This window comes from Jaculus jaculus, chromosome 5 (assembly GCF_020740685.1).
Source record: "Jaculus jaculus isolate mJacJac1 chromosome 5, mJacJac1.mat.Y.cur, whole genome shotgun sequence".
Taxonomy (NCBI): domain Eukaryota; kingdom Metazoa; phylum Chordata; class Mammalia; order Rodentia; family Dipodidae; genus Jaculus; species Jaculus jaculus.
This window is the reverse complement of record NC_059106.1, coordinates 49,293,906-49,364,477: the sequence shown is the minus strand read 5'-3', so window position 1 is coordinate 49,364,477 and position 70,572 is coordinate 49,293,906. Positions and strand designations below refer to the sequence as shown.

The window sequence follows — 70,572 nt, the reverse complement described above, 5'->3', positions numbered from 1 at the left end:
TGCTTTCCCCAGCCTTGAGCTTCAGGTGACTGTTAATGTTGTCAAGCAGACGGCAAGGGGGGCTGTGAAGGGTGATCTAGTTCTAAGTCTCAACAGGTCATCCAGGCTGGCCTCAACCTCCATCCTTAAGTCTTCTCAGCCAGTGAAATACGAGAAGTGACATGGTACACCTTGAGAACCCTCATTTTCTCCCTCCCCCCGAATGCCAGCGGGGTGCTCATGCCCAAGGCAACCTGGCAATCTTGGAAACAACAGGTTGATGAGGATACACCCTGGAAGCCTGGACCAGCAATGACTGCGTGGGGCGGGGCCTTTCCCTGCACCACTCAAGAGCAATGTTACCAACTGCTGGAAAGTCCATTCGGCCTTCTCAAACCCTGAGTGACATTCTGAACTCAATCTAATGAGCTGGGAACTAGGGTAAGCACTCTACCTTTGACCCCTACAGCCTCCCTCAGTATTTCTCATTTACAGATGAAGAAACTGAGGACGCTAAGGGTTAACACTGGAATCCATACTCAAGCGGGCATAACCACCGTACTCTCTTATCATTTCTGTTGCTGTGCACCAAATGTTTAAAGAATGCACATCTGCCATCTGTACAAAGTGGCCCTTTGGCAACCTGGATGTCAGTTTCACGGCTGTTACTCCCTTCTGGGTTCATGTAAGTAAGGGTCAGGAAGACAGATAAAGACAGAAGTGAATCAAAAATCTTCATTTAAAAGAAACTGATCAAACCAAAGTCTTATGATAAAAACTTTATTGTCTTAAATATCAAATGTTTACACACCACTTTTTCTTCAGAAAGTTCCTATTAAAGAAGAAAAATAAAGTGTTCTGATTATTTAGGGCTGACTTACATTTCAGAATGTGACCAAAAGAGGGGAAAAAAAAAAAATCAAAACTCAAAGGCATCTAGTGCACACGCTCAGCTGCAGACAGGCCCCAAACCAATGGCACAATGCAACCTACTTTGGGATTCCTGAGGTTGGTTCCCGTTAAGTTCTGAGTTTTCCCAACTCTCAAAGCATTTGGGAGTGGCTGGGCCACTGGCAAGCCTATCTAGCAAGCTGCCTAGTTCTTCTAACGCAGTAATCTTCCAGCGTGAAGAGGCAGGAAGTCTTGCAATACTCCATGAGCAACTGCAAGAACAAAGAAGGTAAGAGGGACTCCTGTTTCCTATGGGTTGCCCAGTATGGCTATAAAACTGGTAAACAATCTTTTTCGAGTGCAAAGGCCCTTAGCCCAACTTGTCATGAAGATGAATTTGGAACAAGAGACACACGAATGTCTATCATGCCTACAGATGGAGTGCCCATCCTCTTAATACGACTGATCTGAGCATCACCAGAGCCACTTCGGGAGGACGGTCAGAGGACAGAATAAAGTCTAAGCCCTCAGGTGGACAGGGTAAGCTCAGAAGTGTGAGGGGCCTTGAGGAAGGAAATGCGGTTAAGGAATCTGGTGACACACAGATCTGACTGGCTCTGGCAGGAATACAGGCCTAACCTGTACATGCAAGGTCACGGGCAAATCAAATTGTAAGAACTGTTTCCCATCAGATCAATTTCCCCAGGAGAAAAATGCAGTGCGATTCTTCCCCAAATTAATAAAAACCTCCTTCTGGAGCTGGGTGTGATGGCACATGCCTTTAATCCTAGCACTTGGGAAGGCAGGAGTAGGAGGATCGCCATGAGGTCGAGGTCACCCTGACACTACAGAGTGAATTCCAGGTCAGCCTCGACTAAAGTGAGACCCTACCTTGAAAAAAAACAAAAATAAAACAAACCCTCCTTACTGAAGTTCTGTAACTTTGGGGGGTAAAAAATTATCTACCTGCTATGTCCTTGAGTCATAAACTTATTGGTAGATTTTCTAAGGTGGTGCCCTAAAACTTGGTTTTCCTCTCTCACATTTTATAAGCTCCCTTTCCCGGCAGGGTCTAGATTACCAATCACCTGGTCATCACCCTCACTGGAGAGCTCAGAACTCACTAATGACCAATCCCACCTAGGCTTCAGGATCAAACACATCAATTAGATAACGGGTGGAAGTGTCCCTTTGGTGAAGGTTCCCTGTAGACGGGCCTTGCGTACGTCACTCCTGCCAGCTGCTCGAGACTAGTACAGCCAGCAGAAGCCTCGGCCAAGCCCCCCAGAACAGATGGTACTGGCAAGGGGAGGATACTGGTGCACTCCCACCATTCTGGGGCCCTGGCATGGAAGGAGTCCTCAAGGAGAGGCTGACTAACACTCCTGCATGCTTGTGCCCATCTTCCACTTTCTTGGTACTTCTACCCTTTCCCCATCCTGTCAATAGCATTATAAACTGATTTGTTAGTTATTTACCTTTCCAGTTATTTCTACTAAGTACTATTTTTCAATAAAAATTTTTTTTTGTGGTACAAGGGGTCAAATCCAGGACACTGTGTATCTAAGAAAACACTCCACCATTGACCTACATCCCCAGACCTAATTCTTTTTATTTTTTTCAAGGTAGGGTCTCGCTCTAGCCCAGGATGACCTGGATGGAATTCACTCTGTAAATTCACTCTGTAGTCTGTCTGGCCTGGAACTCAAGTGATCCTACCTCTGCTTCCCTAAATGCTGGAATTAAAGGCATACCACCATGCCTGGCGTAATTCTGCTTTTAAAAACTCGTTTCACATCTCCCTCCGAGACTGAAAGCTTCCTAGGGGTAGGGCTCCAACCTGTTTAGTCCCCACTGAACTTCCAGAGTTGATGGGCACTCAATAATTGATAAAAGGAATCAATGGGTCTGTCCACTCATATTGCATAGCCTCAACTTCCTATCAGAAATATAAGGTTTCACTGTGGTTTATCTCTCCCTGTCTACCACAACATCAACAGTACAACAAATGTAAGAAATAGCTAGAAACCACTTTTGGTATGCAAGATGTAAAAACTCCTATCCTGGGAATGCTAATGTCTGATACAGGGTTAGCTTTTCCCTAATGCTCCCACTCTTCATTCCCTCCAAAATTTGATGCCTCTGCTATTCAAAAGAAACTTAAGGCACAAAAGAAAAGCAAGCACATCAAAGGTCCACTCCATCTTTCCAGCTATCAGACATGCTCGATTCTGAGGTGGGGGGGTGTGGCGACCAAAACTATGAGACTCCTGATATGAACATTCACCTTTTAGGAGGGTAATGGGACACTGATTTCTAGTCAGGCAAAGCCTACACTTTCAACAAATATGGTATTTGTGCCACAGAATGCAAAGTTTAGTTGTGCACATGTTTCTTGGTGTAGGGAATCAAACCCAGTGTTCCACATGCTAAGTACAGCCTACCACTGAGCTACACTCCCACCCCATGTTCGTTTCTCATGCTACATGGCCAGCAGTAAGTCTAAGACATATGGCAGGCCAACAGGTAAGGAAAGGTGTCAGAATGTACTGAAGGAGTCAGACGTGGTGGTGCATGCCTCTAACCCCAGCACTCTGAAGGCTGAGGCATGAGGACTGCTGTGAGTTTGAGGCCAGTGTAAGATACCACCTCAAACAAACAAACAAAAACAACAAAAAAATGAAAAACATTGTGATTTTTCTGGTCAGTTTTCTATTGCAAGGCAGTTTATTACATAGATGCCAGGTATTAAAGCCACCATATATGGAAGATGTAGATATAAAAGTAGTTTTTTTTTTTTCCTCCAAGGTAATGTCTCACTCTAGCTTAGGCTGACCTGGAATTCAATATGTAGTCTCAGAGTGGCCTTGAAATCATGGAGATCCTCCTACCTCTGCCTTCCAAGTGCTGGGATTAAAGGCGTGCACCACCACACCCAGCTTGTAGCTTTTTTTTTTTTTTTTTTTTTTTTTTTTGAGGTAGGGTTTCACTCTAGCTCAGGCTGACCTGAAATTCACTATGTATTCTCAGGGTGGCCTCAAACTCACGGTGATTCTCCTACCTCTGCCTCCCGAGTGCTGGGATTAAAGGCGTGCACCACCACTCCTGGCTGTAGCTTGTTTTTTAACTTATGCAAAATTAACTGTATTTGTCAATCATCATATATATATATAGTGATATATATGATACATACACACTTATTTACAGAGATGAACTGGAAAGTCAGAACAAGTTATTATGGCTTTTGCTAAAGATAGAAAGCTGCGGAGAGGAAGAAGATAGATTTCAGGAGCTGGTTATAGAATGGGTGACACAAGGTTTCCTTTCTCATTCCTGGACATTTCTCTTGCTTAAGAAATGCTCTGGGAAACCACACTGAGCTATGTTTCCCTTCAGTGCACCCAGAGACAACATGCTCTGGACTGTAGGCTGCAAGGCAGACGTTTACACACATACTCACTTATGTGCATACACACATTCATCATCTACTGGTTATCTTTATCTGTTCACAGATAGTGCTCCACCTGCAGGATGAAGGCTGTCTGGAAGCCGGAACACATACAACTGGAAACAGTTCCAAACACAGCTTAAGAGCAAACTCCACAGCCTAGGTTAACTAGCTACCAAGCACATCCTTCTACACAGGGAGCAAGTTAAGGAAGCGTTTCCTTGCTGCACAGGAAAATCCTCTTTGGTGAATAAGCAGAGACCACCACTGGAAGTAAGTGCTGACCACTACTGTTTGGTAAAGCTGCTGGATATGGCTGGAATCAGTGCTACTGTCCAGAGCGCTGCACAAGGATTTGCTTGTCTCCATTAGTAAGCTCGGACTTCTGCACTTCTGGAGTTCTTACAGTGTGAACCACTGAGAGGGCCTGGACACAGGATCCCAAGTGTGGTGCTCCTTCATACTCTAGGTTCTACAACGGCTGTATTTAAGCCAGTCAGTTCCTAACAAACTTCCAGTATCTTTATTTTTACACAAATGTTACACAGTAGTTTTTTTTTTCTTCTTCTTCTTCTTCTTTTTCTAAGGCAGGGTCTCATTCTAGCCCAGGTTATCAGGAACTCACACCAATACTCCTACCTCAGTCTCCAGAGTGCTGGAACTAAATGAGTGTGCCACCTCACCTGGTTAGATTTTTGTTAATGATTATTTTTAAATTTTTATATGCAAGCACAGAGGGAGGGAGGGAGGGAGGAAGGAAGGGAGGAAGGAAGAAGAAGATAGGGGGAGAATGGTTGCACCAGGGCCTCTAGCCATTGCAAATGAACCCCAGATGCATGTGCCTCTTGTGCATCTGGCTTACATGGACCCTGGGGTATTGAACCTGGGTCTTTTGGCTTTGCAGGCAAACACTTTAACTGCTAAGCCATTTCTCCAGCTTAGCTTTTTTTAAATAAAAAGTAATTATACGCTGAGAAGAAAATAATGACCACAAGGGACAAGATATTTGGCGAGTTACACTCACTCAAGATGTTCCTAACAAGAATACCCGTACAACTGCCAGGTGTGATGGCGCATACCTTTGATCCCAGCACTCAGGAGGCATAGGTAGGAGGATCACTATGAGTTTGAGGCCAGCCTGAAACTATATAGTGCATTCCAGGTCAGCCTGGGCTAGAGCAAGATCCTACCTCGAAAAACAAAACAAAGAATACCTGCACAGCTGTAGGCCTGTTCAATTTTTCCAAAAAAACGTACATACAGATATATCCACAAAGAGCTGTTACAATGCAATCTTTTACAAACTGGTATTCGGTATACTGTTGTCTGGCCCCCAAGCTTCTATATTGTACAAATGCAGTAGCCATGCTGTTGAGCACTGTGCTAGTGTAGCCTGTTCAGAGAGCGCTGTGAGGAACACATCCACACAGAAGGCCTTTTGAGAAGAGTTTATTGTCAACCAGCAAATCTCCCCACCGTGTGGCTTCAAAGACTGGTAAGCTTGAACACTCCCAAAGCACCACCTTAAAAAGCAAATACTGGCTCTGTTCCTGATGCATCTTTGGTGTGAGGCAGGCAGACAGAAGGGTCTACAGGCAGTGGCTATCTAAAGGAATACCTTTGAGACACCCTGCTCTGATTGGCCTCTGGACCACAGCCAGCTACAACTCTTTCCATCAACAGTTCCTCAATTTCAGAAACTTCACCACCAATCCATGTGACCTGCCACTGTGTCACTAAGGCTTCCTAGTGCACACGCGCACACACACACAGAGTATGGGTAAAAAGGAAGAGATTGGCACAGAGAGAAGACATGCTTTGGGGTACCCTAAATTAAAACTTTCCAGAACTGAGTCAGGAATCTCCATCTGCTTCTGCTCTAGGACTTGGATTTTGATGGAAGAACAAGCTTCCAGAAAGTAAGACATTAAAACAAAATCATTTCATGCTACAGCAGGAGTCACTCTCAAAGCTCCCAGTTCAAACGCTGCAAATTGGAGCCAGTAATCAGGAAGTACTGCCAAATCTTTTTTGCTTGTTTTTTAAGAGAAGCAAGATTCCAGACTCCTACCAGGTACCTATGAGAAGTTTATTTTCCGGTGAAGAATTATCTAGAACCTATTCAATAGTATTATTGCACAGTGGGGCTAAAAGACAATAAATTCCAAGAGTGAGTCCTTGTACTAAAAAAGGCCACAATAAATACATCTATACACTACGCCCCTCTGACTTGACGTGGTACACACAAATATGATCCTGCTTAAAAGAAGAAGCTCCTGAGGAAAGTAAGGGATGGAAACCTACCAAGGCCACTTGAGTCAGAAAATGCATTGAACGCCATGAAGGACAACCAAACCGACCCTTCTAAGCACCAAAACGAACCCATGACAAAGGCTATCCTGCTTCACTACCTCGTTCCTATCACAGTCAGCCTGAGGTCAGACAGAAAACAAGCTGCTGGCAACAACCCACTCCCAGAACCTGTGTTTGCCCCGAGTCACTCAGGCTTGCGGAGCCATCAGTTAGATGCTAGTAAGCCCAATCTCTAATAAATTCCAGTGTTTTATCTAGACTTATTTTTTTGCTCACAGTCCTTGACATCTGCAAATGGAATTATGACTAGGGCTTTTGTTTTCTCTTCCCTTTTTAAACCTGGGTAGCACCATGATTCACTTGCATGTGACCCGCCACAATACCCCATCCAATGTCATCAATCCATGCAGCAGCCTAGGATGCGCCAGGCTGCCATTTTCAACCCTCCCACTCACCCAATTACAATGTCAAGCCCTGAGCACACAAATGCAAACACACATCTAGGAGTTATCACCGAATCCTCCCTCACTTTCCTGTCAAAGCCATGTTCTACCAGACACCATCGGTGTGAAGCTGATCTGTTTCTAGCTGCACAGGGGATGGAACTGCTGATGGCTTCTGCTTTTCAAAGCATTCACTCTCATTCTAAAATGGTAACTCTACAAAACCATCCATTTTATTCCAGAATACATCATCTTAATGAGAATAAAAAGCTTTTGTAAGCACATACTGCCAATACATTTAAAAAGGCCCAAATTTTAACAAGTAGAGTAGACAAGTTCATCAGACAAGAGATCATAAATTACTTTGGCCGAAAAAAAAATTTGTTTAAATCTGGCTCAACATTCTGCTCACAAGTTTCTACATATACTGTGTATATGGTGAGTGTCTGTGTGTGTATATAGAGAGCTTTGTTTAAAGGGAATGGAGTATGATCTAGCCCACTTTCCCACAGTTATGTAGGAACTACAATGTTCTTTGCTAGCAAAACAAGAAGTGCGAGGTCTGCATTTCCACCAACACGATGCAAAGCCCCTACAGCCTCCTGTAAAGTGAAGCCAGCACGGAGGATCCGGTCAATATCTGTGGCAGGAAACGTCAACGGTGGAAGAATGGAGGGACTCGGCGATGGCTGGCTGGCAGGTGGTTCTAATTCAAGAAATGGCCTTGCAGCTTCCGGACAGGCATTTTCTCTGGTTTCAGGATTATCTGAGACTGGATTCTGAATACCCTCACCCAAGTCTTTAGCCAGTATGGAAGAGTTTGACTTCACTTGCTCAGAAGTCTGATCGTGTGCACCCTCTGCACCTGCTACAAGTTTGGGTGAAATTTCTACACCTATGTTGCAGTGTAACTGCCGAGATGATTCAGCTGAGGACGTGCTGACAGAACAGCTTGCGCTTACTGACTCCCCCAATTCAGGGACACCTTCATCAGCTGACGGCAGGCCATCACCTGGACCCCCGAAGCTAGTACAGTCTACATCTTCCCCACTAGTGCAACGTGCAGTGTTTGCACTTCCCGTCTTCACTGCTGCAGATGTGGCCTGGTGACAGACTTGCAGACACTGGTCACTGTGGGTCCATCTTTCTGCAAGGTCCTTAAAACCAGTTTGGCTTTCAGCACCTGTTTCTGAGTGACACATAACTTCCTCAGGTGGATTTTCTGGAGCTGGTTTACAACTAATAACCAAAAGTTCATGAAGCTCTTTCAAGGCTGCTGTTACAGATGAACACGGCTCTTCAGCTGACTCCACAGAGGGCTGACCACTGCCACAGAGACTGAAAGATGGGGAGGAACTTTCATATTCTCTATTTGTTCCAGACATTTCAACATTATTTTCTGAGGGTTGTAAATCCTGAGTAGAGATGGAATTATTCAAACTTTCGAACAAGGGGTTAGACTTCAACATTTCCACTTCCATTGAGGGACTGTCTAAAGCACCAAACTTGCCATTCTGACTGTCAGCAACCAGGGACTGTTCAACTCTGTCTACTTCCATGAGTGTTTCTGAGTGTGAAAAGTTGAAGCACCCGGAGGGCAAAACCCTTTCCTCTGTACTGGAAAGGTAGGCATTCTTCGGAAGCTCATCCCCTGTCATTGCAGCTTTCAAACTGCTGACACTGTCTTGGTCCTGTTGACTTTCTTCATGAAGTTCAAGGTCCTCCATATCACACATATGTCCTCGGGCATGTGGAGCATTCTGCTGTACAACCTCACGTAGCTCATTCCCTGGCAATTTGTGCTGCTCAAGGCCATTCACTTGACTTGGGTTCTGATTTTCATCCACAAATACCTGTGGGCCACACATCCTACTAGTTGTGACAGACAGACTAGCTTCTTGTCTCGTATGGAGATACAAGTTGAGGCCCTGGGTGTGTCTCGCAGTAGACTGCTCCAGTTGATCTGCAGCAGATGCTTCTTCGAATGAACTGTGCAAAGGCATAGCTGGACTCTGGCCTGCTGAGGGGGTGACATCAGAAAGATCCTGCAGAGGCAGATGGTCTTTCTTTTTAGGGATTATCTGGAATTCGGTGGAAGCCTTCACAGCTTTATGTTCAATGCTGTCTGGGTCACTGGGCTTGATGGGGCAGACTGAAGCAGAGACAGAGTGAGCAAGACTCGTAGGACTACCAATCTCAGGACTCTGTCCCAAAGAATGGGCCGGATGGTTAACTCCATCTGAAGTCGGCAATGACGTTCCCAGTGAGGTAGATTCTTTACCGCTTTTCTCTGTATAAAGGGGAAAGAGAAAGGTTAGTTAGCAGACCACTAAATTATCAGCAGACATGAACAGGAGAGAAGAGTACATCCTTAAACCTTAAAACTCAGGTTTCTCTTATGATACAAGGGAAAAATTCTATGTTTCATATTATATTGTGGTAGGCAATTTAACATCACATAATCTCACTTAGAGAACATATGATAAGCATTGTTAATATGCTCTTACATAATGACTAGGTCAGTGCTCAGGACTTGAAGAGTACTCCCCCACCCAGACAGGGTTTCACTATGTAGCCTAGGCTGGCCTTAAACTTGAGGTCTTCCTGCCTTGGCCTCCAGAATGCTGGGATTATAGGAGTGTACCACTGCTGGCTTTCCCAGTACATTTGAGAAGCATACCACCATGCTCAACAGGTATGCTTCTTTATTCCCAATTCGTCTGGTACTCAAGAATAGTTTCTTCAATTGCCCTAATGTCACCTGGGACGTTGGTTTGGCACGCAAACTCTGATACACCATCCTTGGAGCAAACCCAGGAGGTTTGCACTTTCAACAAGCTCCTTGAGGGATCCTTGAACACATTGCAAATCTCGAGATTGGCAGCAGGAGATTACTTTCTTTTTTTCTTTTTTGGTTCTTAGAGATAGGGTGTCACTTTGTAACTCAGGCTGCCTGAAGCTCACTATGAACTCTCAGGGATCCTCCTTGCCTCAGCCTTTCAAATGCTGGGACTGTTAAGTGTGAGTCACCACTCCTGACTCCAATGTATTTTTCATATTTCAAATGTGAGCACAAGTTATAACCAAGAAGTCCAACACTAAGTATACTTGGAACAGAGTGGGAATAAGAGAAGCAGAAATTTACATAATACTTGTAGTCCACAAGACACAGAGGTGAATATTGCATTTTATTTGTAGGCAAGCTTCCCTCAACAAGGAGGCCACTAAACAATTCCAACTGTCCTTTGGCACCCATATAGTTCATGTTGGCCTCTGGGCACTTCTAATACATTTATTAAAAGGCAAGATTGCTCTCAAGTTACTACACTGCAAACTACAGGTTAAATGCTTTGAGCTGAATATTAATATCCAACATGGTTGCTCAACTGTCACTTAAGAAGCCACTAAGCGATGTAGTTATGACTCCATCAGTTCTGTCATCCTCATCAAGCACTGGCAGCAGCATTGCAGACAAAGCAGTGTCAGGAAATTCATAGCTTCATTTCTGTTTTGTAGAGACAGGATTTCTTGTAGCCCAGGTTGTCCTTGAGCTCCTGATCCTCCTGCCTTCATCTCCCAAATGCTGGCATCACAGGTATGTGCCACCACACTCAGTTCCGTTATGGATTTAATAATCTTACCTCACAGTTTAGTGGCAACAGGAAAAAAAAGCTTTGCCTCACTTTAAATATCCCCCCCAGAATCTAGTTATTAAACTTTACCAATCTAATCGATAAAGCTGGCTCTAAAAGAGTTTCAGTTTTGGACAACTGCTAATAGAAAAGCACACTGCAATAAAATATCCATGTTAGCACCAGGGGAGGTGTGAAAGCAAGGCCACTGGTTGTGGTATGTGAGCTAGGAACAAGCAGGCAAGCAGGGCCTCAGTACAAGAGCACTTGCCTGCTGTGTATAATGCCTGCTTCAATGCCCATACTCCTCAATCCCCCACTAAAAGCAGGTGTGGTGAAGGTGACCACACAACCTCAGTGAGTTTTGTGCTCACCAGGACAGCAAGAGTGGCACATGGGCCTCCTAAAGCTGAACAGTCAGCACTACAGGGAGATGAGACTATCCAGACATAAGAGAACATGAGAGCAACTAAACTATACCTACCAGAAAGTAGGGGTGGAGAGGGAGAAAGGGAAAGAGAGGGGGAAAGAGAGAGAATGAAATGCATGACTCTAATCACAACCAGCCTTGAAACAAAGTTCTCATTGGCTGAAAGATCTCTCTCTTTTTATCTTTATCCTGAGGCAGGGTCTCACTCTAGCTCCGGCTGATCTACTGACCTAGAACTCACTCAGTAGCCCCAAGCTGGTCTGGAACTCTTGGTGCTACTACTACCTCAGCGTGCCAAATGCAGGGATTAAAGGTGTGCAACACACACCAGGTTTCCTTTCTTTCCCTTGATATTACCAGCCAATATACTCAGACTGACATGAGTATATTCACATCTTGGGAAGGGGAAGCAGAGTGTCTCCCATAGATATTCTGTCAAGCCAGGGACATAGGAAAATCCAAGTTTCAGCTCTTACCACTGGGAAAAAAAAATAACACATTCTTGGGCTGGAGAGATGGCACAGTGGTTAAGGCACTTCTTTACAAAGCCTAATAATCCACGTTCAATTCCCCAGTGCCCACAGGCACAGTATTAAGGCACTTGTTTACAAAGCCTAACAATCCAAGTTCAATTCCCCAGTGCCCACATAAAGCCTGATGCACAAAGTGGTGCATGCTTTTGGAGTTTGTCTGCAGTGGCTAGAGGCCCTGGCATGCCCTTTCTCTCTGTCTCTCTTCTCTCTATCTTTCCCTCTTTGCTTGCCAATAAATAAATAAATATTAAAAAAAATAGAAGTTCTGTCTACATTTTCCATGCAACCCTTTTGTTTTGAGACAGGGTCAAACTACTTCTGATTTTTGTCTCAGCCTCCCAATAACAGAGTAAAGGCATGCACCACCAAACTAGTCTTGCTATTGACCATGACCTGCAAAGGTCATTTGGTATTTTATTTCATCCTGAACAGGATAAAAAACCTTTGCCCTTCTATAAATTCTAAGTAGTCATGCACTATTTTGAACAAGAGAGAGAGAGAGAGAGAGAGAGAAAATAAAAATGTGTTTTTCCCCCTTCTTCAAAAAAAGGACTTAGTAAGTTGGGAAAGCTCAGCTAACTTCAACAACAAAGTGCCATATTCTAATATTCTGACTTGATATTCTCAAACAAAACCTCAGAGGCAGGAAGTTATAATGAACAATTCTTACTAAGGACCTTGCCACCTGTACTAGTCCAATAACTAATAAAATTTTTATTTATTTATTTTGAGGCAGGGTCTTGTCTAGTTCAGGCTGACCTGGAAATTATTACGTAATCCTAGGCTGGCCTCCAAATTACAGCAATTCTCCTACCTCAGCCTCCCAGGTGCTGGGATTAAAGGCAAACTACCTTGCCCAGCTTGATAACATTTTAAATAGGAGTTCATACTTGTATATGTATGCATGCCAACATACATTCAAATGTACATATAAGGCTAGTTGTAACCAGACAGAGAAATGGAGGATGGAAGACAGTAATTCCCAAAATGGCTCCAGATAGACTGGATGGAAGGCATGATGTGGCATCTGTAAATACCTGGTCTGGGCCCATTCCAGCTGCAGCACACACACACTACATGCATCATGGCTTCTGACGCTCTGTTTGGATTAGGAAAACAGACAAGCAAACTTGAGTTAACAATGCAAACCACACAGCATGCAAAGCTAGTCTTCACTCCTGTGCCATCCTCAACAGCAGGAGCAAGTAGTCAAAGCTGGGGATGCTGCTACAGTTCAGGGGTCCCGAAGATGCAGTGGTTGTCCAAATTCTCTTGAAACACATAAAACAAGGTTCAGCTTCAAAAGAATTTTAACTGTTCTTGGAAAACAATTTCACTATTCTGTACAGAATAATGGGCAAATGTGAGACAGGGGAAAAACTCAATCCATCAAATGGTCTGCATGAGAAGACTTTCTTATAAAGGTTAGCAAACACGAGCAGCAATCATCTTAAATGGAGTTTTTGTTTTGTCTTTTGAGACAGGGTTTTGCTACAGCCCAGGTTGGCCTGGACTCCACTGCTATATTATAAACATGTGCCACAGGACTTGCACAGATCCATTTTTAGAAGAAAACAAAGCAGAAACTGATTAGTTTCCATCCTATTTTATTTATTTTTGGTTTTGTGAGGTAGGGTCTCACTCTATCTCAGACTGACCTGGAATTCTCAGGGTAGCCTGAAACTCAAGAGATCCTCCTACCTCTGCCTCCCAAGTGCTGGGATTAAAGGCGTGCACCACCATGCCCAGCTTATTTTTTTACTGACAACTTCCATAAACATAAACAATTCACCATGATCATAATCCCCTTCCTTTCTGACTTTTCTTTAGGGTCAGTTTCTGGTTTCTTTAATAAGTCAGTTTTCAGAAATGTACTGGATATAAGCTCCTACTATTTTTCCATGAAAAACTTTGTTTTTTTCAAGGTAGTGTATTGTATTGCTCTAGTCCAGGCTGACCTGGAATTCACCATGTGGTGTCAGGGTGGCCTCGAACTCATGGTGATCCTCTTACCTCTGCCTCCTGAGTGCTGGGATTAAAGGTGTGCACCACCACGCCCAGTAGAATGACCATTTTCAAAATATTTTTACCTATTATGCTTAGAAATTGATTTTAGTAATACTGAACAGTTAGTTTTCCAATCAAGACCTTGATGCTGTAGAAGCCTGTCAGCCTGGGTTCAATTCCCCAGTTCCCATGTAAAGCCAGATGCACAATGTGGAACATGCATCTAGGAATTATCTGAATAGCGGGAGGTCCTGATGTGCCCATACTCTCAGGACATGTACCATTAACAAAAAGCTATTTCCATTTGACCCTTTGAAACCAGCATACCCTGTGCTGAGTCTGGAGGGGTTTGTGCAGCAGACTCAACTCTCCAAACTTTATCCCAGTAAGGTGATTACTCAGAGAGGTTAACTGTTAAGAGGTGAGAATGCTGCTACCATCAGTAGTGTTTTTCCAGTAACAGCACCATGATTGTGGACGGAAAGCAATGTGAAAAACATTACTGTACCTTCATACTCACACAGCTGACAAATTCCTGTCAGAGCCAAGGAGCGAAACTCATTGAAGCTTGCCTTGGTTGGGAAGATCACAATGACTGTTTTGGTAGGTAAAAACTCATCCCTTTCTCCAAATACCGGTGTTGCAACCAAAACTCCACTTTACATATGGCAAAACTAGGCCGCCAAGGAAGGGGGAGTAGATTCTGAACAAGCCCTGCCTGGACACACTGCCACATGGCCCATGCCCATTCCAGAGGCTTTCCAGGAAGCTGTGGCAAACCTTTTGACTCATGTTGCTGGAAACTGTAACTCTAATATGTTTTACTGTAGGTCAGTCATACTGCTGAAAAACCCTTACTCCAAACTTTAAGATAACACAAAACTTCATTTTAGCAACAGAAAGTTCATTCTTTTCAGCTTCTAGAATATACATCCTGGAACCACTGCTTTGTAACAGATGGGATTTCAGCAAATCCGTCCTATACTTTCACTCAGAAATAGTTCAGTCTAGATTTAGATCAAAGTGTGAGATAGGTTGATCTCAAAAAGCTCCTTTGTGTTCCGAAGACACTGGATCTCAGCTACAACATAGTGCGTTCTGATTCAGGTTCGATATATGCATAGTTAGCTCTTCTCTGGTGGCAGCACTTGCAGTAACTATTTTCAGGCTGCACAGTCACAGTGACATGACAATGCTTGCCTTTAAAATCAATAAATGGGGCTACAATGTCTGCTTTCTGTTGGAACTTCCTTCAAAGTATTTAAGCAAATAACACCAGAACATGATCACAGAAATGGATTCTTATCTCTCCTTTTATATTTTTGAGACAAGGTGCTGCTACACAGCCTCTGCAGGCCAATGTGGAATTCACAATAAAACCCAGGCTGGATCTGGAACTTGTGATCCTCCTGCCTCAGCCTCCAAATGGTGGGATTACATGCTAGCACACCTGATTAAATGTTGGCTCTTGATCTGTTGATATGTTTGGGTTTTTTTCTTCTTCTTTTTTCCTGTGAGAAAGAGCTCATGTATCCAGGATGGCCTTCAACTTGCTCTGTTGCTGAGGATGACCTTGAACTTCTGATCCTTCTGCCTCTACCACCAGAGTGCTGAGATTGTAAGCACGTACCATTACACCTGGTTTTATGTGGTGCTAGGGAGAGAACCCAGGGCATACTAGGTAAGCCCTCTACCAAATGAGCTATACATCCAGCCCTGGGCATGCTTCTTTGCTGTACTGAGAAAACAGCAGGAGAAAAGAAGACAAACAACAAGCAGATTTACTAGGAGCTGAACACAAGTCAGACGGCCTTTCCCCCACTGACATCCACAAATGCCTTAGGAGCCTAGGCTTGGTAAATACCTGCGTCCTCTGCTGACTTTTGAATGGCTTCTGCTAATTCTTGGTCTGCAATCTCTTCTGGCCGCATTTCCTCACGTCCAGCCCCATATGCCAATCGGGCACACTCTGGCAGCTCTCCCTCAGGAAGGAAGGTGGTCTGTGAGCCTGTGGTGCCAATCACTAGTACATTTTTCTTCAAGTCGATAGAACACTTAGAAGGAAGAAACCAAAGAATGATGATAGCAGTTAAAACATCACACAGAAAAATAATACACCACTCATAAAGAACACCAAAAGGCGCTAGAGCTCAGCAGCTAAAGGCACTTACTTGTAAAGCCTAGAGGCTCAGGTTCAATCCCCCAGGACACATGTAAAGCCAAACACACCAAGTGGCACATACATCTAGAGTTCATTTGGAGCAAGTGTCCCATACTCTCCTTCCATACTCTCTTTTTTCTCTGTCTGCCAGCAAATAAATTTTTTTAAAGTTTTTGTTTTTTTGGGTTTTTTTTTTTTTGTTTTTTTGAGGTTGGGTCTCACTCTAGCCCAGGCTGACCTGGAATTCACTATGTTGTCTCAGAGTGGCCTCGAACTCACAGCAATCCTCTACCTCTGCCTCCCAAGTGCTGGGATTAAAGGAGTGTACCACCACGCCTGGCTTAAAAGGTTTTTTGTTTTTTTTTTTAAGGTTGGAGAGATAATTTAGAGATTAAGGTTAGGTGCTTGCCTATGAATCATAAGGACCCACATTCAATTCCCCAGGACCCAAATAAGCCAGATGTACAAAGTAGCTAATACATCTGGAGTTAGTTCGCAGTGGCTAGAGGCCCTGGCATGCCCATTTTCTCTATCTGCCTCTTTCTCTCACTTGTGCTCGCTCACATGCGCATGCTCTCTCTCTCTCTCTCATAAATAAAAAACCTACTGTGTGCCTTTAATCCCAGCACTCGGGAGGCAGAGGTACGAGGATCGCCGTGAGTTCAAGGCCATCCTGAGACTGCATAGTGAATTCCAGGTCAGCCTGAGCTAGAGTAAGACCCAACCATGGAAAAAATAAAATAAATACCAATTCTTCAGTGAGTGTGATATATTTTTTAAAACTTCTTATTGGCAATTTCTGCACATATAATGCATTTTGATCATAATCCCTTTCTGCTACTTTATTTTGTTCTCCTACCCCTTTCCCTCAACCTCTTCTTTCCAATTAGTTCCTCTTCAAATTTTACCTCTGAGGGTTGTGTATCTTTAGTAGGCTTCAGGATAAAATGAATGTATCTTCAAATTATTCTCCCTGTATTATGAAAGTATTCTCATTTTCCCTCTTTCTTTTATTTATTTTTTTAAAGTTTCTTGAGGTAGGGTCTCACTCTATCCTAGGCTGATCTGGAATTCACTATTAGTCTCAGGGTGGTCTTGAACTCACAGTGATCCTATCTCTGCCTCCCGAGTGCTAGGATTAAAGACTTGCGCCCCACACCCAGCCCCCTATCTCTTAATCTTAAAGTTCTTCCCAAATATTGTCGAATCAGCACCTAAGAATAAAGATGAAATGTTCATAGTAAATAACAGAAAACTTCTTGAGGGCTAGAGAGATGGCTTAGTGGTTAAGGTGCTTGCCCACAAAACCTAAGAACTCGTGTTCGACCCTCCATGTGCCACATAAACCAGACACACAGTGATGCAACCTGCCTGGGGCTCGACTGCAGTGGCTGGAGGTCCTGGCATGTCAAGTCTTCCTCATTTAAAGAAAGAAAAAAACAGGGCTGGAGAGATGGCTTAGCAGTTAAGGCATTTGCCTGCAAAGCCAAAGGATCTGGGTTTGATTCTCCAGGACCCACATAAACCAGATGCACAAGGTAGTGCATGCATCTGGAGTTCATTTGCAGTGGCTGGAGGCCCTAATGTGCCCATTCTCTCTCGCTCTCACCCCCTCCCTCCCACTTTCTCTCTCTCCAATAAAAAAATAAATAAACTATATTAAAAACAAACAACAACAACAACAAAAACCTATTTTAAGCCAGATGTGGTGATGCACGTCTTTAATCCCAGCACTCAGGAAGCAGAGGTGTGGAAAGTGCTGTTAACCACGGAGCCATTTTCTCAGCCCAGATTCTATTTAATGGAAAATCTTTTATTTTCTTTTTTTTTTCAAGGTAGGGTCTCACCCTCTAGCCCAGGCTGGCCTTGAACTCACAGTGATCCTCCTACCTCAGCCTCCTGAGTGCTGGGATTAGAGGTGTGAACCACCATTGAAACATTTCTTTCTTTCTATAACAATACAACCAACTAAGATCATTTCCAGTTTTGAGAAGCCATACCTCTTGGTTTCCTAGTATGTAAAAATAGAAATGTGATAATAGTCATATAACAAACATAGACAGGAGCCAGGCAAGGTAGTACATGCCTGTAACCCAAACACTAAGGAAACAGAGGCAGTCACTATATAGTGACTTCCAAGCAAGCCAGGGTAAACAAACAAACAAAAAAATATGGGGGGCATGGAATGAAGGTTTTAGTTACCTGATGGCGTTTCAGCATGTCCAGTCCCAGGAGCATGTCCATGGGCTGCTCCTCAAGTATAGAGAAGGAGCATGCCAAAAAGTCTCCTTCAATCTGCACCTGAGCTAAAGCACACAAAGAGTGGAGTTACTGTCATTTGCTTCACAAGGCCCGGGGCAGTTCTGGAGAGGAACCTGTGTTCTTTGGTGCCTGCATTCCTGCACTCAAGCCAAGACACAATATCTACATAGATTGCGAGGCCAGGGAAGGGCTGAGCTCAGAAAGTGGACAGGGTAGAACTATTATCCCCAATCCCCAAGCTTTGCATGGCTGCCATTAGAATCTATGCTCAGCTGGTAAGGAAAGTAAGCCTCAAGAAAAAAGTGGTGCCTGGGTGTGATGGTGCACACCTTTAATCCCAGCTCGTGGGAGGCAGAGGTAGGAGGAGTGCCTTCAGTTTGAGGACACCCTGAGACTACAGAGTGATTCCAGGTCAGCCTGAGCTAGAGTGAGATCCTATCTCAGTCCCCACCCCTTAAAAAAGGTGATAATAAAGCCAATTTCTCCATTAATTTTTTTAAATTTATTTATTTATTTACAAGATTGACAGAAAGAGAGAGGCAGGCAGAGAACAGGCACACCAGGGCCTCTAGCAACTGCAAACAAACTCCAGATGCATACACCACCTTGTGTATCTGGCCTTATGCAGGTCCTCTGGCTTTGCAGGCAAGCACTTTAACCACTAAGCCACCTCTTCAGCTCCAATTTCTTCATTATTAACAAACTGCTTCCTACATATTCACAAAAGATCTTCTAGGGCTGGAGTTCTTTGCAGCAGCTGAAGGCCCTGGTGTGTCAATTCACTCTCATTCTGATTCTCTCTCTGTAGATATATCTCAAATAAAATACAAACTGGGTCTGAAGAGAGGGCTCAGTGGTTAAAGGCACTTGCCTAAAAGCTTGCTGGCCTGAATTCAATTCTCCAGTATCCATGTAAAGTCAGATGCATGAAATGGTACATATATTTGGAATTTGTCTGCAGCGGCAAGAGGCCTTGGGACACCTATATTCATATTCTCTCTCTCAAACAAATAAGAGAAAGCCAAGTTAGAGGTTCACTCATCCAAGCTTTTATTTTTTATTTATTTTTGAGGGTCTTGCTCTAGCCCAGGCTGACCTGGAATTCACTATGTAGTCTCAGGGTGACCTCGAACTCACAGGGAACCTCCTACCTCTGCCTCCTGAGTGCCGGGATTAAAGGCATGTGCCACCACACCTGGCTGTCATCCCAGTTTATTATTTGCTTCCTCCAAACTTCCCAAGTATCCTGGGTTTGTGTTAATCATCTCTACCTAATTCCTAAGTCAGATAGAAATAATGAGACAAACAAAACAAAACAAAAAAACCCCAACAACCTTGGACTGAAGAACAGAAGACAATGAAGAAAAGCAACACGCATCTCAACTTAACATCACAGAACCCACTCACCAGTTAGCAATAGGTCACACAAACTGTGTGAACAGCAACGGGCAGTTAGGTCACAGGGACCCCTGACCCCTGCTGGGCTACATGCCTTTTCACCATGGGCCAAGACAAGTTTATCAGACTGAACAGACTGGGTAGGGAGGATGAGGACGGCAGTATACAACAAGCAACTGACTGAAGCCCAAGCTGAGGAAGGGGAAGTTTCAACATTCCTGCCTTTTGCTGGAAGTGAGCAGTTTAACTTCTGCAAAACATAATAGGAGCAGGTGTAAAACCCATCTAAAATGGAACAAACAGATACAAAACATGATAGGAAGGCAGGAGGAAAAGCTGAGGAAACCTCTCTCACACACATACACACACACAAAACCACAATGAAGTAAAGTCAAAATAAAGCTGGGCGTGGTGACGCACACCTTTAATCCCAGCACTTGGGAGGCAGAGGTAGGAGGATCGCTGTGACTTTGAGGCCACCCTGAGATGACAGAGTGAATTCCAGGTCACCTTGAGCTACAGTAAGATCCTACCCCAAAAAACCAAAATAAATAAATAAATAAAAAAAAAATAAAATTTAGGCACTTGCTTGCAAAGCCTCAAAGCCCAGGTTCAATTCTCCAACCCACATAAAGCCAGATGCACAAAGTAGTGCATGCATCTGGAGTTTGTCTGCAATGGGAGGGGGCCCTGGTGCATTCTTTCTCCTTCTATCTCCCTCTCACACACATACTCTTATTGTTTGCAGATAGATAGATAGATAGATAGATAGATAGATAGATAGATAGATAGGTATGGTGGCACACGCCTTTAAGGTGCTAGCTGGCAAAGCCAAAGGACCCAGGTTCAACTCCCCAGTACCCAAGTAAAGGCAGATGCACATGGTGGCACACTCATCTGGAGTTTGTTTGCAGCGGCTGGAGATCCTGGTACACCCATTCTCTCTCTCAAATAAATAAAATAGAAAAAAATGTACATGAACATATATAACTTGTTAACAAAGAACTTAAAACTTTTAGGAATTAAAAAACAATCCCCCCAACTTTTAAACTTACCATTCTACAAAAAGATAGCAGCCCCCATGCTTTCCTCACCTAGATGCACTCTGCCAATGATCTTCTGTGTGCCCACTCCCTTGGCAATCCCTGCCCACCGGCGATCCACCAGTCTCATTATATTACACCTTTCTGCACAAGCTTGGCTCATAATAGTCATCTGGGCACCTGGAGGGAGAGAGAAACATCAGATGATGAAAAAAAAAAAAATCCACATTTGTGGCAAGAACTCAAAATTCAGCACTAATAAGGCAGAAAGAAACATCATTATCTAACAGGTACCCTGCCCCGCTGTGTGTGTGAGAGATAGGGTCATATGTAGCTCAGGCTGGCCTTGCTATATAGTCAAGTCAGTCCTTTAAGTCTGTATCCTCCTGTCCCCAACCCCCAACTCAAGTACTGGGATCAAGAACTATGATGCCACACCTAGCTTGCCCTGTTTAAATTCACCTTTCATGTCCACACTGGAATCTGAAAGACAACATGGAAACCTGACTTAGAGGGACAAAATATTTTATTAATGTAATAACTAAATGGTACTTAAAAACTTCACCAACATGGGGTTGGGGAGATGGCTCAGTGGTTAAAGGTGCTTGTTTGCAAATTCCCCAGTGCCCATGTAAAGCCAGATGCACAAAATGGTGAATGCAACTGAAGTTCATTTACAGTGGCTAGAGACCTTAGCACATCCATACTCATTGTCTGCTTCGTCTCTTTCTCTCACTCAAATAAATAAATAATTTAAAAAAATAACTTTACCAACAGAAAATAAAATTACTTGGAAGGGTTGGACCTCCTAAAACGTCAAATGATAACTATGCTATATTGACATAGTCAAGTTAAACACACTTCACACTAAGAGCATTTTACCCCCCCCCATAGCATGCGTAGTATTTGTGCTGTATGCAGATGTGCCTGCTCCATGTATATAGGTATGCAGAGGCCAAAGGAGGGCATCAAGTCTTTCTATATGGCCCATCCCACTCCCAGGTTTACTGGAGATAGTCTCAGTGAACTGGGAGCTCCCCCCTGCCCCTGTCAGACTTCAGCAGCAAGCCCCAATGAGTTCCAGGATGTCTTGCCCTACAGGAGTCGGGTTACAGGCATGCATCACCACACCCAATTGCTTACATGGGGTCTAGAGTCAAACTCAGGGTGAATCAGGTGCGCTCATGCTTGCATGGCAAGTACTCTTCTTACCCAATGAGCCAGCTCCTCAGCTGTGTTTTATTTATTTATTTTTATTATTTTGTTGTTGTTTTTCGAGGTAGGGTCTCACTCTGGCCCAGGCTGACCTGGAATTCACTATGTAGTCTCAGGGTGGCCTCGAACTCATGACGATCCTTCTACCTCTGCCACCCAAGTGCTGGGATTAAAAGTTTGCGCCACGACGCCCAGATGTTTTTTTTGAAACATGGTGTCACTATGGCTCAAGGTGGTCTTGAATTTATAATCCTTCTGCCTCAGCCTTCTCGAATTACAGGAATGTACTTCAATTCCCAATTTCAAGGTACCCCCCCCCCCCAGGTAGAGTCTTACTCTAGTGCAGGTTGACCTGGAGTTGACTACGTAATGTCAGGGTGGCCTTAAACTCACAGGGATCTTCCTACCTCTGTCTCCCACATGCTGGGATTAAAGTGTGTGCCACCAAGCCCGGCCAAGGCTTTTTTTATATTTTAATTTAAGTTAATTTGAGAGAGAGAAAGAAAAAGAGCGAATGGGCATGCCAGGGCCTCCAGACACTGCAAATAAGCTCTAGACGTGTGTACCACCTTGTGCATCTAGTTTATGTGGGTCCTGGGGAATTGAACTTGGGTTCTTTGGCTTTGCAAGCAAATGCTTCAATCACTAAGCCATTTTTCAGGCCACTTTTATTTTTTAAAATTTTATGTCAAACTCTGAGACACTATAGCATACAAGTTAAAAGCCACAGCTGGTGGTAGGGGTACTAAGAAAAGGGCTCAGGAATTAAAGGTACTTGTTTGCAAAGCCTGCCCACCCAGGATTTATTTCCCCAGTACCCACATCAAGCCAGATGTTCTGGCCTTGTTCCTTGTAATCATAGCTGCCTCACATCTCCACTTCTCTGGCGTCCACGGATTGCTCCACGGATATGGATATGGAATTTAAAAACCAAGGCAATTGTTCTGACCTTTGGGATGAGGAATTCTACAGATCTGTCTCTGCCTCCAGCTCTTCTGAACAGTAACCTACTCCAAATCATTCAAGTCTTCCGTCTGTTCACCTGGCCTTGATGCTTTCCGTTCTTTCTGTTTCAAGCCACACCATTACAGCATCAGATTTTAGCTTATCATACCCTCACCGTGTGTCCCAACCTTACATTCTCACCACACCAGACTATATACTTTGGTTGGAGTAATGTGTCCTGCGATTGTCTCACTTCTTGCCCTCCTGCTCTCATTTTGTTTCACTTATATATAAATCCAGCTCAAAACTCTCCTTATACCCCAGAATATCTGCTCCCATTCAGCATACTTACCTAGCATATTCAAGGACTTGGGTTCAACCCCTAACACAAACACACAGACACACACACACACACACACACACACACACACACACACACACACAGAGAAAAGAGTCAGAAATGGTAAAGGAAGAGGAAATTCGGAGAGGCACTTCTATCTTTCCTTCCTCCCTCCTTCCACAAAAAGCTAGTTACTGACAGGAAGGACAACTTTTCAGCTCAGTTCTTGCTTTTGGGAACATGCTCCTGCATACTCCAGGCACAGTGAGAATGTGGTCTCTATACATATCGCATTCATCATCTCATGTTTTGTTTTGGTCTCAAGCACATCTAGGCTGAATGCAAAGTCCACCCCTTACAAACTCTATCCCCAAGAGAGGTTTGACTTCTCTAAGCGTCCTTATCTATAAAATGAACAGAAGACCACAGCTCAGAGGATGGCCTGAGGATGACACTCAATGCACTAAGATGACATATATTAAGAGCCTGGCACAGTGCTTAAGGATTACCTAGTGTGCTAGGGTCTCCCTCTCACTCAAGAGGCCTGAGGTGCCAGGCAATCTTACCACCAAGCTCTCAGCCCAAGGCACACTGCATGTAGCACTTCACAGGCATCCTTTTTGTTTTTTTGAGATAGAGTCCCACTCTAGCCCAGACCGACCTGGAACTTACTCTGTAGACCCAGGCTACCCTTGATTTCAGTGATCTCCCTTTCTCTACCTTGAGCCATCCTAAACTGCTGGGATTAAAGATGTGCACTACCACACATAGCTTGAAAGATATAGATATTCCCCCCACCCCCACAGGAAGGATCTTGCTCTAGGCCAGGCTGACCTGGAATTCAGGATATAGTCAGGCTAGCCTTGAACTCACAGCAACACTTCTACCTCGGCCACTGGAATGCTAGGATTAAAAGTATGCCACTGTGCCTGGTTCAATGGGAATTTTTTTTTTTTTTTTTGAGGCAGGGTCTCACTCTAACCAGGGCTGACCTGGAATTCACTATGTAGTCTTAGGCTGGCCTTGAACTCACAGCTATCCTACCTCTGCCTCCAGAGTGCTGGGATTAAAGGTGTGTGCCACCATGCCCGTTTTAGTTTTTTGAGGTAGGGTTTCACTCTAGTCCAGGCTGACCTGGAATTCACTATGTAGCCTCAGCTTTAATTTTTTAAAAAATATTTTATTTTTACTTATTTATTTGAGAGAAAGAGGGAAAGACACACACACACACACACACACACACACAGGATTTGGGCCTGCCAGGGCATCTGGCCACTGTAAACAAACTCCAGATGCATGTGCCACCTTGTGCATCTGGCTTATGTGGGTCCTGACAAATCGAACCTGGATCCTCTGGCTTTGTAGGCTAGTACCTTAACTAGTGAGCCATCTCTCCAACCCTCAATGGACATTTTTAAACAATATTTGAGAGAGAAAGAGAGAGAGAGAGAGAAAAAAAATAGGTGTGCTAGGGCCTCCAGACACTACAAACGAACTCTGGACACATGTGCCACCTTGTGTATCTGGCTTACATGGGTCCTGGGGAATAAAACTGGTGTCCTTTGGCTTTGCAGGCAAATACCTTAACCACCTTAACCACTAAGCCAACCCTTCAGCCCTCAATGAACATCTTTTAAGCTCTTCGCAGACATATTCCCAGGACTGTTGGCATCTCAAGACACTCCAGAAACTCACCCACCTCATAGGCTCAAAGAAGATGCCCAGAATTAGGATGAGCATGACAAGTCAGCCACTTGCCCACAAGGCACTTAACGTACTCTCTCACTACAAAGCAGAATTATTACTTAGAGAAAAGGTGCCTGTGGATACATGGATTATTAAACTTCAGGTGCCTGTCTCCTGTCTGACTCAAGAACCATGACTTGTATGGCCGCACACATCACACACTTCAGGTAGTGCTGCACAAAGACAGCTGGAAATACTTAGACTTTGTAATGGTTAACCTTGGAACTGCCACTCCACTGGATATAGAAGATCCCGGAGCTAGATTATGCACACTTAGATGTTTATCTATGAGTAGACAGGATTAACTGGGGCTATCTACCCTGAATGTGATGACACCACCCTCAGGCTGAGTATAAAGGGAAAAAGGAGAAAGCCAGCCAAGCATCTATATTCTCCTTCTCTGCTCCCGTGGTAGGTCATAAAGTGAACACCTCTCTTTCCCCAAGCACTCCGCCACGAAGCAGCCATACTCTGACTCTTCTCAGATGTGAGCCACAATAAACCCTCATTCCCTACGTTGTCTGTCAGGTACTTTGTCACAGTGATGAGAAACTAACACGGGCCTATATTCTTCACAGCTTCTTATAAGCCCTATCACTTCCAATCTCTTACTAAAGTACCAGAGAAGTTCAGAATGAAAAACAGGAGGTGGTAGGAAGAGAAAAGAGGCACTGTAAAGAACAAAAATAGTAACGAAATGATCTCAGAAACTCATTACCAACAAAAGGCCTGGGAGGTGAAGCCACCACTTCCAGGTTTCTATGGACACTGCAGTCTCCCCTTCTCTTATGTCAGATCCGGATGTTAGAGGGGGCACTGAGACACATGGGAGGGAGTCATCACCTGAGTCAACAAAGGCTTTCACAGGATGTCCATTCACTTTGCAGTTAATATAAAGCATCACTACTTGGCCAAAGCTTTCTGGAGCCTCTTCCATAGCTATGGTCATATTTTCCTCAATGTTCTGTTGCCTGAAACAAAGCAAAACCAAGTACACTAAAAACTCTATTTCCTGGAAGAGAAATGTTTCAAAGTCACAACATCACAAACATGTTTGTAAGTATCTTTTGCCCTAACTAGAGCAGCTGTCATGAAATGGAAACTGGTTCTTTGTGCTGCTGTGGGAGGTGGTACAGAGCTGGTAGAAAAGCTTTGATGGGCATAAAAATGATCCTTATGTAAAACAATTATACTCCTTTGTAAACTCAAAAGTAGAAAATCTTGTGGAGAATACATCTTACAGACTATTAGAATCTCATGAATATTCTTCTTTTAGACAGGGGCTCACCATGAAGCCTAGAGTGGCATTGAACACATGATCCTCCAACCTCAGCCTCCCAAGCACTGGGATTACACGCATTTGCCATCACACTACAAGAATGTTCACCTTATTATTTATTACTTGTGGGCATGTTGTAGTGTTTTATGTGTGTGCAAATGTTACGCACCATGCAAGAAGAGGATGTTGGGTGTCCTCTGTCACTCCTCTGCCTTATTTCTCTGATACAATCTCTTTCTGAACCTGGAGCTCACTGTTGTTCAGTGAGACTGGCTGACTAGCAAGCCCCATGATCCTCTGGTCTCTGCCCACCTCAATGCTGGGGCTTCTGGCATGCATGGTCATGCACAGCTTTTCATGTGGGTGCTGGGGATCAAAGTTGGATTTTCATGATTGCACAGAAAGTGTTTTACCTGCTAAGCTATCGAGATCCTCAGCCCAAGAATACTACTGTTACTTAGGACTTTTTGCTTATTTGAATACCATTCCTGGATCAGGTATATCAAAAGTCTGCCAACAACTAGGGGTGGTGGCTCATGCCTGCAGTTCCAGTACTCAGGAGACTGAGGTAGGAGGATTTCTGTGAGTTGAAATACAGCCTGGGCTACAGAGTGAGCTCTAGGTTAACTGCAAACAGAATATACAGGTATTTCACTGTGCTGGCTGTAGCTCCAGGATTGGTTTTCTAATGTGTAAAATGAAGGAATTCCCCAACACAAGGTGGATGAGAGGTCTAGGTATCACGAGCAGAGCATCGAAAAAAGAAAGTGCTGGGTGTGGTGGCACACACCTTTAATCCCAGCACAGAGGTAAGCAGCAGAGGTAAGAGGACTACTGTGAATTCAAGGCTACCCTGAGACTACATAATGAATTCCAGGTCAGCCTAGGCTAGGGAGTAAGACCCTACCTTGAACCCCCTCACCCCCAAATAATAATTAAAAAAAAATAAAAGGCAAGCACCAGGCATGTTGGTGCACATCTTTAATCCCAGCACTTAGGAGGCAGAGGTAGGAGGATCATTAGTTTGAGACCAGCCTGGGACTACAAAGTAAATGCCAGGTTAGCCTGGGCTAGAGTAAGACCCTACCTTAGCGGGGGGGTGGGGGGGGTGAAGGGGGGAGAGGGGGAGAATGAAATCATCAATCACTTGAAGCTGCACACAGGCGTCATAGCTTACTAGGTCCATCAAATTATTTCTTTAGAAGTCTGACATACATAATAAGCACAGACATTTGCTATAAATACACAAATGTCATCCTATTGCATATTATTAAATTTAGAAATAACCTAAGATTAATTATGAACTTCTGATCTTGTACTGCCCAGCCCAAACAAGCTTCAGGAGAACAAAATCTTGCCAAATATGGTGTCATGTCTGTAATCCTAGCACTTGGGAGGTTAAGGCAACAAAACTTCCTTAATTATGAAGCCACCCTGGTCTATAATACTGAGTTCCAGACCAGCCCATGCTACTGAAGATGATGCTATGTGGGTCAATACAGATATGCTTCAGGATGCACTGTCAGGTACACTGGCACAGGCTCATGGGATCAGTACTTGGGAAGCAGAAGCAGAAGCAGGAGGATCACTGTGAGTTCAATTCTATAAAGCAAGTTCTAGGTCAGCCTGGGCTACATATTAAGATCAAAGCCAGCAGACAGCCATAAAGCCCTGTCTCAAAAAAGAAAGAAAGGAAAAAAAAAAAAAAGATTAGTGACTGCAATATGAGTAAGTTCTTAAGGTTTACCCAGGATGGCTTGCCCACCCTCAGGCTTCCTGTGATGACTGCAACTATTCCTGAAGCACCTACAGTATTCCTCACAGCTCCACTGTGAGCTACCAGGAAGAACAAAAGAGCTCCCTATGTCTCTGGGTAGATTCGAGTAGTTATGATGTTTTTTAAAGATATTCAAATTATCTGATACAATCTAGGCCTGTTGACACTGGCTTATAGTTCCAGTTACTAGGGAGGTTGAGGTAGGAGGAGCTCAAGTTCAAGTCCATCCTGAACAATTTAGCAAGATCCTGTCATAAAGACTGAGCTGGGCATGGTGGCACATGCCTTTAATCCCAGCACTTGGGAGGCTGAGGCAGGAGGATCACTGTGAGTTCAAGGCCAGCCTGGCCTACAGTGAGACCCTACCCCCCTCCAAAAAAAAAAAAAACCACAAAAAAAGGTTTCAGAAGCAGGTATGGTGGTGCACACCATTCAACCCAGTTCCAAGGCTGAGGTAGAAGGATCACAGTGAGTCTGAGGCTAGCTTGGGGCTATATAGTTACAGGTTAGCCTGGGCTAAAGTGAGACCCTCCCTCCTGGGTAAGTGGGTGGGGAAATAACAACAAAAAACAACTATCAGTGCCATAAAACAATGAAATTATCTAAATAAGGTTTAAGAGTATCAGTAGTCATGTTCATTTCAGTTGTATGTTCAGTTCATAATTAGCAACACAGAGACTTGGGTAGGGATGGAAACTAGCTGTCCTTTAATTCACACAGCATCTTGTTAGGACCAGCAGTAGCACTGTGCCCGCTTAGGCTCTACTCCTAAAGTTCTGACTCATTAGATTCCGGATGTGCCAAGCATCTGCGTGTGGAAAGCTTATCACACGCTTTTATGCAGCCCCAGATGAGAAAAACTGCAATACAGAAACTGGAGTAGGACTGTGTCAGGCAGTCAGCAAGGACAGCAAGGAAGAAAAAGAGGAAAAACTCAGGGCTCGCAACTCCAGTTGTTGCGGAACTGTCTCTAATCTAATCACAGGACTCACACATGTCTGAAAAAAGAGGGAAATCAACTGATGAAAGCCAGCCTAGTGATCTCACCAGATGGGGCTTCTGCTCTGTCCTGGGGTCACCTACCTGGTTATATGTTCTGTTGGCAAGTTTTCATAAAAGTTTACAATAGTAAGTCATTAAGTGAGGTACCTGTACTTGTGCAATGTCAAAATGTGAGGAAAATGAAGGTGAAAATTATTGCCTAATAGACCGAGGTCATATCAACTTTGAAGCAGGGAAGGGACCTCTATGTGGCTGTGTAAGTACTGTGGATGAGGGGAGGCTTGCTGGTTAGGTGAACAGATCATTTACCTTATATCTTCTTCTATCTTTGCCTGAGCTTCAAGATCAAAGGGGTCAGCAGAATAGAGACGAATTCTCTCTTGTTCTCTCCGGGCCCGGTCCTGCTGCTGCTCCACCAGGACCCTAGAAAATTTCTCTACAAAAATAAGGGAGGGACAGCTTCAGCTCCACTCTATATTCTTTTTTCTTAAAAATGCTATAATTTTTAAAATGCTATACATTGTATCAAATGTCGCCCAGCATACTGTTCATCTGTAGAAATCCTGCAAGCCAATGGGCGTGGTGGCGCACACCTTTAATCCCAACACTCGGGAGGCAGAAGTAGGAGGATTGCTGTGAGTTCAAGGCCACCCTGAGACTATATAGTGAATTCCAAGTCAGCCTGGGCTAGAGAGAGACCCTACCTCAAAAAACAAAGCAACCACAACAAAAGTGATCCTGCAAGCCTTAGCTTAAGTCAGAAGTAAGCTGAAAACATACACCCTGCTGCCACTTTGCCTTAGCCTTCTCAAGTGCTGAGATTATAAGAACGCACTAGGTATGCACCACCACACCTGGTTTTGTACTTTCATTTTTCCCCTAAAGTAGGGCCTCACTCTAGCCCAGGCTGACCTGGAACTCACAGCAATCCTACCTCGGCTTCCTGAGTACTGGAATGTGTGCCACTATGCCCAGCTGTGTTTTCATTGTTTTTTTGAAAATTATTTTATTTATTTATTTGAGATAGAGGAAAGAGGGAGGGAGGGAAGGAGAGAGAGACACAGACAGACAGAATGGGCATGCCAGGGTCTCTAGCTGCTGCAAACAAACTCCAGATGCATGTGCCACCTTGTCCATCTGGGTTACATGGATCCCGAAGCACTGAATGTGGGTCCTTTGGCTTTGTAGTCAAGCGCCTTAACTGCTAAGCCATCTCTCCAGCCCTATTTTCATTCTTTTTTGAAAAATTTAAACATTCTTGTTTGTTTGTTTATTTATTTATTTATTAGAGGGGGGGGGGAATGAATAGGTGTGCCAGGCCTTCAGCCACTACATAAAAACTCCAGATGCATGCACCACCTTGTGCATCTGGCTTACATTTGTCCTGGGAGATAAAACCTGGGTTCTAGCCGGGCATGGTGGCGCACACCTTTAATCCCAGCACTCAGGAGGCAGAGGTAGGAAGATTGCTGTGAGTTTGAGGCCACCCTGAGACTCCATAGTGAATTCCAGATCATCCCGGACTACAGTGAAACCCTACCTCCAAAAAACAAAAACAAAAAAACAAACAAAAAAAAAACCCCTGGGTCCTTTGGCTTTGTAGGCAACTGTTGTAACTGCTAAGTCATCTCTCCAATTCACCTATTTTCATTCTTTATCAGTCATTTTCCACATCAAACAAATTCTCAAAATTTAACTGTGCAAGATGTAGAAAGGATGCCTAAAAATTATCTACTTTTATATATTCTGAGGGATGCCGGGTATGGTGGCGCACACCTTTAATCCTAGCACTCGGGAGGCAGAGGTAGGAGGATTGCCATGAGTTCGAGGCCACCCTGAGACTCCATAGTGAATTCCAGGTCAGCCTGGGCTAGAGTGAGACCCTACTTCAAAAAATCAAAAAAATAAAAAAAACCCTAATCATATATTCTGAGGTATAACTATTTCTTCAGTAGGAAATAATAAGTATATGGCAAAATATTTTATTCTTTATTTTTGGTCCTGAGTGCTGACCATTATAGGTTTATTTTGTCTGGACTTTATTTAGAATCATAGATTACATGCTCTCTTGTACTCAGTTTAAGTGTTAGATCATGTTGGGTATGTCAGTAGTTCACAAACCATTGCCTTGGTCTGCTTAATTTCTTATGCCAGCATATCTAATTATCACTGACTATAGTTGACATATTTGAATGTACCCCCGAGATAACAATAGTAAAGTAGATTTTTCTTGTAACATACATTCTGTTCTAGCAAGCTAATTTTCCTACCAAATCATGCTACAACATAGACTTTAGTGTTTGCCCTTATTTTATCTGGTTTAAGGCCATAAGTGTTATAAGGAAATGAGACTAGATGAGAAAGAGAGATACTTATCCCTGGCTAATGAGATAATGGGGATGTGGGGAAAGGAGGAGTGGCACATTTATCTGCCACACAGGCATACTGAAAAGCTGTTATTGGGCTGGGGAAACGGGTTAGTGGTTAAGACATCTGCCTGCTAAGCCTAAGGGTCCTGGTATGATTCTCCAGGACCCATGTAAGTGATCATTTGTAGTGGCTAGAGGACCTGGCGTGCCCATTCTTTCTAACTACCTCTTCTTCTTTCTCTCAAATAAATAAATATTTTTTTTTTAAAAAAAAAGAAAAGAAAAGCTGTTACCTGGGTAGAAACAACATAATGGGAAACTTCTTATAAGAATAAAAGATTGGGGGCTGGAGAGATGGCTTAGCGGTTAAGTGCTTGCCTGTGAAGCCTAAGGACCCCGGTTCGAGGCTCGGTTCCCTAGGTCCCACGTTAGCCAGATGCACAAGGGGACGCACGCGTCTGGAGTTCGTTTGCAGAGGCTGGAAGCCCTGGCGCGCCCGTTCTCTCTCTCTCCCTCTATCTGTCTTTCTCAAATCAATAAATAAAAAAAAAAAATTTTTTAAAAATAAAAAAAAAAAAGAATAAAAGATTGGGAGGGGGTAGAAGGATCACTTGTGAGTTCAAGGTCAACCTGAGACTATATAATAAATTCCAAGTCAGTCTGGGCTAGATTGACATCCTACCCTCAAAAAGACAAAACACACACACACAAACCCCAAAACCCATGATTGCCTATGAAAGAGAAAATTGACAAGTAGAATACAACAGAACTTTCTGGGGGGACAGAAACACTGTATCTTGATTGGAGTTAGAGTTTGCCAAAATTCAATGAATTGCTCACTTTACATCTGTGTATATCTTTTTTTTCCTTGTATGCATGTGTGTAGAGTATGTCCGGTGTGTGATGTGTGTGGCAGGCAGATACAGGAGCCCTCTGCTAGAGCTCATCTGTGTATTTTCTTGAAATAGGAGTCTCTCCCTTAACCCAGGGATGCCACTCTAGTCAGCATGCCCCAGAGATTCTCTGGTCTTTGCCCACAGCAGAACTGTGGCTAAAGACCCAGTCTCCCCCCTCCCCCCAAGGTAGGGTCTCACTCTAGCCCAGGCTGACCTGGAATTCAGTATGTAGTTAGTCTCAGCGGCCTTGAACTCACAGTGATCCTCCTACCTCTGCCTCCCGAGTGCTGGGATTAAAGGTGTGTGCTACCACACCCTCCAGACCTAACATTTTATGGTGGTGCTACTGAACTCAAGTTCGGGCAAAAAAAAGTGTCCTTACCCAATATTTGCATGAATGCCAAGGAATCAAACTTGGGGAAAGTTTTAGTCCCTCATGTTTAAGCAGCAAGCATTTCTTAACTGCTGAGCCATTTTTTCCAGTTCCATACCTGTCTATTCCACTGTAGGTAAATATTACACACCTGCAATCCCATTACTTGGACCTGGTTAAGGTAGGAGGATCACAAATTCAAGGCCACCTGGGGCCACAGAGTGAGACCCATTCTTAAAAAAAAAACACACAAACAAAATCTTAACCAGACATGGTGGTAGGGTGCAGCTACCACCCAAGCACCCAGGAAGCTGAGGCAGGAGGATGCAAGTGTGAGGTCAGCCTGGGATGCTTACTAAGACCAAGACCCTGTCCAATAAAAAAAAAAAAAAGCTGAGAAGAGTCGGGCATGGTGGCACATGGCTTTAATCCCAGCACTTGGGAGGCAGAGGTAGGAGGATAGCTGTGAGTTCAAGGCCAGCCTGAGACTACATAGTGAATTCCAGGTCAGCCTGGGCTAGACACAGACCCTACCTGGAAAAACCGACTAGGGAGAAGACAGCTGAGAAGCTGGGCGTGGTGGCACTTGGGAGCAGCATTTGGGAGGCAGAGGTAGGAGGATCACTGTTAGTTCAAGACCAGCCTGGTACTACAGAGTGATGGCCAGGGCAGCCTGGACTACAGTGAGACCCGAACCAAACAAAAAATGGCAGTTAAGGATTTCTGTCTGTTATGGTTTAAAATTTAATCAGTATAGCTTTATAAACCCAAGAATAAAAGAGGAGGGTGTGTGTATGTGTGAGAGAGAGAGGATTTCTTATTTCCTGGGCTGGCCTTGGCCTCTTGATCCTCCTGCCTCCAACCTTCCAACTTCTGGGATTACAGGCCTATGCCACCATGCCCAGCTAGGGGAAAATTAGATAAGACTGAAGTGCTGGGTGTGATGTCATACACCCGTAATTCCAGCACTCAGAGTTAGGACTGTGAGTCCAGAGTAGCTGGAGCTACGGTCAGATGCTGCCTAAAACAAGAAAGAAAATAAGATATGCTCTACTTAATCAAAGGTGGACATAAACATAGCTCTAAACTGCCAACACCCTTGCTACCACCTACTCGGGGTGGCACAGAAGATAGGGTTTCCACCTTGCCTTCCACACTGCCAGCACAGGAGGACTGTCTTGGAGCTAAGCTTTTCTGCTGGGCTCAGGTGGCTTGCTGGTGATCTTCAACAGAAAGCAAGTGAATAGACAAAAATAGCTGTTATCTGACTTAATGTGCTAAAAAAAAAAGGGGGGGGGGAGCTGGAGAAATGGCTTAGTGGTTAAAGCGCTTGCCTGCAAAGCCAAAGGACCACCTTGGTTCAATTCCCCAGGACCCATGTAAGCCAGATGTACAAGGTGACACATGCATCTGGAGTCATTTGCGGTGGCTGGAGGCCCTGGCACACCTATTCTCTCATTTTCTTTCTATGTCTACCTGCCTCTCTCTAATAAATAAATAAATAAATAAATAAATAAATAAATAAAATTTTAAAAAATGGGGAGGGGGAAAGAATCTAGATGGACTTCAGTTCTAGAAATTCATCACTATTAGTAACAAACATAGCCTTTGACAGTATCACTAATTTTCCTCTCATAAGTAGTTCATGGGTTCAACAAATCACTTCAGAGCTGGTACCAGTTGCTTCAGTGTTTTCACCAAGGTCAGCTTGACACATAAGTGTGTGCACTTACCGAGATCTCCACTGAGCAGAGCTTCAGCCAGGGGTGGGTTACGCTCCTTCAGCAAGGACAGCTCGTGTGGGTTGGCCAGCAGCATGTCTCGAAGCAGGGCCGGGTTGTCCAAGCCCTGAGGAGATGATGCCATTTCTCCAGGAGATGAGCGAGGCTGCTGTGCTCCTGGAGGCTGGCGCTGCCGGGGGTTTGACGTGCCAGGCACAGCTATGCTACTGAAGTCTATCCGGGGCAAGTCTGTTGGGGAAATTGATCACGTTTACTCAAATGACTCCACAGAAACAAGTCCTGAGGGAACAGAACACTTGCTCACACGTGGTATATGAGAGCTGCAAAGTGGCAACTGCAGACACTCTGACGCCCTTTCTCTTGTTCTTCCTCAGATACTGAATAGAAAGACTGTTTGAGAGTGAACTGATGGGAAAGAACAGAATGAGGTGATAGCCAATGGTAAAGACCCCAAATTTGGGGACAATAAAATGTTACAGAATAAATATCAAATTATTATTTATCTATGTTCTTGCTGGGCGCAGTGGTGCACGCTTTTAATCTCAGTGCTCAGGAGCAGAAATAGAAGAATCACTGTGAGTTCGAGGCCACCCTGAGACTATAGTGAATTCCAGGTCAGCCCTGGCTAGAGTGAGACCCTGCCTCCAAAAACCAAGAAAATGATTGTGTAATTGTAGATATGGTTCTTGAAGTAATACATGAAACTGGCTTGGCACACCCCACAAGGCTTGGATTCTGGGTAAAGAACAGTGCACAGATCAAGCGAGCAGCATGAATGCTGCACATCCATTTGTAGAGCATGCTAGATGCCTGGTCTGGGGAGGCTCTTACAGCAGCTCTCTGAATTTACAGTTCCACCCCTGTATCGCTGACAGCGTTTCTCACTGTGCTGGAGCTGTGGTGCAGTTATTTACAGGCAAAAACCACAAAGAATGAGGACTTTCATAGGCTGTCCCAAGTCCACAGAGGGCCATCATGGTGAAGAGGCTCAGCTCCCAGGCTCTGTGCTATAGGGTGAGCTAACGTTCTTCAACTGAAAAGATAGTACTGAAATGTCCATGCTAACTTACAACAAAGGCCCACACAATGCACGACTCCACTTACATAAGACGTCCAGAATACATCAATGCAAAAACAGAAAGTAGACACGCAGAGGTTCCGGGGCACAGTGAATGACTGCTAGTGAGCACACACAACGAAAATGAACTACAGGGTGATGGCCGCACAACTCTGCAAATAAACAAGACCACTGAATCTTAACCTTTAATTGGTCATGTGAATGGTATGTGAATTTTATCTCAACAAATCTGTTAAGAAAGATGCTGGAGATGATGGCTCATGCCTGTAATCCCAGCAAGGAGTGGGGGCAGGGGTAGAAGAGCGGAGGATGAGAGAAATAAAAAACCAGAGCCAGAATGCTAGGATTCCAGAGTACAGGCCTGTGAATAAATCCACGTTTTTGTTCAATACCCAAAATATAAAATGATTCATCTTATCAGGGACTATCATGCTCCTTGGCATGGGCACCTTCAGATGCCAGCTAACAGCTAATATGTGTGTTAGGAGGAGAAGGAGAGGGAGACCACTCAACCAGTAAGACGACAAGGAAATGGTGAGATCACTGTGAAGCTGCTTATCTATACCAGATACTAATATATATATGGGTAGAAAAAAATAATATCTGGGTGGGCCTGCATTGCAGGAGGAGAAATTTTATCACTACCCATACATACATTATCTCAACAGTCCATTCACTTCAGAATAGTTTTGAAAAACTTGCTTAACTTTATATACTAGATCTCCTCCCACATCCCTTCCAACAACCTACTGGCTGTATTGTGTTTTCCCTACAGAACAGCACAGAAAAATAAAATTAAGCAGCAACTCTAGTACTACCAACCTTACCAAATAAATCCAAGAAGATTTGGTTTTTACTGATGGGGAACTTGACCCCTATTGTTTCTAAAACTTAGCCATAGCCCGAGGGACTAACTGTCCTAGACGGGATGGAGTCAGTGCTGATGGTCCTGCAGAGCTCCCAGTTGAGACTGAATGGAAGATACACTCAAGCTGGAACATAAACTCCTATCAAAAACTACCATTTTTTTGTTTGTTTGTTTGTTTTTAAGACAGGGTCTCATGTAGTCCAGGCTGGCCTCAAAGTTGCTATGTACTCAAGGATGACCTTGAACTTCCTCCAATCCTCATGCCTGCAGCTTTGAGTGCTGGGATTATAGACTATTAGGCCCATATTATGTGGGTTGGGGATTAAGCCCATGAATTCCTTCAGGCTAGACACTCTTGACAACTGAGCTAGGTCAAGAGACTCAATACCATTAACTTTTAACCAAGGTAACCTAGAGGTTAAACACTGTTTGGAGAACTTTACTGGAATATGACAGGAACAAAAACCTAACACACTTCATCAAGTAATACCATATCAAGACATAACAACTTTCTGGTAATCAAAACCCCCTTTAATTTTCTAAAGAAAGCTATGGGTTCTCTCACCATCAAATGCACAGATGTGCCTACTCCCACACAATTCTGCATTATTTCAGAGACACAAAAACCTCCTCAATCTAAATGCAGAATCCTGACTGTGAACACTGATTATGGTACTTGGGAGGATCAGGTTAGAGACCAGCTTGGGCTACATAAATTCCAGGGCTATGAGACCTTGTCTTTAAAATAAAAAAGGAACCAGGAGTGGTGGTACACACCTTTAATTCTAGCACTCAGGAGGCAGAGGTAGGAGGATCACTGTGAGTTTGAGGCCACCCTGAGACTATAGAGTGAATTACAGGTCAGCCTGGGCTATAGAGCAAGACCCTACCTTGAAAAACCAAAAATAAATAAATAAAAAATAAAATAGGAGGAGAGCTGGAGATATGGCTTAGTGGTTGAGGTGCCTGCCTGCAGAGCCAAAGAATCCAGGCTCAGTTCCCCAAGACCCACATAAGCTAGATGCACAAGGTGGCACATGTGTCTGAAGTTCATTTGCAGCAGCTGGAGACCCTTGTGCACCCATGTCTGCCTGCCTCTCTCTCAAGTAAACAAAAGGAATGGAGCATACAAGATAGAAAACACTACTATGAGGGTAGAACCAGAACTTGGTGATCTTGGTGCCCATAGTTGGTCAAGTTTGGGATAATGGAAAAAGTACCAAATTTTATCTTATTTTATTATTATTTTTTTTTTTTTTTGAGGCAGGGTCTCATCTCATTCTAGCCCAGGCTGACCTTGAATTCACAACAGAGATTTTCTGAGGGCTTTCTATATATGATAGGCCAAAGGTTTCACGAGCATTATTTTGAGGTTAGCTCCAGAAGCTGGGGTTAATTATAACATGTATCTTACAAAAGAGGAAGCCAATTTAGATATCAAATGACTTGCCCAAGCTTACATAGCAGGCAGTCAGATCTATATCTCTGGTAGACTGAATCCCAACAAATCTAAAACTCAGAACCACTCTGCCCTGCTACCACTGATGCTTCTGTTAAGAGGGAGGAGAGCATGAGAAGTCTTACTTGAGAATGGCACTGGTGGGCGAGGGTCTGCATTCTCCTTCTGTCGTAAAATCACAACATCCCCATCTTTCAAGCCATAGGAAGCAAGAGATCTGTGGTTGTCTGTGAGCGGTCTTTCAGCATACACAATCTATGAGACAAGACCCAGTAGTGTTAAGCACAAGGAAGGAACAGGGCACAAAGTGGGGCCAGTTTTCCTCTGAATCATGTAACATCACTCCCGGTTCAAAACCCTCCCATTTATCATGCATGGTGGTTCATATTTTTAATTCTAGTACTCAGGCAAGGTTAACTGGACGTTGAAACTGAAAATATAGCATTTAAGCTAGAAAAAATAAAGAGATTGTCATTTTGCTCCCAAAATTTGTGCTTACTAACCTTCCAAAATCAAATCTTTCTACCTGGGTATGGTGGCGCACACCTTTAATCCCAGCACTCAGGAGGCAGAGGTAAGGAGGATCATCATGAGTTCAAGGACAACCTGAAACTTCATAGAGAATCCCAGGTCAGCCTGAGCTAGAGTAAGACCCTAACTTGAAAAACAAAAACAAAAGCAACAAAAAACCCACAAAAGACCTGTAAATTCTGCAAATCATTTTTTTGCTCATTCTCAGAAGGATTTGATTTGATTTATTTTATTTTTTGGCTTTTCAAGGTAGGGTCTCACTCTAGCCAGGCTGACCTGGAATTCACTATGTAGTCTCAGGGTGGCCTCGAACTCACAGCTGTCTTCCTAAGTGCTGGGATTAAAGACATGTGCCACTATAACAGGCTTGCAGGTTTTATACATGACTAGAAAAAATATTTATTACATAAATTCTCACCTTCAAACTGTCATCTTGTTCATACACTCATCCAGGAACAGATCTCATGGTAAAAGGAGGTAAGAATCAACAGCTTTTTGTCAATTTTAAAAAAAGATTTATTTTCATTTATTTATTAGAGACAGAGAAGGTGAGAGAGATAAGAGTGAGTGAGAATAGGCAAATCAGGGCCTATAGCCACTGCAAACAAACTCCAGATGAATGCACCACCATGTGCATCTGGCTTATGTGGGACCTGGAAAATTGAACCTGGGTCCTTAGGCTTTGCAGGCATGCACCTTAACCACTAAGCCATCTCTCCAGCCCCCACATATATATTTTTTATATATACACCCGGCAGTCATACTAGAATCTGTGGGAATGTATGGAAAAAAATACCATAACCAGAAGTAACAAGTGTTACAGGCTAAGGAATACTTGGTAGCACCAACACTGTGAAGCCACTGTCATGAGTATAATGAGGTCACTGGTAGTCTATGGTCCTCTCTAAGTTCTCATGTTTAGAAACTGAACTGTTAGTATTAAAGACTGGGTATGGTGGTGTATGCCTTTAATCCCCAGCACTTGGGAGGCAGAGGTAGGAATACTGCCATGAGTTCAAGGCTACCCTGAGACTATATAGTGAATTTAGGTCAGCCTGAACTACAACGAGACCCTAACTGGGGGGGTGGGGGGGAAGACCCATGATCAGTCTTGGGGTACAGATATTCTGGCTAAGTCTTACAAGAAGACATCACTGCACACAAGTAGTCCAGCTGAGAAGAATGGGAACAAGCCTGGGGGGGGGGTGTGAAGCTGTGGCTCAGTGGTAGGGTACTTGCACAAGGCTCCGGGTTCCACCCCAATACTGTGTGAAAAAAGAGGACTCTACCACAAGATCACTGAATTCTGCTTAGACGAGGCTTACTGCATGGATAGCCAAAATTAAGACAATAGTCAGAGGCTGGAGAGATGAATCAGTGGTTAAGGTGCTGCCTGCAAAGCCTCAACCCAAGTTTGATTCTCCAGTACCTACATAAAGACAGATGAACAGTGGTGCCTACATCAGGAGTTTGTTTGCAGTGGCTGGAGGTCCTGGCACACCTATCCATATTCTTTCTCTGCTTGAAAATAAATATTTTAAAAGATAATAGCTGGGCTAGAGGGATGCCTTAGTGGTTAAGGCATTTGCCTGCAAGGCCAAAGGACCCAGGTTCGATTCCCCAGGATCCACATTAGCCAGATGCACAAGGGGGCGCACACGACTGGCTTGTTTGCAGTAGCTGGAGGCCCTGCCACGCCCATTCTCTCTTTCTCTCCCTGTAAAATAAATAAATAAAAATAAAATATTAAAAATAATAATAGCCAAGCCAGGCATGGTGGCACACACCTTTAACCCCAACACTCAGGAGGCAGATTTAGGAGGATTGCTGTGTGATCAAGGCCACCCTGAGACTACATAGTAAATTCCAGGTCAGCCTGAGCTAGACTGAGACCCTACCTCAAAAAAACAAAAGGTTGGAGATATGGCTTAGCGGTTAAGGCATTTGCCTGCAAATCCAAAGAATCCCGGTTCAACTCTCCAGAACCCAGAAAGCCAGATGCACAAGGGGGCACATGCATCTGGAGTTTGTTTGCAGTGGCTGGAGGCCCTGGTATGCCCATTCTCTATCTCCCTTTCTCTCTCTCAAATAAATAAATAAATAAATTATATTTAAAAAAATACCTGAGCCAGGAGACCTGGCACTTGCTTTAAAATAATAATAATAATGATAAAAAACAGCCAGCCAGGTATGGTAGTGCACCCCTTTAATCCCAGTACTTGGGAAGCAGAGGTGAGTTTGAGACCTGCCAGGTGCTACAGTTCCAGGTCAGCCTGGACTAGAGTGAGACCCTAACCTGGGGGGGGGGGGTTATATATATATATATGGCAGCCAGTGACTACTGAATGACACACTACTAGGCCATTAGGTCAGGTTCTCACTCTCCCACCGAATCCTCACATCCTCTTATTTAAGTCTCAGGATCATTTTAGGAAGCAGGCATTTACTTATACAATCTTATGGACCAGGAAAGAGAGATCAAGGCTATAAACAGCTACTGACAGAACTGAGACTGGAACTACAACTGCTTGATATTAAAAACCATACATTTCTTGAAGCCAGGTGTGGTGGCATATGCCTTTAATCCCAGTATTCAGGAGGCAGAGGTAGGAGAATGGCTGTGAGTTTGAGACCACCCTGAAAGTACTTAGTGAATTCCAGGTCAGCCTTTGAAAAACAAAACAAAACAACATAAACACCATACACTTCTCTAGTATCATATACAATTTATCCAAACTCCAAAGTAGCCTTATTAACTGATTATCTGGGTGAACTTTAACAGAGGCTACTAAGCTATCCATTACCAAGGACCTATACCCACCAGGAGGATCAAATATCCTTAGACTAAGAATGTACCTTAGTTGGTAGAGTGCTAGCAAGGACCTTGGTCCAATCCTAGGTACAAAAGAAAACTAATCTCACCCAAAACATGAAGTTAACACCAGGGCTGGGGGTATGTGTGCATGTGGCTTAGTAGTACAACACTGGCTTAGCACGCACACCCAGTACCACCCACAAAGAGAGAAAGAAAAAATGACCCCTGACCACTGATGGCTCTCTGGGTCCAAACATTACTCCATCACTCCCCTACCTGCCACACGTCCAGCGTTTGGTAAAGGATAGAGAACATCATCTAACGATCAAACTGTTTTCCAGATGGTCAAGGACACAAAGCATGCACTTGAACTATGAACACTGTTGTGTGTCCTAATTTCCTGGAAATACTAGAGCAGACTGTGGCTGAATTACTTTTGCATTGCTGTGCCAAACAGAACAACTTAAGGGAGCATTTATTTTGGCCTGTAATTGCAGATGGCCAGTCCACCATGGAAAGGAGGGTACAGCTCTTCACATCACAGCAGGCCAGAAAGCAGAGAAAAGGTGGATACAGGAAGACACTGCCCCAAAGGCATGCTCCTAATGGCCTTCTTCCTCAACTTAGGCTCCACCTCTTGTCACCACATCCCAATAATGCTATCATATTCTGACCTATTGACTGATCAGATCAGGGCCCTCATGACCTAACTGGCTCTAGAAATGCTGTGACAAATTCATACAGACCCTCATCCCAAGTTCTATAATCCATTCAAGCTAACAATCACAGGGCTCAGAGATAGCTCAGTTGGTAAAATTCTCACCTTGCAAATATGAGGACCTGAGTTCAAACCCCAGAACCTACACTTAAAAAGAAAACGGGCTGGAGAGATTGCTTAGCGGTTAAGTGCTTGCCTGTGAAGCCTAAGGACTCTGATTCAAGGCTTGATTCCCCAGTACCCATGTAAGGCAGAAGTACAAGGTGGCACTGCAGTTCATTTGCAGTGGCTGGAGGCCCTGGCATGCCCATTCTCTCTCTGTCCATATGTCGCTCTCAAATAAAAAAAAAAAGAAAACAGAAGGCAAGCATGGTAGTGAACACCTTTAATCCCAGCCACACATAAATGAATTCCAGGTCAGCCTGGGCTAGAGTGAGATCCTACCATGATAACCGCCCCCCCCCAAAAAAAAGAGGAGGAGGAGGAAGAAAAAGAAAATAGAGCCAGGCAGGGTGGCACACATCTTTAATCCCAGCTTTTGGGAGGCAGAGGTAGGAGTATCACCATCAGTTCAAGGGCACCCTGAAACTACATAGTAAATTCCAGGTCAGCCTGGGCTAGAGCGAGACCCTACCTTGGAAAAGAAAACCAATAAAGAAAATAGAAAAAAACCTGGACATTGCAAAAATTCAGCACAGTAGGACCTTTCCCATGGTCTTTGCCTTTGCATGGGGTGGATGTCTATCCATTTTTGCATGCCACCCCACCCGTCTGCCCTCCTGCCCTCTGTTCCTCCCCTCCTCTCCCTGAGTTCCTCATGTCTCTCTCAAATACCCTCCTGCCTCAGTTTTCCTTCTCCTGTAGAAACTGCAAGAAAACCTGGACATGACACCTATCGGTAGACCCAGCACTGGAAAGACAGAAACAGGAAGATCCTTAGGGCTCACTGGCCACCAGTCAGTGATGAGCTCCAGGTCAATGAGAGACCCTGACAGAAAAAAAGGTGAACAGCACCTGAGGAATTACACCCCAATTTGTTCTCCAGCCTCCACATGCATAAACATATACATGCATTCAACCCCCCCCCCCACTAATCTTCCTTCAAACTGGCAAATGTAGTCAGTAAAAAGAATGGCATTAACTGCTATAATTCAGGAACCTGGGGAGGCTGTAGGCTTGTGAGGACAGCCTAGGCTAAAAGTGAAATCTTAGCTCACAAAAGTTCAAGAAAGACAATTATTTCCTATCTTAAAGTCTAGTCTAAATCAATTCATGTAGGTCAGGCATGGTAAACCAGGAATTGTGGCACATTTCTGTAATCCCAGCACTTAGGAAATGTTAGCAGGAAGATCAGGAGTTCAAGACCAGCCTTGGTTATATATATTACATATCAAGTTCAGGGGCAGCCTGGGCTACATGAGACCTGTCTCAATGAATGAATGAATAAGTAAAATAAAGCCCTATCACCTTCCAACTGAATATGCTTATCTACCAGACCAATGACCTCCTAGACAAAACAAAAGGATGACGACCCTGGTGGTGCTTTCCATCAGGTCTATCCCCAAACTCCAAAGCCACAGTGCTCAGAACAGCTGTGCCAGCCAGAACATACAACAGGAGCTCCAAGCAGTGCAAGTCTAAGTAAGTGGAGTCGGCACAAGCGCCAGTACTCACTCCAGAGACCGACCTCTGATTAATTAATACAACTCCAAAACTTTCAAGCATGTGATAAAATGTTTTCTAGCCTTTTATCTGAACAGATAGAAACCTTTAGACCCTCCCCCCTTTAGGCACTGCTGGGGATCAAATGTGTATTAGGCAAGCAACCCAACGTTGATCTACAGCCCCAACTCAGTAGAAACTTCTTTAAAAAACATTTTTATTTATTTGAGGGGGGAAGGAAGGAGGGAAAGAGAGAGACACAGAGAGAGAGAGAGAGGGAGGGAGGGAGGGAGGGAGGGAGAGAGAATGGGCTCCAGCCACTGCAGACAAACTCCAGATGCATGTGCCACCTTGTGCATCTGGCTTACTTGGGTCCTGGAGATTCTAAGTGGAGTCCTTTGGCTTTTCAGACAAGTGCCTTAATCGCGAAGCCTTCTCCTTAAGCCCTCAATAGAAAATTTAATAATTAATTTCTAGCATTAAGGTCGGCAAACTGGCCACAAAACCCTGGAATCACATGTGAACAGCCTCCTAACATGATTATTAAGTAGCTGTCACATTATCTACATGCAATACCCAGCTTGACTTCTACAGCTACCGTGCAAAACAACTTGGCAACCATATTCAAAAGCCTGTGCTGGGAGGCTGGAGAGATGGCTTAGTGGTTAAGCACTTGCCTATGAAGCCTAAGGACCCCGGTTCAAGGCTGGATTCCCCAGGACCCACGTTAGCCAGATGCACAAGGGAGTGCACGCGTCTGGAGTTCGTTTGCAGTGGCTGGAGACCCTGGCGCGCCCATTCTCTCTCTTTTCCTCCCTCCCTCTGCCTCTTTCTGTCTGTCGCTCTCAAATGAATAAATAAAAAACAAAAAGAAGCCTTTTTAAAAAAAAGCCTGTGCTAGGGAAAGGGCTCAGTGAATAAAGTGCTTCCATGCAAGCATGAGGACCTGAGTTCAGATCCCTAGAGTCCATATAAAAACTGAAAGCTATGGCAGATTTTTGTAATCCCAGCACATCTACTGTGAAATGGTATACAGAGATAGGAGAGACTCCTGGAAGCTCACAGACCAGATAACCTGCTGAAAACTGAGAGATCCTGCCTCGGATGACATGGAAAAGGAGGCCCATTCACCCAAAGTTATTTGTTACTCTACACATGCACCATGTTACGTGCACACAGTTTATGCTTTTGACCTGTTAATTCTTATATCTAACGTTCTATAGTTCATGTTATTTGAGAGAGAGAAGGCAGAAAGAGAGAATGGGCATACCAGGGACAATAGCCACTGCCATCAAATGCCAGAAGCATATGACACCTTGTACATTGGGTGTTACGTGGGTACTGGGTATCAAACTTGGGTCCTTAGGCTTCGCAGAAAACACCGTAACCACTGAGCAATCTCTCCAGCCCATATTCTATATGTTAAAAAATTACTTTTGGACTGGTGAAATGATTCAGCAGTTAAGGTATTGCCTGCAAAGCCTAAGGAACCTGGTTTGATTCCCCAGGACCCACTTAAACCAGATGCATAAGGGGGCCCATGTGTCTGGAGTTCGTTTGCAGTGGCTAAAGGCCCTGGCACACCCATTCTCTCTCTCTCTCTGCCTTTCTCTCTCAAATAAATTAAATATTTAAAAAATTTAAAAATGCATTTTTGAGCTGGATGTGGTGGCTCATGCCTTTAATCCCAGTACTTGGAAGAGGTAGGAGGATCATCGTGAGTTCAATGCCACCCTGAGACTACTGAGTGAATTCCAGGTCAGCCTGGGCTAGAGTAAGACCCTACCTCAAACCCCTCTCCCCCCCAAAAAAATATATACACACACGTATGTAGTTTTTTATTTATTTAATTTTGAAAATATTTATTTGACAAAAAGTTTAGGTGTACCAGGGCCTCCTGCCTCTGCAATGAACTCCAGCCACATGTACCACTTTGTGAGTCTGGCTTTACCTGAGTACTGGGTAATTAAATCCAGGTTCTTGGGCTTTGCAAGTGCTTTTAACCAATGTGCCACCTCTCCAGTCCTAAAAACCTTTATTATTTAAAAACACTTTATTGATTTATTTGTTTGCAAGCAGAGAGAGAAGGCATGGGCGCATCAGGACCTCCTGCCACTGCAAAGGAACTCTAGAGGTATGTGCCATTTTGTGCACCTGGCTTTATGTAGGTATGGGGGAATTGAACCCAGGCTGTCAGGCTTTACAAGCAAGTGCCTTAACCCTTGAGCAATCTCTCCAGCCTCCCCGCCCCCTTTTTTTGTTTTTTCAAGGTAGGATCTCATTCTAGCCCAGGCTGACCTGGAATTCACTCAGTATTCTCAGGGTGGCCTCGAACTCACAGTGATCCTCCTACCTCTGCCTCCCAATTGCTGGGATTAAAGGCGTGTACTACCATGGCCGGCTCAGCCCTTATATTTGATGCTACAATAAGTGTACTGTCTCAAAATGAAATACAAAAAAATTAACCTCCCCAAATACTAAAACAAAAAAAAAGCTAGAAATAAGAGTTAAGAAATATCTTAAAATGTTATTCCAGGTCATCATGGGCTAGAGAGAGTCCCTACCTTAAAAACTAAAAATAATCTCTAGCCGGGCATGGTAGCGCACATCTTTAATTCCAGCACTCGGGAGGCAGAGGTAGGACTGCTGTGAGTTCAAGATCATCCTGAGACTATGTAGTGAATTCCATGTCAGCCTGGGTTAGAGTGAGACCCTACCTCGAAAAAGAAAAAAAGAAAGGAGCTGGAGAGATGGCTTAGTGGTTAGGACTCATGCCTGCAAAGCCTAAGGACCCAGGATCGATTTTCCAGGTCCCACGTGAGCCAGATGCACATGGTGGCACATGTATCTGGAGTTCGTTTGCAGTAGCTGGAGGCCCTGATGTGCCCATTCACTCTCTCTCCCTCTCCCTCTGTCTCTAATAAATAAATAAAAATAAAATATTTTTTAAAAAAGAAAAAAAAAACCAACAACTAAAAACAAACAAAACAATTTAAAACAATACAAACCAAACAGAATTATGTGTAAGAACTACATCAATTGTAACAAACAGAAACTGTATCTCAAATAATAATAATAAGACAAAAGAGCAAACTGTGCCCATCTCCAAATTATGAGGTATAAGTGGGTAGGTTCTCCTTTTCTGTCACAAGGTTTTTACTAGAAAAGTATTTACTAGGAAAAAAACACATGAAATTACTAAAGAAAATGATCATGCCAAAACAAGCTAGAATAGAAACTTTCAGTTTCCACTAGTTTAAAATAGTGTTTCATAAACCATAAATCTTGCTGTGTGCAGATCATGCAGTCATTTCTATCATTTGTCATTTAAAGACATCTTTCATTGAGGGTCCTTCCACTCTATATAGGTTTTTACAACATGCCACCTAGAGAAGTAAATTATAATGGTGTTTCTAAAATGCCAAGACATTACTTTAAAGAGAAGCTAAGTTCTGCTAATTATCTCAAGTGGGCCCAGCCAAGTCTGCATCAAAGAAACAGAGCCATGACGGCTTCCAAGCCCACACTTGCATTGGGATGGAACATGTCCCACTTTGATCACATGTACAAGCAGAGATGGTTTCTCTTCTAAATTTATTACCACCACATTATAACCACTATAATCAGAGTAGAGCTGTTAAAAATTAACACCTTTCCCAAGTATCTGCTTGTGCACAACTGATGCTGAAATGAGAGAATTCTAAACTGGTGATCCCCAATGTAGTGGTGTGCGCCTTTAACCACAGCACTCAGAAGGCAGAGGTAGGAGGATCGCTGTGAGTTCAAAGCCACCCTGAGACTACATAGTGAATTCCAGGTCAATCTGGGCCAGAGTGAGACCCTACTTCGAAAAACCAAAAAGGAAGATAACTTTTTAAGAGCATAAGGAAAAATACTATGGGCTGGAGAGATAGCTTAGCGGTTAAGCGCTTGCCTGTGAAGCCTAAGGACCCCGGTTCGAGGCTCGGTTCTCCAGGTCCCACGTCCAGATGCACAAGGGGGCGCACGCGTCTGGAGTTCGTTTGCAGAGGCTGGAAGTCCTGGCGCGCCCATTCTCTCTCTCTCCCTCTACCTGTCTTTCTCTCTGTGTCTGTCGCTCTCAAATAAATAAATAAATAATTTAAAAAAAACATTTAAAAAAAAGTGTATGCTTAAAATTAAAAAAAAGAAAAAATACTAGAATTTCCACTTCCATTTATTTTAGTTTATCCTTCTTGAATTCTAGATCACATTTGCTAATGTTAATTTACCTCATATATATAAAAGATGCACAGTATATGCCATATCTAATGCATGTTATTATACATAACTGCCATGTGCATTCTAGAACTATCAGTATAATGAAAGCATGTAATATAACCATGTCATATGTACTATAAGAGCACATACACATACAACTGAGAAATACAGCTATTCATTTATTTATTTGAGAGAGGGAGATATACAAATAGGCAGGTAGAGAGAGAGAACAGGCATGCCAGGGCCTCCAGCAGCTGCTAATGAACTCCAGATTTGTGTGCCCCCTTGTGCATCTGGCTTATGTGGGTCCTAGGAGTCGAACCTGGGTCCTTTAGCTTTGTAGGCAAGTGTCTTAACCATTAAGCCATCTCTCCAGCCCCATTTACTTTTAAAATTTTATTTTTTCTATTTTTATTTTAATATTTACCTGTTTGAGAGAGCAAGGAGGGAAAGGGAGAATGAAAAAGAAAGAATATGGGCACACAAGGGACTCCTGCAGCTGCAAAGAAATTCCAGATGTATGCACCATTTTGTACATCTGGCTGTACATGGGCACTGGGAAACAACCCAGGCTGTCAAGAGTTTGCAAGCTAGGGCCTTTAACTACTAAGCCATCTCTCTAGCCCCAAAATATAGCTATTTAAATATAACATATTACATATGTTACATATATTTTTACATATATATTTATATATATATACATATATTACATATATACATATGTATGTGTATATATATAAAACACAAGGCACATTCTCAAACATTTTATTGATAAGGATACAGGAACAAGAATGTTTGGAGACCAGTGACATAAACACACAGTATTAGGGAAAAATAGCCAGGACACTCTACACCCTATGTTCTCATGGGTAGGAGCTCTCTGTACTTTCTCCTCTTTCCTTCTCTTAACCTAATAAATTCTTTCTTTAAACCTTAAAATAATAGCCAAAAACATGACTGGAGAGATGGCTTAGTGGTTAAATGCTTGTCTGTGAAGCCTAAGGACCCCAGTTCAAGGCTCGATTCCCCAGGACCCATGTAAGCCAGATGCACAAGGTGGCGCATGCATATGGAGTTCATTTGCAGTGGCTGGAAGCCCTGGTGTGCCCATTCTGTCTGTCTGCCTTTTTCTCTGTCTGTCTGTCGCTCTCAAATAAATAAAAAATAAAATAAAATAAAAATTTAAATAGCCAGAAACAGCGGGTGTGGTGGTGCATGCCTTTAATCCCAGCACTTGGGAGACAGAGGTAGGAGGACTGCTATGAGTTTGTGGCCACACTGAGAATACAGAGTGAATTCCATGTCAGCCTGGGCTAGAGTGAGACCCTACCTCAACGACGCCCCCCCATACACACACCAGAAACATTAAAAAAAACCCTCCTGAAGGAATGAACTCAGTAACAGGAGATGAAGGAATGGGAACAGAAAAGATGGGAAACATAAATCTCAATGAGATAAACAGACAGAGGGAGGAACTTGAAAGGTAGGGAATTCTTGGGAGGTGAACCGGACTGGGGAGCGCAAGTAAGTAAAGTTGGTAGTAAAAACTATAATGTTTATTTTTCTGATGAAAGGAAATGACTCAAGCGTCTGGGGTGGATCCTGTTCCTGCCTGATGGGACAAGCCAGTTTAAGACAACCGACCACCAGGTACCTTAAAATAGATGCTAGGCTGTCAGGTTACAATGGAGCCAACAGAACCAACTTGAAAAACAGGGCGCTGTTTACAGCTATTTATTTAACACAGGCTTAACACTAGCTGGAGCCCAGGTTTCTATATACTAATCTGGCACGGGAAGAAAGCAAATGCCAGAATGTTGACATAATGAACAAAGAAGAATTTGGGGTTAGCCTAACTGTTCAACTAGTAAAGTACTCCTGAAATTCCAAATTGGCGAGCCAGGCGTGGTGGCACACACCTTTAATCCCAGCATTTGGGAGGCAGAGATAGGAGGACTGCCTTGAGTTCGAGGCCACCCTGAGACTACATAGTGAATTCCAGGCTACAGTGAAACCTAACCTAAAAAAAAAAAAAATCCAAATTGGCAGAGAACATTGCCTTCTCTGATGGTACAGCGGACAGTACCTTTATTTTTAAATTTTACTTCAGCCGGGCATTGTGGTACACGGCTTTAATCCCAGCATTCAGGAGGCAGAGGTAGGAAGATTGCCGAGAGTTCAAGGCCACCCTGGACTACATAGTTAATTCCAGGTCAGCCTGGGCCAGAGTGAGACCTACCTTGAAAAAAAAAAAAAAAAAAATTGAGACAGAGAAAGAGGTAGACATAAAGTGAGAGACAGTGTGGGCATGCCAGGCCAGGGCCCCTTGCCACTGCGAATGAACTCCTGATGCATGCGCCACAGATGGCTTTACATGGGTACTGGGGAATCAAACACATGCTTATCAGGTTTTGCAGGCAAGTCCTTTAACCACTGAATCATCTCTCCAGCCCTTTTAAAATTTATTTTTTTAATTTTAATGTTTTTTTTCAAGTGGGGGAAGGCCATGGGCACCTCAGGGCCTCTAGCCATTGCAAACAAACTCCAGATACATATGGCACTTTGTGCATCTAGCTTTATGTGGGAGCTGGAGAACTGAACCTGGGTCCTTGGACTTTGCAGGCCCCAACCCTAATTTTTTAAATTTTTATTTATTTACTTACAAGCAGAGATAGAGAGAGGAGAGACCGACAGAATGGGCATGCCAGGACCTACAGCCCTGCAAATTAATTACAGACACATGTGCCTCCCTATGCATCTGGCTTTATGGGGTACTGGGGAATTGAACCCAGGTCATTAGGCTTTGCAGGCAAGCACCTTAACCACTGAAACACCTCTCCAGCCCCTTTATTTTTACTTTCTTTGGATTACAGACTTTGCAACATGCACTGCACTGGAGGTGCAGCCCAGTGGCAGAATGCTTGCCTGGCATGCAAATACAAAAAAAAAAAAAAAAGGAAAAAAATCTGTGTTCCTTCCCAAGTACAAAAAACAAAATCAACTTAAAACTTATTTATTTCAGAGAGTAACAAACAGAAAGAGGGAGATAGAAGAGAATGGGCACACCAGGGTCTCCAGCCACTGCAAACAAACTTCAGATGCATATGCCACCTTGTGCATCTGGCTTACGTGGGTCCTGTGGAATTGAACCGGGTCCTTTGGCTGTGCAGGCAAGTGCCTTAACTGTTAAGCCATCTCTCCAGCTCCAAAATCAATTAAAAAATTTAAAAAATATATTTTACTTGCCAGGTGTGGTGGCATATGCCTTCAATCCCAGCAGTCAGGAGGCAGAGGTTAAGACTGTTATGTGTTCAAGGCCAGCCAGAGACTAGAGTGAATTACAGGTCAGCCTGGGCTAGAGCAAGACTCTACCTTGAAAAACAAAACAAAACAAAACAATACAGGCCATTATTTTGAAGCCCGGCATGGTAGCACACACCTTTAACCGCAGCACTCAGGAAGCAGAGTTAGGAGGATTGCTGGGAATTCAAGGCCACTCTGGGACTACATAGTGAATTCCAGGTCAGCCTGGACTAGAGTGAGACTCTACCTCGAAAAACAAAACAAAAAAAAAAGTAAATAAAACACAACAGGAGGGCTAGAGAGATGGCTTAGTGATTAATCGCTTGCCTGTGAAGCCTAAGGATCCTGTTCCAGGCTTGATTCCCCAGGACCCACATTAGCCAGATGCACAAGGGGGTGCACGCTGGAGTTTGTTTGTAGTGGCTGGAGGCCCTCATGGCATGCGTTCTCTCTCTCTGTCTGTTGCTCTCAAATAAATAAACAAACAAACAAATAAAGCAGGAGATGCAGAAGTGGCTCAGATATTAAAGGCACTTAATTGCAAAGGAAAGAAGAGTGACACATGTATCAAGTTTGTCCCTGGCAGATGTACACATGTACACACACACACACACACACACACACACACACACACACACAAAACAACAAAAAACAGACCTGGGGAGATGGCTCAGAGGTTAAGGGTATTTGCTTGCAAAGGAATGAAGTGTGATACATGTTATCAAGTTCATCCGTGGCACATATATGTATACACACACACAAAACAGGCCTGAGATGTCTCGGTGGTTCAAGGCACTTGCTTGCAAAGCTTGCTGGCGTGGGTTCCATTCCTCAGTACCCATGTAAAGCCACATGCACAAAATGATTCATGTCTGGAGTTAGTTCTGGTGCACCCATCTCTCTCCCACCTTGTAAATAAATAAATAAATCTCATAATTATTTTTTCAAAAACCCACAAATGAGCTGGAGAGATGGCTCAACAGTTAAGGAGCTTGTCTGCAAAGCCTGATGAACAAAGTTTGAGTCCCCAGTACCCACATAAAGCCAGTTGCAAAAAAAAAAAAAAAAAAAAGTAGCACATGCGAATGGAGTTTGTTTGGAAGCCCAGCCCTGTGCCCATTCTCTCGGTATTTCTTCTCTCTGCTCCAAATAAGTAAGAATATTAAAGCTCACACACACACACCCTGGAAAGTTGGTTTTTCCTCTCCTGTTACGTCCATTTGTGACCCTCCACTTGAGGATGGATTCACTGACTAGAACTTGCTCCTATGCTGTTGGAATTACTTTCTTTCAATAGAAAAAGATGGGAAGGAGAACCCCTTACCAATTTCTTCCTTTTAACAGGCTACACATTTGAGCTGTACCCTGTGCCCTAACATAAAGTCTTCTTCAGTTAACTTTTATGCCAACATCTTAAAGTTCACATTGTGTAAAGGATCATACTTCTGAACAAAATATTGACACATGTGTTTATCATAAGCTGGGGCAGAACAGGCAGCAGTTGGGCAATAGTTTTTGGAACTATTTCATAACTGCAGCAGGAAATCAAGATTTATATTCCAGGGCCTTGGAAGATTTTTTTACAATTTCCTAATTTTCCAATGTTTAAGACTATGTTCTCCAAGACCACTTCATCAAGTTAAAATTCCAAGTGTTAAGAGGCAAAAGTTGCCAGGGGCGCACACCTTTAATCCCAGCACTTGGGAGGCAGAGGTAGGAGGATCACCGTGAGTTCGAGAACACCCTGAGACTACTTAGTGAATTCCAGGTCAGCTTGGGCTAAAGTGAGACCCTATCTAGAAAAACCGAAGGGCGGGGGAGGCAAAAGTTGTCAACTTATTTTGTTTGATAAAGACCAGTGGTGCAGCACACACCTTTAATCCCAGCACTGGAGAGGCAGCGAAGGATCACTGAGATCCAGGTTGGCCTGGGCTAGACCCCACAACTAGGGGGCGGGGGGGGGGGGCTAGTAACAGCCCCAAAGCATTACGAAAATAAATTACTTTTTTTTAATTACAACCATCAGAAAGCCTGAACTCATTTCCAGCAAGCAGGCCAAATCCCAAGAAGACAACAGTAGGCCATTTTCAAGTTAATATCCTTAGAGAACCCTGATCTTTGAACCAACCCGAATGAATTATGACCCGAAAGGAAGAGGCAGGTTGGCTTATTACCGGAGGAAGCAAACATTGCGTTAGTCCATTTCTTAGCTATCTTTATATATATATAACCAGAAACACATGTTATAGAGGAAAAATAACATTTCCAAGCACCTCAAAAAGGGATGGCAAGTCTCAAACTTTTCCCCTTATGGAAGCGCAAACCCGCATACTTAAAGGTAAATTGCGTATATTTCAAGCAAGAACTATGTCCAAAATTTTAAAAAAAGGAAAAAAAACAAACAAGCAGATGACCATCACCAGTCAGGGAATCCTAACTGGTATTTCTGGTTAGGGAAGCAGGATGTTTAAATCCTTGCTGCAAAACCATGGCGACACCCCAACTTGGGGTGAGTAGGGGGAAAGACAGGGTGTGCAGAGAGCCAGAAGGTGGGGAGGGCTGCCCAGAGGTCCTCGTGCCCCTCCCGCTGCAGTGGGTGCGTCTGCCGTGAGGTTCTCCGTCCCCTCTGCCGGGTACCCCCACCCACACTGCCGGCATGTCGTGGGGACGTGCTGGTGGCGGGGGGAGGCGGGCAGGCCCCCCTCTCCGAGCCTGAGCAGCAGCCGCAGCCGCCAAGGGAAGGCGCGAGGCCCCGGGCTGGGGGAAGGTCAGTTCCGGGAGACCCCCGGGGCGTACCTGGCTCTCGGCGGCGGGGATGCCGGACTCGAGCTCGCACAGCGCGCGGAAGTTGTGCAGCTCGAAGTCGGCGTCGACCTGGAGGGAAAAGGTCACCTCGGAGAGGTCCCTCCGCACACAGTACACGGTGAGCAGCATGGCCCGGGCCCGACCCGGCGCGGCTCGGCCCGGCCTGGGCGCGGGGCGGAGGGGGAGACGGAGACGGTGGTGGTGGGGACGGGGCCTGGGCGGCTGGTGCTGCGGACGGACGGCGCGGGCTGCACGCTCGCTCCTTCCCTCCCTCACACTCACACACACTCAGTGACTCACTCCCTCCCCCCCTCCCGCCCGCCCTCACCAAGCTAGCACCGCCGCCGACACCCGCCCGCGACTCCCGTCTGCCTTTGCCGGCCTGCCTCCCACACCGCTACCGCCAAGCGCCGCCGGCGCCCCGCCCCGCCCCGCCGCAACGCGCCAACCGTAAAGCGCTCCTGGCTGCTTTCGCGACGCCGAGGTGGGCGGAGCCTAGAAGAGGAGGCGGGAAGCCCCGGCGAGGATTGGAGTACAGCGAGTGGGGCGGGGCGTGGGAGGTAAAGACGTGGACAAGGATAGCGAGGAATGCGGGCGGAGAATAACCTACTATTGGCTGATTTAATAAATGAACCCCAGAAGACCGCAGGATCCCGATTATTCATTCTACCTTGCACTTGGCGCCGGAGATAGAAATTATTCGAATAAAAATACAAGTCCTTGCCTAGCATGGTGGCGCTAGCCTTTAATCCCAGCACTGGGGAGTTTGAGGTAGGGAGATTATAAATTCAAGGCCAGCATGCAGAGTAGGTCTCGGTCAACCTGGACTAGAGTGAGATTCTGCCTCAAAAAACAAAATAACAAGAGCTAGAGAGATGGCTGAGCGGTGAAGGCGCTTGCTTGCAAAGTCTAATGGCCTGGGTTCGATTCCCCAGTACCCAAGTAAAGCCAGATACACAAAGTGGCACATGCACCTGGTGTTCATATGCAACAGCGAGAGGCCCTGATGCACCTATTCTTTCTCTGTCTCTCTCACTCTCTCTCTTTGCAATCAATTCATTTTAAAAAATTGTTTTAAAGCCTGGTGTCCTGGGACATGCCTTGAACCCCAGCACTTGGGAGGCAGAGGTAAGAGGATTGCCATGAGTTCGAGGCCACCCCGAGACTACATAGTGAATTCCAGGTCAGCCTGGCCTAGAGACCTTACTTCGAAAAACAAAACAAAAAAGGACGCTTTTCTACTCTATATGACTTTTTAAAATTCATTTTATTTATTTGAGAAAGAGGTAGAGAGAGAGAAAGAGGCAGATAGAAAGAGAATGTGGTGTGCCAGGGCCTCTACTGCAAACTCCTTGTACCACTCCTTGCATCACCTTGTGCATCTGGCATTATGTGGGTACTGGGGAATCAAACTCAGGTCCTTAGGCTTTGCAGGCTAATGACTTAACTGCTGAGCCATTTCTCCAGCCCTCTATATGCATTTTTTTTTTCAAGGTAGGGTTTCACTCTGGCCCAGGCTGACCTGGAATTCACTATGTGGTCTCGGGGTGGCCTCGAACTCACGGTGATCCTCCTACCTCTGCCTCCCAAGTGCTGGGATTAAAGCGTGCACCACCATGCCTGGCTTATATGCATATTTTTTAAAGCTTCAGATTCTTTTTTTTAAAACATGTTATTCTTGAGAGGGAGAAAGAGGCACAGAGAAAGAGAGGATGGGTGTGCCAAGGCCTCCTGCCAGTGCAAACATATTCCAGACACATGTGCCACCATGTGCACCTGGCTTATGTGGGTACTGGGGACTTGAACCCAGGTCCTTTGGCTTTGCAGGCAACTGCCTTAACCACCACTAAGCCATCTCTCCAGCCCTATATACATATTTTTATTGAAATGCATTTATCTTCTTTAAGTACACACATATATATGCATATGCATATATTTTATTTTATTATTATTATTTTGGTTTTTCAAGGTAGTGTCTCACTCTAGCCCAGGCTGACCTGGAATTCATTATGTACTCTCTGAGTGGTCTCAAACTCACAGCGATCCTCCTACCTCTGCCTCCCCAGTGCTTGGATTAAAGGTGTATGCCACCACGCCTGGTTTAAATAAAAATAATTTTATTTATGTTTTTGAGAGAGAGCACAAGAAAGAGAGGTAGATAGAAAACAGGCACAACAGGGCCTTCAGCCAGTGTAAATGAACTCCAGACACATGCACCACCTTGTGTATCTGGCTTACTTGGGTACTGGGGAATCAAATCTGAGTTCTTAGACTTTGCAGGCAAATACCATACCTTAACTGCTAAGCCATCTCTTCAGCCCCGTGTTTAAGTTTTTTTTTTTTTTTCCAAGGTAGGGTCTTGTTCCAGCCTGGGCTGACCTGGAATTCACTATGTAGTCTCAGGGTGGCCTGGAACTCCCAGCGATTCTTCTACCTGTGCCTCCTGAGTGCTGGGATTAAAGGTGTGCATGTCTGGCTTCCCACATTTATCTTCTAGTAGTCATGTAGGGCCTGTCATAGTAGTTATCCTGCCCTTTGTTTTTTTTTTTATTATTTAATTAACTCATTTATTTGAGTGAGAGACAAAAGGCAGAAAGAGAGAGAGACTGGGTGTGCCAGGGCCTCCAGCCACTGCAATCAAACTCTAGATGCATATGCCACCCTATGAATGTTACTTACATGGGTACTGGGGAATCTAATGGTGTCCTTAGGCTTAGCAGGTAAGCACCTTAACCGCTAAGCCATCTCTCCAGTCCCTTTATTTATTTTATTTTATTATTTATTTATTTATTTGAGAGCGACAGAGAGAGAAAGACAGGTAGAGGGAGAGAGAGAATGGGCACGCCAGGGCTTCCAGCCTCTGCAAACGAACTCCAGATGCGTGCGCCCCCTTGTGCATCTGGCTAACGTGGGACCTGGGGAACCGAGCCTCGAACCGGGGTCTTTAGGCTTCACAGGCAAGCGCTTAACTGCTAAGCCATCTCTCCAGCCCCCTTTATTTTTATTTATGAGAGATTGAGAGAGAGAGAGAGAGAGAGAGAGAGAGAGAGAGAGAGAGAGAGATTGTGTATGTGTGTGTGTTTGGGCATGCCAGAGCTTCTTGCTGCTGCAAATGAACTCCAAATACATACACCACTTTATGCATCTGGTTTTATGTGGGTACTGGGGAATTGAACTCAGGCCTGCAGGCTTTGCAAGTAATCACCTTTAACCACTGAGAAATCTCTCCAGCCCCCTACCTTTTTTTGTTTGTTTTGCTTTTTGAGGCAGGATGTCGCTCTAGCCCAGGCTGACCTGGAATTCGCTTAGTAGTCTCAGGGTGGCCTTGAACTCATTCATGGCCATCCTCCTACCTCTGCCTCTCCAGTACTGTGATTAAAGGCTTGCACCACCACACCTGGTTCAGCTGCCCACCCCCCCACCCTTTCTTAAAGTTAGCAGTTTCTTGAAAAAGGAATTATTGCTGTTACTGCTTGCTCACTTAAGCTCAAACTTTCCCTGCCTTCTTCATTTGGAGCACAGAGTCACATCTCTCTGAGCTGTCCAAATAAAGCCCTTTTACTTTCTGAGTTTGGATTGTTAGATATTATCAAGGCCTCAAACAAATAAGGAGTTGTTTTCTCATAGGATAAGATGCCTGGAGAGAGGCAGTTGTACTGGTTTAGAGGCGCAACGATATCAGGGCCAGTATTTCTTTTGCTTTCCCCTAAGGATTCAACAATTCTTTTGGCCATTCCCCAAGGATTGCAGCATGGCTTGCTGCCTCCACTTCATGCGTCATTTTCTTGTTCATGGTAGAAGCTTGCCCAGAAGTCTCTCAGCAGATTTTTGCTTATATCTTACTAGACAGACCTGTGTCAAGTAGATGCAAGAGAGGCTAGGAAAGTGAGTGTTTAGCATTTTCAACAAGCTAATGGACACAATGTCAGGGACAGAGGGATGAAAATGGGATGAGGTAAGACACAATACCTTTGAAAGCACAGTTTTGAAATAAACATAGCAAATTTAAGCATGTTGAGCAGAAAAATTATATGACTTTAGGTGGTGCCACAGAATCATCTAGTTTTGGAATCATGAATAAGATTTAAAATTTTTTATTTTACTGTGGGGGGAGAGGGGATGGCTAGCCAGGGTCTCTTGTTGCTGCAAATGAATCCCTATGGTGTTTTCTGTAGGTGGCTGGCTAATTGAACCCACGCTAGGAGACTTTGTAAGCATATTCCCAGTCCTGTTTCTTTTTTTAAAATTTATTTATTTATTATTATTAATTTACTTGAGAATGACAGAGAGAGAGAGAAAGAGGCAGAGAGAGAGAGAATGGGCACGCCAGGGCCTCCAGACACTGCAAATGAACTCCAGATGCGTGCGCCCACTTGTGCATCTGGTGAACGTGAGTCCCGGGGAATCGAGCCTCAAACTGGGATCCTTAGGCTTCACAGGCAAGCCCCTCTTTCTGATCCTGATTCATGCCCAATTCTTTATTTTTCAAGGTAGGGTTTCACTCGAGCTCAGTTACCTGAAATGCTCAAGAGTTACTTGGAATTCACTATGTAGTTTCAGGATGGCCTCGAATTTGTGGCGATCCTCCTACCTCTGTCTCTCTGAGTGCTGGGATTAAAGGCATGTGCCTCCACCGCTGGATTGTATGTGTATTTTATTTTATCTTTTATTTGAGAGTGAGAGAGAGAGAGAGAGAGAGAGAGAGCGGGAATAGGCACGCCAGGGCTTCCAGCAACTACAAACGAACTCCAGACGCATACGGCCCCTTGTGCATCTGGGTAACGTGGGTCTTGGGGAATCGAGCCTCGAACTGGGATCCTTAGGCTTTACAGGTAAGTGCTTAACCACTAAGCCATCTCCCTAGCCCTTGTATGTTTATTTTTGAGATAGGGTCTCACTCTTTTTCCTGGGATTCCTGAATTCACTATTGTTGCAGTCAGTTTCACATTGCTAGCAAAAAACACCCAAGAGCAGCTTGTGGGAAAAGTGGGTTTATTTTGGCTTACACACTCAAGGGGAAGCTCCATGATGACAGGAGAAAATGATGGCATGAGCAGAGGGCGGACATCACCTCCTGGCCAACATCAGGTGAACAACAGGAACAGGAGAGTACACAAAACACTGGCAAGAGGAAGCTGGCTATATTACCCACAAACTTGCCCCCAACAATACACTACCCATGAGGCTTTAATTCCTAAATTGCCATCAGCTGGGGAACCTAGCATTCAAAACACGTAAGTTTTGGGGGAACACCTGAATCAAACCACTACAACTATGTAGACCAACCTAACTTTGAATTTATGGTGATCTGTCTACTTCAGTCTCACAAGTGCTGAAATTATAGGCACGAGCCACCACACAACCTATCTTGGTTGACTGTTAAAAAAATTTATTTGTGGGCTGGAGAGATGGCTTAGCGGTTAAGCGCTTGCCTATGAAGCCTAAGGACCCCGGTTCGAGGCTCGGTTCCCCAGGTCCCACGTTAGCCAGATGCACAAGGGGGCGCACGCGTCTGGAGTTCATTTGCAGAGGCTGGAAGCCCTGGCGTGCCCATTCTCTCTCTTCCTCTATCTGTCTTTCTCTCTGTGTCTGTCGCTCTCAAATTAAAAAAAAAATTATTTTTGTGTGTATATGTTCATGTGTACATGTTCCCATATGACTAAGGGTATGGGCATGCGTGCATATGCGTACATGGGTAGGCACCAGGGTCTCTTGCTGCAAATGAATACCAGAAGCTTTTGCCACATTTTGTATCTGGCTTTATGTAGGTGGCTGGGGAATTGAACCCAGACCAGAAGGCTTTACAAGTACTTTAACTGCTGAGCCATCTCCCCAGTCATCTGGTTGATCTTTTTTTTTTTTTTTTTTTTTTTGAGGTAGGGTCTCACTCTAGCCCAGGCTGACCTGGAATTCACTTTGTAGTCTCAGGGTGGCCTCAAACTCACAGCGATCCACCTACCTCTGCCTCCTAAGTGCTGGGATTAAAAGCATGCACCACCAACACCTGACATTTATTTTTTTTTTTTGAAGCAGGGTCTCACTCTAGCCCAGGCTGACCTTGAACTCAGCGATCCTCCTACCTCAGCCTTCCTAGTGCTGGGACTAAAGGTGTTTGCCACCATGTCTGGCCTGGTTGATTTTTGAAATGCCTACAGCTGGAACTCAATCTCTCCAACACTGCCAATCCTTTTTGATATTTGTGAATGACTGTTGTTTTTTAAAATACCCCCTTGCAGCTGGCTCTCAAGGAGCACACTATTCCTGGTCATCATTTGCTCAGAGCAGTCCTTCAGTACCTTATTGTCACTAGCATGGAAATGACCGCAGACAACACTTCAGTTCACTCACTTTAAGATAAAAGTCTCTGTCTCTTTGTCCAGGACTCCATGCACTTGTATAAATAAGGCAACACCAGCCCCCTTGACATTGGTTCAGTCACACTACACCTGGAGCGACCACCTCTACAAAGGGCCCATGTTCACTGGGTTATCAACACATGTCATAAACTGGGCGTGGTGGCGCACGCCTTTAATCCCAGCACTCGGGAGGCAGAGGTAGGAGGATCACCTTGGGTTCAAGGCCACCCTGAGACTCCATGGTGAATTCCAGGTCAGCCTGGGGTACAGTGAGACCCTACAGCAAAAAACCAAAAAAACAAAAACAAACAAGTCAGGACTTTGCTCTCCTTTGGCATCAAGTGCCATGATTTGCTAACTCAGGCTCAGGACTAGAGATCACTATATATTATGATTATTGGAATAGGTCTTGAGCAAAACAACAAACTAGTCCAGAGGGTGTTCTTGGCAAACTCAACTTGTCCTCTGCCCCTGGACTTTCTCTTCACTCATTCCTCCTATTCCTCTTTTGCTTCTTGTGTCTTCACGTTTCCTTTCAAAACTTGCTTCCAGAGCTGGAGAGATGGCTTAGTGATTAAGGCACTTGCCTGCAAAGCCAAAAGACCCAGATTCAATTCCACAGGGCCCACTTAAGCCAGATGTACAAGGTAGCACATGCATCTGGAGTTCCTTTGCAGTGGCTAGAGACCATGGTGCACCCATTCTCTATCTCTCTGACTCGCTCTCAAATAAATTAATAAAAATAAAATTTAAAAACAAATTAAAAGCTGGGTATGGTGGTGCATGCCTTTAATCCCAACACTTGGGAGCAGAGGTAGGAGGATCACCATGAGTTCAAGGCCACCCTGAGACTACATAGTGAATTCCAGAGGTCAGCCTGGAGTATAGCAAGACCCTACCTCAAGAAAACAGATACACAAAATAATTTTAAAAATTAAATTGCAAGACCATCATAATAGGAAGGAAAGATGATGACCTCAAAATAAAATAGAGACTAATTGAGAGGGGGAGAGGATATGATGGAGAGTTGAGTTTCAAAGGGGAAAGTGGGGGGAGGGACTTACCATGGATATTATTTATAATTATGGAAGCTGTAAAAAAATTAAAAATTTAAATTAGATTATTAAAACAAAAACTTGCTTCCAGGAAAGGATCTGAACCAAGCTTAAGGTGTCAATGACTCAGGTCCTCATGCTTGCAAGACAAGTGCTTTAGTGACTGAGCCATCTCTCCAACCGCTGGTTATATTTTTTTGTGTTTTTTTCGAGGTAAGGTCTCACTCTAGCCCAGGCTGACCTAGAATTCACTTTGGAGTCTAAGGGTGGCCTCAAACTCATGGCAATCCTCCTACCACTGCCTCCCAAGTGCTGGGTATGTGCCACCATGCCCAGCTGTCTTTTTGTTTTGTTTTGTTTTTTTGAGGTAGGGTCTCATTCTAGCCCAGGCTGACCTGGAAGTCACTGTGTAGTTTCAGGGTGGCCTCGAACTCATGGCAAGTCTCCTACTTCTGCCTCTTGAGTGCTGGGATTAAAGGTGTGTGCCACCACGCCCGGCTATATATATATATTTAATATATTTATTTGAGAGAGTGAAAGGGAGGATGAGCACACCGGGGCCTCCTGCTTCTGCAAAGGAATTCCAGATGCATGCACAATTGTGACAATTGCGTGTCTGGCTTTTGTGGGTATTGGAGAATTGAGCCCAGGCTGTCAGGCTTTGTGAGAAAGTGACTTTTAACCATGTTGCCATGGCTCCAGCACCTGTTATTTATTTTTTTAGGTAGGGTTTCACTGTAGCCCAAGCTGACCTGGAGTTCACTTAATAATCTCAGGGTGGCCTCAAACTCAGGGCGATCCTCCTACCTCTGCCTCCCAAATGCTGGGAATAAAGGCATGTGCCACCACCCCTGGCTCCTCTCTTAGTTTTTTTTTTTTTTTTTTTCGAGGTAGGGTCTTACTCCAGCCCAGGCTGACCTGGAATTCACTATGGAGTCTCAGGGTGGCCTCGAACTCACGGCAATCCTCCTACCTCTGCCTCCTGAGTGCTGGGATTAAAGGCGTGCGCCACCACGCCTGGCTCCTCTCTTAGTTTTGAAACTCATGCCTCAGCCTCCCAAATGCCTGGATTAAAGGTGCACACCACCCACCACCACGCCTGACTAGAATTATGTTGAGCCTAGAATATTTATTCTTTTTTTTCAACATTATTAACATGGACTGCATGCCTACGTTAGTAAGGCTTTTCTTCTCTGGGACAAAATATCTGACAGAACCACCTAAAAGGAGGAAAGATTTTAGTGTACAATTACAGAGGTTTCAATACGTGGTTGGCAGGTACATTGCTGTGGGCCTGAGACAAAGGTTTCAACATCTCAACCACTGGCAAAAGATGAGACAAAGATCCTCATGGACGGCAGGAAACAGAGATGGGGGTAAGGGTCCAGGGATAAGGTAATCCTCCAAAACATGCTTACTTCCTCCAGCTAGACATCAGTCCAAGTTTCCACCATTTCCCAAAATAGCACTACTAGTGGGGGACCAAAACTTGAAAATGTGAGTCTGTGTGGGACACTTCATATTCAAATCCTAACAACTCCAGACCTCGCTCTAGGTATTGGTGGTACACCAGGGAATCTACGTGGGCCTTACATTCTAGGTTGAGAATGGTGTCTGAAGAACATTCAAAGCCGGGAGTGGTGGTGCATGTCTTTAATCCCAGCACTCGAGAGGCAGAGGTAGGATTGCTGTGAGTTCAAGGCCACCCTGAGACTACATAGTGAATTCCAGGTCAGCCTGGACTAGAGTGAGACCCTACCTTGAAAAACAAAACAGACAGACAGGCAAACAAACAAAAAAGAGCATTCAAATGTGTGAGGTGGGCTGAAAAGGTTGCTCAGTGGTTAAAGGCACTTGCTTGCACAGCTTGCTGGGCCCGGGGTTCAATTACCCAGCCTCCCATGTAAGCTGGACCCAAAGCGGAGCATGCATCCGTGTTCATTTAGTCAATAAGAGGGCCTGGCACCCCTCTCCCACAAACACAATTAATTTTTTGTTTTTGGAGGTAGGGTCTCACTCTAGCTCAGGCTGACCTGGAATGTACTACATTGTCTCAGGGTGGTCTCAAACTCACAGCACTCCTCCTGCCTCAGCCTCCCCGAGTACTGGGATTAAAGGCGTTCACTACCACACCCGGTTACACATAAATAAATTTTAAAAGTGTATCAGGTGTGGTAAGCAAAAAGCCCAGCTCATGCTTTTAATCTAGCACTCAGGTGGTTGAGGTAGGAGGATCACTATGACTTTGAGGCCAGCCTGGGCTAGAGTGAGAGAGACCCTGCCTCTGAAAACAACCGAAAGCAGCAGTAAGTAGTGGATGGGGGAGTGGAGTTGGGTTGGAGACTGAGGCATGGATTGGTTGCTACTTTCCAGAGTTTGTAGAGAAGGGCTCCATAAGGTGACAGCCAAGCAGCTGGAGGATTAAACCACGTGGGCTTCTTGGGAGGACACTCAGCGTGGATGACAGTGAGTGCAGACCTGAATGTGGAAGCCTGCATGCCTCTGAGAAACAGCATGAAGGATGGCCCATGAAGAGGTGAGTCCGCAGGAGCCTGCAGGATGAGGTTATGTAGAAAGCAACTGTCAGCCACTGAGCTTTTTTCAATTTTTTTGTTTGTTTGTTTTAGTTTTTAGAGGTAGGTTCTTGCTGTAGCCCAGGCTGATCTGGAATTCACTATGTAGTCTCAGGGTGGCCTTGAACATATGGCGATCCTCCTACCTTTGCCTCCCGAGTGTTGGGGTGCTGGGATTAATGCCGTGCACCACCACGGACAGGTGGATTTTTTTTTTTTGGCTTGTTTTAAAATATTTGAGAGAGGGGCTGGAGGGATGGCTTAGCAGTTAAGGCGTTTGCCTGCAAAGCCAAAGGACTCAGGTTTGATTCCCCAGGACCCATGTCAGCCAGATACACAAGGTGGTTCATGTATCTGGAGTTTGTTTGCAGTGGCTGGAGGCCCTGGCGTACCCATTCTCTCTCCCTCCCCTCTTCTCTCTGTCAAGTAAATAAAAATAAAATATTTAAAATATATATATTTGAGAGAGGATGGGCCATGCCGGCCTGCTCTTGCTATAAACAACCTACAGAAGCAGGCACCAACTTGTGCATCCTGCTTTAGGTAGATACTAGCGAACTGAACTTAGGTGGCCAGGCTTTGCACCCAAGGGCCTCTAATAACTGAGTTATTTCTCCAACTCTATTTGGCTTGTTTTTTTTTGGAGATCTGGCTAAGTAGCCCTTAAAGTCACAGTGCTCTTACCTTCCCACTCAAGTGTTGGGATCACAACTATGCACCATCACGCCTGGTGTTCCGCGGCTTTTTTTTTTTTTTTTTTCCCACAAAGCCGGAGAAGGAACCCGGGGCCTACTGTATGCCAAGCATACTCTATTACTGAGCCACTTCCACAGCCTTTAACTCATGTGGGGGTTTTTTTTTCCTCTTTCATTTATTTATTTTTCTTTGGTTTTTTGAGGTAGGGTCTCAGCCTGAACTGGAATTCACTGTGTAGTCTCAGGATTGCCTAACTCATGGCAATCCTGCCACCACACCCGGCTCTGTTTTTTTTTTTTTTTTCCTTCAAGGTAGTATCTTGCTCTCTGATTTGTAATTCTCAGTGTGGCCTAAAACTCACAGTAATCCTCCTAACTCTGCCTCCCGAGTGCTGGGATTAAAGACACGTGCCACCATGCTGGAATCTTTTTTTTTTTTTTTTTTTTGCAAGAGAGGTTTTTGGTTTTTGAGGTAGGGTCTCACTCTGCCCAGGCTGGCCTTGAACTCACTGCAATCCTCTTACCTCAGCCTCCCAAGTGCTAAGGCATGCGCTACCAAGACAGGTTATTTATTTGTTTGTTTCTGTTTTTTTTTTTTTTTTTTTTTTTTTTTTTAGGTAGGGTTTCACTGTAGCCCTAGTTGACCTGGAATTCACTATGTAGTCTCAAGGTGGCCTTGAAGTCTCAGTGATCCTCATACCTCTGCCTCCCGAGTGCTGGGATTAAAGGCATGTGCCAACACACCTGGCATTTTTAAAAAATATATCTTATTTTATTTGAGAGAAAGAGGTAGAGAAAGAGAGAATAAGCACACCATGATCTCCATCCGTTGTAGACCAACTCCAAATGCATACATTTGCACCACCTTGAGCATCTGGCTTACATGAGTCATAGGGAATGAACTTGGGGTCCTTTGGCTTTTCAGGCAAGTGCTTTAACCGCTAAACCATCTCTCCACCCCCCGCTTTTAAAATATTTTATTTATTTATTTGACAGAGAAAGAGAGAGAATGGGTATGCCAGGGCCTCTAGCCACTGCAGAACAACTCCAGATATATGCTCCCCCTTGTGCATCTGGCTAACATGGATCCTGAGGAATTGAACCTGGGTCCTTAGGCTTTGCAGAAAAATGCCTTAACCGCTAAGCCATGCCTCTAGACCCCTCCTTTTTTTTAAATGAGAGAATTAGTGCACCAGGGCATCTAGCCACTGCAATGAAGCTCCAGACACATGGGTTACATTGTGAGCATGTGTGCTTGCATTACCTAGTGTGTCTGGCTTACATGGGATCTGGGGAGTCGAACATGGGTGCTTAGACTTTACAGATAAGTGCCTTAACTGCTAACCATCTCTCCAGCCCTAACTCATGTGTTCTGAATGATTGGTTCCCAGATGGTGACAATTTGGGAGATGGAGCCTGCTAGAAGAAGCATTGTGCTGGGGGTGGGCTCCCCCCTGCCAGAGCTCAGCTGACTTCTCTTGCTTTTTCCTCCTACAGTGTCAAGATGTGATGTCCAGCCATCTGATCTGCCATGTTTTCCTGCCACAAAGCCTCCCCTCACAAATGTAAGCCAAAATAAATGCTTTCCTCTCATCAGCTGCTTTTGGTCAGGTGTTCTGTCCCAGCAATGAGAAGGTGGCTAAAACAGCTGTATAGAGATTGTCTCAACAAATAATCAAAGTGGCTGGGTGTGGTGGCACACACCTCTAACCCCAGCACTTGGGAGGCAGAGGTAGGAGAATCACTATGAGTTGGAGGTCAGCATGGGCTAGAGTGAGCCCTTACCTTGAAAATCCAAAAGTAAAGGCCAGGTGTGGTGGTGCACACCTTTAATCCCAGCACTCAGGAAGCAGAAGTAGGAGGATCATCACAAATTCAAGGCCACCCCGAGACTACATAGTAAAGTCCAGGTCAGCCTGAGCTAGAATGAGACCCTACCTCGGGGGAAAAAAAGACACCCAAAATCCAAAAGTAGTAACAACAACAGTAATAATCTGGGGCTGGAGAGATGGTTTAGTGGTTAAGGTGCTTGCTTGTGAAGCCCTTAAGGACTTTCCAGGTCCCATGTAAGCCAGATGCACAAGGTGATGCAAGCACACAAGGTGGCACATGTGTCTGGAGTTTGACTGCAGTGGCTGGAGGCCCTGGGGCACTAATTCTCTCTCTCTCTCAAAAATATTACTTAAAAAATAGGCCAGGTGTGGTGGCGCATGCCTAAAATCTCAGCACTCAGAAGGCAGAGGTAAGAGGATCACTGTGAGTTTGAGGCCAGCCTGAGAATAGCCTAGGTTACTGTGAGACCCTATTTCAAGAAAAAAAAAAAATTATCAAGAACTTGGGGTGCAGCTTAGTGATAGAACACTTGCTTAGCATGCACAGGCACTGGGTTCATCACCAACAAACACACACACACACAACTGGGGGATTTAGCTCAGTGGTAAAGTGCATCTTTACACAGAGGAGATTAAATCCAAGCACCTCCCCACCCTTAAAATCACTTTGCCTGACTTACAGACGTAGGTAGAGTGAACTAGTTAGGGTTTTACAGTAACATGGGGGATCTGGCCAGTGTGGCAGCTGATGGTAGTGGAACGTGGTCAGACTCTAAAAGCGAGGCCAACAAGATTTTCTGATCTAGTGGACAGGACATGGACTGTGTGAGAAAGACGGAGGATGGCTACAAACCATGTCCCTTTTCCAGAGCATTGCACTGCTTGGAACTCCTGCTCTTGCTGGAGGCAAATTTATCAGGGAGGACAGCATCTGTGTTGCCTGTGGCGTACACTTACAATCCCAGCACTCAAGGGGTGGAGGCAGGAGGACTAAGAGCTCAAGGCTGTTATTTATTTTTTTTATATTTTTAAAATTTTCATTAGCATTTTCCATGATTATAAAAAAAATATATCCCATGGTAATTCCCTCCCTCCCCCCATCAAAGCTATTCTTTTTTTTTTTTTTTTTTTTGGTTTTTCGAGGTAGGGTCTCACTCTGGCTCAGGCTGACCTGGAATTCACTATGTAGTCTCAGGGTAGCCTCTAACTCTCCGCGATCCTCCTACCTCTGCCTCCCAAGTGCTGGGATTAAAGGCGTGCGCCACCACGCCCGGCAAGGCTATTCTTCATCTTGGAGTTAGAGGCCAATAAGGCTAACCTGAACTACCACATGAGACTCTGTCTCAAAAAATACAGGCAAGGCTTGGTGGCAAACACCTTTAATCCCAGCACTTAGTAGGCAGAGGTAGGAAGATCACTGTGAGTTTGAGGCCAGCCTGGGACTACAGAGTAGAGTGAGTGACAGGTCAGCCTGGGCTAAAATAAGACCCTACCTCAAAACAAACAAACTAACTTTAAAAGAGAGGGTGGGAGCTGGGCATGGTGGTGCCGGCCTTGGGAGGCAGGGGTAGGAGTATCATTGTGAGTTTGAGGCCACCCTGAGGCTACATAGTGAATTCCAGGTCAGTCTGTACTAGAGTGAGACCCTACCTTGAAAAAAAAAAAAAGAGGAGAGGGGAGAGGTTGAGGGGGGGCACTGGAGAGATGGCTTAGCAGTTAAGGCACTTGCCTGCAAAGCCAAAGGATCCAGATTCAATTCCCCAGGGCCCACATAAGCCATGGAGTTCGTATGTAGTGGCTAGAGGCCCTGGTAACCTATTCTCTCTCTCTGCCTCTTTCCCTCTCTCTCAGAAAAAAAAAAAAAAAAAAAAGAAGAAGAAGAAGAAAGGAAGGAAGGAAAAAGAGAGCAGCTGGGGAAATGAATGGCTCTGTAGGTAAAGTGCTGAACCCTAGCTTGGTTCCCAGCACCCATGCAAAATGCTGGGCATGGTGACCCCCACCTGGAAGGCAATGACAGCTCGAGCTTGCTTGGGACTGGCTACCTAGGCTGGCTGAATTGGTAAGTTCTAAGCTTAGGGAGGGATCCTGTCTCAAAGAATAAAGTGGGGAGCAACTGAGGAAGACATGGAGGCCTCCACATGCCCATGCCCACACATACGAATATGCACACACCCATGCAGCACACATTTAAACAGGAAAGGAGCGAGGGAGGCAAGCATCTAATACACCCTTGAGCAGGCTGAACAGTCCCAATTATCTCCTTAAATCTCTTTCACAGTAGAGTGGCCGCTCATGCTGGTCAGCAGGAAACAAATGTCTAAATGCCTTGAACAGACACATCTGGGATAGTTATAAACCTTGGAAGTTCCGCTTAAAATCTCTAAGGAACACGGGAGGCAGAGGGTGATGGATGGGGAGCTTGGGAACCCCCTGGGCTACGTTAAAGAGGCCCTTATCTCCAAAATCAAGGGGAGACAGAGTTAAGAGTATCGCCGTGAGTTTGAGGCCACCTTGAGACTACATAGTGAATTCCAGGTCAGCCTAGGCTAGAGTGAGACCCTACCTTGGAAAACCAAAAGCAAACAAACAAAACATACAAAATATAAAAAGGAAGGTGGGGGGCTGGAGAGATAGCTTAGCAGTTAAGGCACTTGCCTGCAAAGCCAAAGGACCCAGATTCAATTCCCCAGTACCCACGTAAAGCCGGATGCACAAAATGGTGCATGCATCTAAAGTTCGTTTGCAGTAGCTAGATGCCCTGGCGTGCCCATTTTTTCCTCTCTCTCTTTAAACAACTAATAAAATAACTAAATAATATATTTTAAAAACATTAAAAAGGGGGCTGGACAGACGGCTTAGCGGTTAAACACTTGCCTGTGAAGCCTAAGGACCCCCGTTCGAGGCTTGAATCCCCAAGACCCACGTTAGCCAGAAGCACAAGGGGGCGCATGCGTGTGGTGTTCGTTTGCAGTGGCTGGAAGCCCTGGCGCGCCCGTTACCTCTCTATCTTGCCTCTTTCTCTCCTTCTCTCTATCACTCTCAAATAAATAAATAAAAATAAACAAAAAACATAAGGGAATTTCTACTTTTCCAGGAGCGACTTGCCCAGGACCCAATCCAAGTCGTCTTCCCCAGACGTCTCCGGTCGGCGCCGAAGAAACAACTCCGTATCCTTCATTTTCATCCTCGGTCACCGAATTCCTTCATGGGCGTGAAGACAGCGGCTCAGAACTTTCTGTTGCCATGGGAAGCAGCTTTCAGCCTCTGACGTCACTCCTCACCCCCCAGAAGACGCTCCCGCGTGTCGGGTTCGCCACCGCTCTAAGGCATCACCAAGACCCGTGCGACATAAAAAGCCTTCACTGCCTGCTGGTCTCGCTCTGGTCACGGCCAAAGCAAGGACTTCGTCCTATCCGAGGACTGAAACCCCCAGGAAGCCGCAGCTCCACCTCGGTAGTCGCCAAGGGCATGTGCAAAAGCGCATGCTCGACATCACCACGTGACTGCAGCCGTCCTCACGTGACTGAGGGGCGCGCTCCCATTGGACCGCTGCATCCATTCTCATGAAGGACTCCAACCAATGCCGAGCGCGAGGGCGGTGGCTCTGGTTGCTAGGTGACCAGGGCCGGGGCGGAGCTTTGGATGGTGTGGAGGTGAGGGGACCAGCAGCTTCACCCCAGCGCAGGCTGGGGGTCGTCTCCAAGTATCTGCTGGGGCTTTTCTTGGCCACCTGGGCTTCAGAGAATGGATCGGAGTCGGTATCTGCCAGGGATATGGCGAACGCAATGGCAGGCCAAGGAACGAACGCTTGGGATTGGTCCCAGTCATGGCTTCCTGCAATATATGTATATTGTGTGTATGTGTGTGATTTGTTTATTTACTTGAGAAAGAGAAAGAAGCAGAGAGAGGGGGAAGAATGGACATGCCAGGGCCTCCAGCAGCTACAATCAAGCTGATGCATATGCCACCTTGTGCATCTGGCTTATGTGAGCCCTGGGGAATCCAACCTGGGTCCTTTGGCTTTGCAGACCGTCACCTTAACCACTAAGTCATCTCTTCAGCCTGGTGCACAACTTTAGTCCTGGCACCCGGAAGGCAGAGGCAGGAGGATCATGGTGAGTTTGAGGACACCATGAGACTACATAATGAATTCCAAGTCAGCCTAGGCTAGAGCAAGACCCTACCTTGAAAAAACTTTAAAAAAAATTAATTTACTTATTAATACGAGAGAGTAGGGAGAGAATGAATACACCAGCCACTGCAAATGAACTCCAGACTCACGTGCCACTTTTGTATATGTGGCTTTAAATGGGCACTAGGGAATTCAACCTGGACTCTAAGGCTTTGCGAACAAGTGCT

General features: G+C 44.7%; 1 protein-coding gene across 1 annotated transcript; it reads right to left on the bottom strand.

The window, feature by feature from the left end:
- Positions 1 to 12,706: 12,706 nt before the first annotated feature.
- On the bottom strand, positions 12,707 to 53,920 carry Ddi2 (DNA damage inducible 1 homolog 2). The gene is made up of 9 exons (XM_004657623.2): positions 53,694 to 53,920; positions 37,755 to 37,884; positions 34,216 to 34,452; positions 29,154 to 29,280; positions 25,630 to 25,757; positions 20,592 to 20,720; positions 18,040 to 18,143; positions 15,541 to 15,730; positions 12,707 to 12,768 (listed from the first exon to the last, which is right to left on the bottom strand). The coding sequence occupies exons 1-9, from the start codon at positions 53,829 to 53,831 to the stop codon at positions 12,752 to 12,754; spliced, it is 1,200 nt and encodes a 399-aa protein (XP_004657680.1). The 5' UTR covers positions 53,832 to 53,920; the 3' UTR covers positions 12,707 to 12,751.
- Positions 53,921 to 70,572: the final 16,652 nt, after the last annotated feature.

What these genes read in the sequence shown, in the direction of transcription:
- Ddi2 (XM_004657623.2), bottom strand. Translation starts at nt 53,831, where the DNA reads ATGCTGCTCACCGTGTACTGTGTGCGGAGGGACCTCTCCGAGGTGACC. An exon ending in CATTGGCAGAGTGCATCTAG is followed by an intron (nt 18,144 to 20,591) that starts GTGAGGAAAGCA and finishes TGTGTGCTTTAG; the next exon opens with CTCAGGTGCAGATTGAAGGA. An exon ending in ACATGCTGAAACGCCATCAG is followed by an intron (nt 15,731 to 18,039) that starts GTAACTAAAACC and finishes CTTCCTTCTAAG; the next exon opens with TGTTCTATCGACTTGAAGAA.